The sequence below is a fragment of the Carcharodon carcharias genome, chromosome 1 (genome assembly GCF_017639515.1).
Source record: "Carcharodon carcharias isolate sCarCar2 chromosome 1, sCarCar2.pri, whole genome shotgun sequence".
In the NCBI taxonomy this organism is placed as follows: domain Eukaryota; kingdom Metazoa; phylum Chordata; class Chondrichthyes; order Lamniformes; family Lamnidae; genus Carcharodon; species Carcharodon carcharias.
The window spans coordinates 71,776,282-71,848,370 of NC_054467.1; the positions used below are offsets into that span (position 1 = coordinate 71,776,282).

The window sequence follows — 72,089 nt, forward strand, 5'->3', positions numbered from 1 at the left end:
TGACAGGAAGGAAAGGGTGGTGGGGTAGCTCTGTTAGTATGAGGTGGAATAAGTCCCATAGCAAGAAATGATTTTGGGTCGGAATCCATATAAGAAAAAACAAGGGGAAGAAGACACTGGTGGGAGTAGTCTAACAGTAGCTAAAATGTAGAACAAAGAATAAATCAGGAGATAATGAGGGCATGTAAAAAAGGCAGTACACTAATCATGGGTGACTTTAATCTTCATATAGATTGGGAAAGTCAAATTGGCAGAGATAACCATGAGCAAGAATTCATAGTGTATTCAGGACAGTTTCCTGGAACAATATGTTGTGGATCCAACCAGGGATCAGGCTATTTTGGATCTGGTAATGTGTAATGAGGCAGGTTTATTAAATGATCTCAGAGTAAAAGATCCCCTAGGAAACAGTGACCATAACATGGCAGAATTTAGCATTCAGCTCAAGTGAGAGAAACATGGGTTGCAAACAACTGTGCTAAACTTAAATAAGGGTAATTACGAAGGAATGAGGGCAGAGTTGACTGGAGTCGACTGGGAAAGGAATTTAGCAGAAAAGACGGTTGATGAACATTGGCAGACGTTTAAGAAAATAGTTCATGACTCACAACAAAGGTGTATCACAGTGAGGAAGAAGGATTCTAGGAAGGGGATGAACCAGCCATGATTAACAGAGGAAGTTAAGGATAGTATCAAATTGAAAGAAAAAACATACAATGTGGTAAAGATTAGTGGTAAACCAGAGGATTAGGAAAGTTTAAAAAAACAATAAAAAATGACTAAAAATAAGAGGGAGAAAATAAACTTTGAGGGTAAACCAGCAAGTAATATAAAAACAGACAGTAAGAGCTTCTTTAAATATATAAAAAGGAAGAGAGAGGCTAAAATGAACAAAGGTCCTCCAGAAAATGAGGCTGGGGAAATAATAATGGAGAACAAAGAAATGGCAGGAGTTGAATTAATACTTTGCATCAGTCTTCGTAGTAGAAGGCACTAAAATCATTCCAAAAATACTAAATAATCAAGGGTCACAAAACAGGTGGGGGGTGGGGGGGAAATAAAACTATCACTAGAGAAAAAGTACTAGGGAAACTAATAGGGCTAAAGACCGATAAGTCCCCTGGACCTGATGGGTTGCATCCTGGGATATCAAAGGGAGTAGCTACACAAATAGTGGGTGCATTGGTAGTAATATTCCAAGAATCCTTAGATTTTGGAAAAGTCCCAGAAGATTGGAAAACTGCTAAAGTAACATCCTTATTCAGAAAGGGAGGGAGACAAAAAAAAACCCCACGTAACTATAGGCCAGTTAGCTTAACATCTGTCAGTGGGAAAATGTTAGTTAGAGTCTATTATAAAGGGACTTAATAGCAGAGCATTTAGAAATACATAATATAATCATGCAGAGTCAGCAAGGCTTCATGAAGGGGAAATCATGCCCTTGGAATTTATTAGAATTCTTTGAGGTGGTAACAAGCAGGATAGAGAAAGGGGAACCAATAGATGTAATATATTTGGATTTCCAAAAGGCATTCAATATGGTACCGCACATAAGGCTACTTAATAAGAGCCCATGGTGTTGGGGGCAGTACATTAGTATGGATAGAGGATTGACTCACTAATAGAAGACAGATTTGGGATAAGGGGGGCATTTTCAGAAGGACTACCTTTAATTAGTGGACTGCCACAGGGATCAGTGCCAGGGCCACAATTATTTACAATATATATCAATGACTTAGATGAGAGAAGTGAATGTACTATTGCCAAGTTTGTGGATGACACAAAAATAGGTGTGAAAGCAAGTGGTGAGGATGACACAAAGAGTCTACAGAGGGGTATAGACAGGTTAAGTGAGTGGACAAAACCTTGGCAGATGGAACATAATGTGGGAAAATGTGAGGTTATGCATTTTGGCAGGAAGAATAGAGGAGCTGAATATTATTTAAATGGAGAAAGACTGCAGAAAGCTACAGTACAGATGGATTTGAAAGTCCTCATGCATGAATCCCAAAAAACTAACATACAAGTAGACAGGTAGTAGGGAAGGCAAATTGAATGTTGGCCTTTATTTCAAAGGGAATGGAGTATAAAAATAGGGAAGTCTTCCTAAAACTATACAAGGCACTAGTTAGACCAGACCTAGAATACTGTGAACAGTTTTGATCCCCTTATCTAAGGGAAGATATACTGGCATTGGATGCAGTCCAGAGAAGGTTCACTAGGTTGATCCCAGGGATGGAGAGATTTTATGGGGAGAGGTTGAGTAGGTTGAGCCTGTACTCATTGGAGTTTAGAAGAATGAGAGACGACCTTATTGAAACATATAAAATTCTTAGGCGGCTTGGCAGGGTAGATGCTGAGAGGTTGTGTCCCCTTGTGGGAGAGTCTAGGACCAGAGGGCATAATCTCAGAGTAAGGGGTCGCCCACTTAAGACAGGGACAAGGAGGAATTTCTTCTCTGAGGGTAGTCGATCTTTACCACAGAGGGCTGTAGAGGCTGGGTCGTTAAGTATATTCAAGGCTGAAATAGACAGATTTTTAATCAGTAAGGGAATCAAGGGTTAAGGGGAAAAAAGGTAGGAAAGTGGAGCTGAGGATTATCAGATAAACCATGATCTCATTTAACGGCAGAGCAGACCAGATTGGGCTGAATGGCCCAATTCTGCAGCTACATTTTATTAAATCTGGAATTGAAAGCTAGTCTTAGTAATGGTGACTGTGAAACTATCGTTGTTGTAAAAACCCATTCGCTAATGCCCTTTGGGGAAGGAAATCTGCCATCCTCACCTGGTCTGGCCTTTCTGCGATTTCAGACCCACAGCAATGTGGTTGACTCTTAACTGCTCTCTGAAATGGCTTAGCAAGCCAATCAGTTGAAGGCAATTAGGGATGGGCAACAAATGCTGGCCTTGCCAGCAATCCCCACATCCCATGAAAGAATAAAAAACTCTAAGGCTGTACAAATCCAAGATAATCTTCTGGGGTAAATTTTGGCCATTTTGGAAACAGAGTTTAGAATTCAAGCTTGCCCTGAAGCCTAGCCTCTCACATGGTACCTTAAATTATACAATTCACAACAATTGCAATTTCTTAAATCTTGGGAATTAAAAATGAGTATTTAACTCACTTAGAGGCATCAATCTGTGGCAGACTCAAAAGCTCTTGGCTGAATATAAACAAAAGTTAGCTGTTCTGAACTTTGAAGAAAGAAATGAAAAATGAAACAAGCATGATATAGAAACTATATATGCTTTTATGATATACAAACAGTTTGTCTCACCAGCTACCTACAGTGATTTGCATTAACGTTTTAAAACCATGATAGCCACCATCGTTATTCTCATCCTGCACAGTGATGCACACTAGTGAGATGTAATGTCTGGATTTTATTTTGCAATTAGTTGTCAGGTTTCCCAAAAGCATTTTTTAAGGAACTTCATTTGGATTTCAATGCATTGATGCCTTACTTTTAGGCAAACTGCAGCATAACATTAGCAATTGTTAGGTCTTAAAATGTTAAGAATGTCTTCTAAGCCCCTACAGCAGAAACCAAGTTGACCACGGGAAACAGGGTCTATTTTAGGAATACCTTTCAACACTGAATCATCATTTTGTAATGAGCTAAGGTGTACAAGATCAGCCCACTACAAACGCCAAATAACTTTTTAACCACCAAGGGAAACACTAAAATCAGGAGCTTTAGACCTGTATCTAACCTTGAGATTGGTTTGCTCCACTGACTTCAATCGGGCAACATATAAAACGGATGCTTACCTGCTTTTTGCCTGGCGATAAAAGTTAAAATTGCCGCCAAGTCTCCCATAAGCTAAAACCTACATGTTTATCCACGTCATTGAAGGAACCGCAAATCACAAGGCTAGCGATCGCCTTTTTAATATGGTACGATATAATACCGAATACCCACGATGTTCTCCTTCATTCTCTGAACGGTGGCAAATACCGCACTGTCAGATGCTACATTCAGAATAAATATAAGATTTATTTAGAAGATAATTACACAGAAGTACGATACTGATGGTACAAATACTTACAAACCAATGATAAAATCAATCAGAAAGTTTAAGTGTCTTGACTGGAACATTTCTTGTACAGTTCAATAATCTGCAAAGCTTTTAGGAAATATGAAGTCTGTATGTGTAAGAGATGGTACTCTGCTCCCTGCACAGAGTCCTAAGTATCAATTCCGGAGCAAAAAGATCGAAGAGAACTGAAGATATTGAACACTGAACTGAACGATGAGTAGCTGTGACAATATTTTGATATCAAGATAAGTCTTCCAAGATGTTAGTCTTGAGATAATTATCTTGCTCCCCAGATATCTTGTTGCCTCATTCATTAGTGACAATAAATTTATCTACTTCCTTCATTATCCAAGCTTGCATATGTTTACATTTCAAAGAAATAATGGCCCAGGTAAACAAATTTGATCTAACTCTTTTGTAAATTAAGTCAGAGTCACTAAAGGAAATCAACCGACTCTATCAAATTGTGGATAAATCAGGCAAGTTTTGAGTACTGACTACACGCGGCAACAGAAACAAAGGAAGTTTTCTTTCCATGTATGTGCAAAACCAAGCTTCAATTCATATCTTGCCCATCAAAAGACATTAAAAACAGAAATTCTTTAAGTTTACTGCATGATGTATCCTTTAGTCACAACTCAAACTTATTGGGGAGAATTTTCCCCCCATTGGGGGGGGTTGTGCAGGCGTGGACATGATCGGTGCCCCCAATTGGGTCCATGCTACCATTTTACGTTGGTGGGCCAGTTAAGGTCCGTCCAACGTGATGTGCGCCTGGAAGTGCTGAACGCTCCCTTTGTGCGGGGAGGCGGGGGGGGTGAATTCCCTGAGTCAGGGCCTGCGCTCTTTCATGCATGTGCAAGAAAGAGCGCAGAAATCTCCCTGAGGTACAGAGCTGCCTCAAGGAGATTAGTTTAAGTTCTCAAAATTTTAATAAAGAAAAGGAAAAATTTTAAGACATGTCCCCTCATGTGGAGCTGGGACATGTTAATGAATTTTGATAAAATTTTTTATTCAATTTATCAACCCTTCATGAAACCTCATCCCGCCCGTGGATGAGGTTCCATGATAAATGCGAAGGTCGCCTGGGCTCTTCGCCTGCCCACCAACCTTAAGGAACTGAAAATCTAAATGATGCGTAGTGACATCAGGACACCCGCCCAACGTCACTGCGTGTCATTTTATGCCTCGGTGAGCGGGCTCCGCCCCAGTTCACCTAGCCGAAAGTTCAGGCCATTGATTCACTTATTGTGTCTCAACTCAACTGCAATAATTATTTTGGCCAGTATCCTGTGATATCGTCATTCATGGTTTGGACAAAACTTTTAAATTAACAAAAAAGATGCAAATATTGTAAAAAATGTTTTTAGAAGGGTTCTATAACATATCAGAAACAGAGATGGTAATGTTTAGGCTCCAAGCCAAATTAGCCAAAGTTATTATTTACATACTGCATTAAGATGGGGAAAAAATTTGTTTCAGGTGAATAAAATTCACAAGTCTAAATACCAAAATTACAAGCTTAATATCTTCAAAATTAAACAAAAAGGAATATCTGCACTGTAACAGAACAAATTATATGGCATTTATTACCAGTTCAAAAACGAAATGAACCATTTAGAGAATAAATATAGATTAAGAAAAAATACAACCCACTGTAAGTAAATGCACCATTGGTGCTCAACATTAAGTGGTAGAAAGAAAAATCAGTATAGGGGCATGAATTAGAATTGTGTAGATTTATAAACAACTGATTACACCAGAATAATTTTTCACAACATATCTCTAAATTAGTGTGGATATTACCAGAATGACGAACTTAATATCTTGTTTAAAAAAGAATGATGTTTCTACATCTCATCATCAAATTTTCTTTGAAGTGATATTCACAATTTCCAAATCAACACTATGAGCTACAATCAACAATGAATCATAAGAATATAGCATGGTAAACACTTTGTTTAATTTGTTTCAACGTTGTTGTTGTTGTTGGGGACTTCATTCTTCTTTTGTGAAGCAGCCTGGGGCTCCTTTTATAAAATCTAGCTTTGTTTCATTTTTAAAAATATTGCACATTAGTTAAGTGACAGTATAATCACCATAATAAGTAATTAATGTACCAACGAAACATATTGCAGCTATGTAAGGCTAGCTAACAAATTCAGAGTAAACTTTTGTACAATAAAGTACAGAATATACAGAATTTAAACAGGTTCTTTTCATTTATATTTTGCATCTCCAAAAAAGTACTAGGGTCTTATTCTAGACCCAATATGTAGTTAATACCCTGTACAAGACCGATAATTACAGGCTGCCATGCAACTAAGTAGCGCAACCAATCTAATAGTTGGCCATATAAAACATGTGTGCGTTCCCATCTGTGAAGAAGTTAAAGAAAGTATTCTGTGCACTTAACAAGAAAATAACATTTATTCATTGTTTACTGTTTAGAAACTTCTGCACCTTTTTAAATGCACATCTTTTGGAATTGCTAATACATACCATAATTCAATGGGAAATTGTCAATCACCTCTATTACACCAACCAGTCTTGCTTTTATTGCTATAATTAATATAACGCCTGATATTCAAGTTTTAAATACATGAAATGTTGACAAATCAAAAATATTATCTGCACTAGACCAATGAACTCTTGGATGGTTACCCAGTCTTGTACTTAAGATATTTATAAGGGTATAATGTTTAAATGGGTATAGGCGTTCTTGTGAGTACAATATCAAAACAATCAGCATTCTACTGCACTGCACTTCTAATTAAAATTCGTACAGCTTGAGTTAATGCTAACACTTAAATGTTTATGGATCATCCTGCAAAAATGCATAATAAGAATGCACTTTCAGGGATAGTGTGTATGCCTTAAAAAGGATACATGGGAGGTTTATCAGAGTGTTACCTGGGATGAGAGATTTCAGTAATGAAGAGAGATTGGAAAAGTTAGAACTGTCCTCCTTGGAACAGAGAAGGTGAAAAGTTAACCTCCTGGAAGTTTTCAAACCAAGAGGGGCTGAATTTTTGGGGGGGGGGGGGGGCGAAGTTGATGGGCAGGCGTGTACAGGCGCGCTTCCAATTGGCACCCCCGAACGGAGGTACAGCACCATTTTACGTGGGCTGGCCAATTAAGGCCCGCCCAGCATGACGTCTGCACGGAAGTGCTATGCTCTCCCTGTGCGGGTGGGGGGAATCCTAAAATCGAGAGTGCGCTCTTTCGCACATGCCTACTTCTCTTTCAAAAACTCAACACGGTTACAATGGGCCAAGTAGCCTCACCCTGTGCGGTTAGTTCATATGATTCTAGGATACTTAGGGATACTCGGGAAATTGAGCAATGTGCATACATGTTTGTCAGCTGCTAAAAATATCCACTATGATAATAATTTAGAGCTGGCAGGGACTTAAGGAAAACACTATTTTACAACAGTATAGAAATTAGTGGGAAACATCACTTTAAAAAAATTGCTAGGAGCTGTGGGGAAGATTACATACATATTTAAATCAATAACCATAAACTGGCCAACATTGGAAAGAAATACAAAACATCTTCTGAACGCACCAGGAACATTCACACATCCAATGGTTAGCAAAAATACAACTTTAAGGAGAAGCAGCTAACATCAAGTATATAAGAGAAAAGCAGAACATTAAATTTGCAGCTGGAAAAAGGAAGACAAACATATGGGGTTCCAATTTCTGACTATTCAAACTCAATAATTGCAAAATATTGCTTTGACAGTACAGAAAAGCACAGCGGTTAGTCAATAAAGAGGAAGTGAATTAAGGGTTAAAAAACCAAGCAATTAATTTTAAATTTTGTACCTTAATGAACTTGCTAGGAATATCACCATGGCAATACTTGCAATATATTTTTTCTCTTACATATAGGAAGGAACAGAACCAAATAGACATGCATACAAACATGCTGGAGAGACTAATGGAAGCTAATGCAAAGAACAAAAGATCTGTTCAATAAAAAGAAGCTTGAAGGAATCATTAAGGTTGCAATATGTGATTATGTGGAGAGGGAGGGACACCCAAATGACTTCAATAAAAGGAGGTCGAGTTTTAGAAATTTGATCCTTTTTTGAATTTGCGGTAGTCACCAAAATGGTGGATGAGGGAAGCTCAGTTGACATTGTCTACTGGGTAGCGAATAGACACAGGAATGCTGGGTGCTTTCTTTTATGCCCCTACATCTAGAGACAGAGGACTAACTAGCCATATATTAAGAATCATATCTAGGATCTTCCTGCTGAGTATTTTAAGTTTAATCTCATTTGGACATGTTGAATTGATATGTAAATATACTGCAGCTCCAAAAATTTAAACTGGCTGTTTTTAACCTTTAAATTAAAAATATTTTTTGACTCAAATACAATTCTAATACAAACAAAATATAGCTTAGCAAACTAGTACTGTTATCAGGATTTAACTGCACACGTGCTTTACAGGGACTGAATTTTTTTTTAAAAAGTACTAACTGTGGAAATTTACATATCCATCAGCATCTGAAAGAGAAAACACAGATTAATCTTTCACATGCTATTAAGATTTTGTAACTAATATATTGGCCCAGAATTCACTGCAGATTAGACCGTTGTGCTCCAATATGAAGCCTGTTATAAAACTACAGGTTTGTGTGTGTAAAATATCACCTGTAATTATACAATTGTCATGACAAGTAATTAGGAAGTTGAAAAGTGGCTTGCTTAATAATTAACTTGCCTCTGAGATATTGAAGTCTGATGTGCATGCTGTGAGGAGATTACAGATCTAAAATCAGTTAGTATAGCAAAGCATCTCATCAGAGAACAGAGACAGATCCACATAGTATTCCTGCCTATCGCAGCTGATATGATGGTTTATCGAGTGGACAAAATTGTTCCTAAATAATAGTATATGAGTTGGCTGGGGGGAGAGGAGGGGGCAGGAAGAGGAGACAGCAAACATACTTACTTAAGCCACCTTCCATACTCACTTTTAAAACAGAATATGTCTAAAATTTTTAGGTGTGCTGTAAGTGGAAGCTAATACCAATCAGAAGTTTCAATATCGCTGTGATGTTTTATAGCACATTGGTACAATTTTGTGGCAGACACATGCGCATGCACAACTGGATCTGGAAACTTCTTTTGAGCAGGCTCACTAAAATCAATTTGTATTACTTATAATACAAATAAATAAATTGTGCAAGTTGAAAGTTAAGTGCTTCCAAGTAACTTTTAGTCAACTTGTTTCATCTGAAGCTTTTTAAACTAAATTTTAAAGGATACGGATTACTTAGCATTCTTTTAAGGTCCACCTTCTCATTACAGTATGGGCATGTCTGCTTTTTACCTACAATGCACCAACCACGAATGCAGAATTCATGAAATCTGAATGTAAGTTAAGGACATTCTGTTATATGGAAATAAAGTAAATGTCAGCTAGCCATTCCAGTTTGTGCTGATTCACTGTTTAATTACCAACATAGATGAGCACAGCAAACCACATTTCTAATGTGTAAATACAAGATGCTAATGATGTGAACGGTTCATATACACATATAATATGGCATTACAAAACTCTGTTATCAAAGGTAACTAAATGGTAAAGTTTTGGGTGCGTAACTGGTGACCAAACAGTTAACTGATAACATATCACACTGTTCTACACACACACAGCATAGCAAGCTCTAAGTGAAAGCATTTTCTGAAATTTTGACAGTGGAAGGTAATTTGTGGATAAGATTTAAAAAACACAATAATGAGTGAAAAGGAAATGTACAATACTTTACCCTCCAAAAGTGCTATAAATTACCTAATCAATCATTGCAAAACAAGAAATATTTCAACGGATTATCATTGGATACCAAAACATAGTTAAATGACACAATAGCAGTTAGCCAAGAACTTGATTGCTGATCTCGCAAGTTTGAAGCCCAAGATTTACTGTCACTCACTGTCAGATTTGGTGAATTTTTCAGGTTCTCAGCTACCTTCCAGAAGATGACTTTTCTTCTTTGGGACAATAACTTAACATGGTTTTGGTTGAATTTGCTCATAATTCTCCTATGATCAGCTATATCAGAGGGAAGGGTAAAACTCCAAGAAAGCGTGTTTGTGGAGGGGGGGGAGGGGTGGATTCAACTTCATGGAAAATTATGAAAAAACTCAAAAGAAAGGAAAGTCCAGGAGAGGCTATATAGGACAGAGTGTTTGGAAAGGGCTAGGAATCTAACTTCAAGCACATGAGATAAAGGGATGACAATGAGAAAGGGGACGGGAAATACAGGACTGAAGGTGTTGTATCTGAATGCACGCAGTATACGAAATAAGGTAAATGAGCTTGTGGCGCAGATTGAAATTGGCAGGTATGATGTGGTGGGCATTACGGAGACATGGCTTCAAGGGGATCAGGACTGGGAGCTAAATATCCAAGGATATACATCCTATTGAAAAGATAGGCAGGTTGGCAGAGGGGGTGGGGTTGTTTTGTTAGTAAGAAATGAAATTAAATCGATAGCAAGAAATGATGTAGGGTTAGATGATGTAGAATCTGTGTGGGTAGAGTTGAGGAACCGCAAAGGTAAAATAACCATAATGGGAGTTATGTACAGGCCTCTGAATAGTAGTCAGGATGTGGGGCACAAGATACACCAGGAGATAGAAAAGGTGTGTAAGAAAGGCAAGGTTACAGTGATCATGGGGATTTCAGTATGCAGATAGACTGAGAAAAATCAGGTTGGTAGTGGATCCCAAGAAAAGGAATTTGTGGAATGTCTACGAGATGGCTTTTTGGAGCAGCTTATGGTGGAGCTCACTAGGGAACAGGCAATTCTAGATTTAGTGATGTATAATGAGGCAGATTTGATAAGAGAGCTTAAGGTGAAGGAACCCTTAGGAGGAAGTGACCATAATATGATAGAATTTACCCTGCAATATGAGAGGAAAAAGCTGGAATCAGATGTAACGGTATTACAGTTGAATAATGGCAACTACAGAGGCATAAGGGAGTAGCTGGCCAGAATTGACTGGGAGATGAGCCTAGCAGGAAAGACAGTGGAACAGCAATGGCAGGAGTTTCTGGGAGTAATTTGAGAGACACAGCAAAAATTCATCCCTAGGAAGAAGAAGCATACTAAAGGGAGGACGAGGCAACCATGGCTGACAAGGGAAGTCAGGGACAGCATAAAAGCTAAAGAGAAAGCATACAATGTGGCGAAGAGCAGTGGGAAACCGGGGATTGGGAAGCCTACAAAGACCAAGAGAGGACAACTAAAAAAGAAATGAGAAGAGAAGATTAAATATGAGGGTAAACTAGCCAGTAATATAAAAGAAGATTGCAAGAGTTTTTTTAGATATATAAAGGGTAAGAGAGAGGCAAAAGTGGACATTGGGCCGCTGGAAAACGACGCTGGAGAAGTAGTAGTGGGGAACAAAGAAATGGCGGAGGAACTGAACAGGTACTTTGCGTCAGTCTTCACAGTGGAAGACACGAGTGACATCCCCAAAGTTCAAGAGAGTCGGGGGGCAGAGGTGAGTATGGTGGCCATTACCAAGGACAAGGTGCTAGGAAAACTGAAAGGTCTGAAGATGGATAAATCACCTGGACCAGATGGATTACACCCCAGAGTTCTGAAGGAGATAGCTGAAGAGATAGTGGAGGCGTTAGTGGTGATCTTTCAGAAATCACTGGTGTCAGGGAGGGTCCCAGAGGACTAGAAAATCACAAATGTAACCCCCCCGTTTAAGAAGGGAGTGAGGCAAAAGACAGGAAATTACAGGCCGATTAACCTGACTTTGGTTGTTGGTAAGATTTTAGAGTCCATTATTAAGGATGAGATTTCAGAATACTTGGAAGTGCAATCTAAAATCATGCAAAGTCAGCATGGTTTCATCAAGGGGAGGTCATGCCTGACAAATCTGTTAGAATTCTTTGAGGAGGTAATGAGTAGGTTAGACAAAGGAGAGCCAATGGATGTAATCTACTTGGACTTCCAAAAGGCCTTTGACAAGGTGCCGCACAGGAGGCTGCTCAGTAAGATAAGAGCCCATGGTGTTAGAGACAAGGTACTAGCATGGATAGAAGATTGGCTGTCTGGCAGGAGGCAGAGAGTGGGGATAAGGGGGTCCTTCTCAGGATGGTGGTCGGTGACTAGTGGAGTTCCACAGGGGTCAGTGTTAGGACCACAACTTTTCACTTTATACATTAATGATCTAGATGAAGGAACTGAGGGCATCCTGGCTAAATTTGCAGGTGATACAAAGTTAAGTGGAGGGACAGGTGGTACTGAGGAGGTGGGGAGGCTGCAGCAGGATTTGGACAGGTTAGGAGAATGGGCAAAGAAGTGGCAGATGGAATACAACGTGGGGAAGTGTGAGGTCATGCACTTTAGTAGGAAGAATAGAGGCATAGACTATTTTCTAAATGGGGAGAGAATTCAGAATTCTGGAGTGCAAAGGGACTTGGGAGTCCTAGTCCAGGATTCTCTTAAGGTTAACTTACAGGTTGAGTCGGTTGTTAGGAAGGCAAATGCATTGTTGGCATTTATTTCGAGAAGACTAGAATATAAAAGCAGGAATGTGCTGCTAAGGCTTTATAAGGTTCTGGTCAGACCACATTCAGAATATTGTGAGCAATTTTGGGCCCTGTATCTCAGGAAGGATGTGCTGGTGCTGGAGAGGGTCCAGAGGAGGTTTACAAGAATGATCCCAGGAATGAAAGGCTTAACATATGAGGAACGTTTGAGGACTCTGGATCTATACTTGACTGAGTTTGGAAGGATGAGGGGAGATCTGATTGAAACTTCTTAAACAGGGGGGTTACATTTGTGATTTTCTAGTCCTCTGGGACCCTCCCTGACTCCAGTGATTCCTGAAAGATCACCACTAATGCCTCCACTATCTCTTCAGCTATCTCTTTCAGAACTCTGGGGTGAAACTTAGAATAGAGTGGACGTGGGGAAGATGTTTCCATTAGTAGGAGAGACTAGGACCCGAGGGCACAGCCTCAGAGTAAAGGAAAAACCTTTTAGAACAGAATGAGGAGAAACTTCTTTAGCCAGAGAGTGGTGAATCTATGGAATTCATTGCCACAGAAGGCTGTGGAGGCCAGGTCATTGAGTGTATTTAAGACCGAGATAGATAGGTTCTTGATTGGTAAGCGGATCAAAGGCTATGGGGAAAAGGCAGGAAATTGGGGTTGAGAAACTTATCAGCCATGATTGAATGGCAGAGCAGACTTAATGGGCCGATTGGCCTAATTTCTCCTCCTATGTCTTATGGTCTTATAAATAAGAAATTTCAATCGAAATAGTTATGAGCAAAACTCTACAATTTCTCTATGTAGCATGCTGCCTGGTGGCAAAAAAATAAAGGGTAACATGGATACAGCAAAGATGGTGAACTGATAATGGTAACTGCAAAACTGAAAATGGTGTTCGTTAAGAACTATGTTATCTATTCTGATTCTTGCAAAAAAAAAAAGCACCTTTTAAATTGACCTGCATGACTTACATCACTTTTTAATCCAGACACATGCATTGCAACCTAACACACATCTTATGGCTTCTCTGCTCAAAAGTGAATGAATAGATTTAGTCTGCACAGCTAACTTTCAAGTTTTCTACAAATTAATTCATTAACAGGCATAGTTACCTCAATAGATTCATTTGTTCATCAAGAACTAAAGACAGACACCAGTTACTCTTATTCAGACATCAAAATTGTTTGTAATTAATTTGGAGGAGGAAGAAGAGACTCGATTTTCAAGTGTGTCTTCATAAGAAACATACATAAATCTATGTAGATATGAATGTGACTGTGGTATTATATTGCTACTTTTGCATCAATGCAAATAGTTTCTGATGTGTATTCATGTAAAAAGAGCATTACTGGCATCAATTTTTAAACGGTTCAGTTCTGGAGGTACAACATAGAAGAAAGTCTATGTTAAGGTACTTAGTGAATGCTGGCCTTGCCAGTGACACCAATGCCACGAAAGAATTTTTAAAAATGCCAGAAACACTTAATTCAAATTGGAGACTGTTGCATCGACAAGAAACCTGAATGCAAACAAAGGCTTGATTCACAAAATTGAAATGAATTAAGCCCATTCAGAAAGTAAATTGTTCAAAAAGGAATGGTGTTGCTCTAAATGTCAGGTACTTTACAGGTAAAGGAAGCTAACTTTCTTGGACTCATTGAATGCACATCCTGTTCCATGTGAAAACTCTAGAACCTTCTCATGTCCTGGATAACCACGCGTGGAAGCATTATCAACTCCAGCAGCTTGAGCTCTGGGTTTTGGAGCGTGAGTAGCAGCTGGCGGCAGTGCAGTATGTGTGAGATTGACAGTTTTGTGGAAAGCATGTTTATAAATGTGGTCACTGCACAGGCTTAAGGGCATTCAGATAAAGAGCGAATGGGTGATTACCAGGCAGTCAAGAAGGATCAAGCAGGTAGTGCTGGAGTCCCCTCAGTACATCTCATTCTCCAGTTCTGAATACTGGTGAGAGTGATGGGGAGTGCAGCCAGAGCCAAGGCCACAGCAATACAGCTAGCTGAGCTGCATGGGGAGGCATGAAGAAGATTGGAAAAGCAATAGTCATGGCTTTTGATAATTAGTGGAATAGACAGGTATTTTTGCAGTCCCAGATATGAATCCAGGATAGTATGTTGCCTCCCTGGTGCCAGGGTCAAGAATGTCACTGAGCAGCTGCACAGCACGGAGGGAGGAGGGCAAATAGCCATTTGTCATGATCCATAATAGTACCAACGATATAGGCAGAAAGAGGGATTTCACTTGCAGGTAGAGTTTAGGGAGCTAAGAAGGAAACCAGCAAGCAGGACCTCACAGGTAGTAATCACTGGTTTACTCCCAGTGTCACATGCTGGTAAGTATAGAAATCTCTGAGGATACAATAGGCAGGGTGGGTAAAGGAGAACAGTAGATGTAGTGTATTTAGATTTTCAAAAGGCATTCGATGAGGTGCCACATAAAAGGTTGCAACACAAGAGCATATGATGTTGGGGGTAATATATTAGTGGATCGAGGACTGGCTAACTAACAGGAAACAAGAGTAAGCACAAATGGGTCATCTTTACGTTGGAAATTGTAACTAATGGAGTGTTGCAGGGATCAGTGCTGGGGCCTCAATTGTTTACAATCTATATGAATAGCTTGGATGAAGAGGTCAACTGTACTGGAACCAAATTTGCTGATGATACAAAGAAAGATAGAGGAAAGCAAGTTGTGAGGAGGATTTAAAGAGTCTGCAAGGGGATATAGATAGATTAAGTGAGTGGACAAAATTTTTGTAGCTGGAGTATAATGTAGGAAATTGTGAGGTTGTCAACTTTGGTAGGAAGAATAGAAAAGCAGAATATTATTTAGAATAGAAAGACTGCAGAATGCTGCCGTACAGAGGGATCTGGGTGTCCTCATACATGAATCACAAAGAGTTAGCATGCAGCTGCAGCAAGTAATTAAGAAGGCAAATTAATGTTGGCCTTTATTGCAATGATGGAGGAGTATAAAAGTAAGGAAGCATAGCTACAATTATATAGGGCGTTGGTGAGACTGCATCTGGAGTACTGTGTACAGTTTTGGTCGCCTTACTTAAGAAGGGATATACTTGCATTGGAAGCAATTCAGAGAAGGTTTATCAGACTGATTTCTGGGATGAAGAGGTTGCCTTATGAGGAAGGGTTGAGCAGGCACGGCCAAAGTCATTGGAGTTTAGAACAATGAGAAGTGATCTTATAGAAACATGCAAAATTCTGAGGGGGCTGACAGGGTAGGGAGGGATTCTAGAACTAGGGGGCAGAGTTTAAAAATAAAGGGTGTCCCATTTAAGATGGAGATGAGGAGGAATTTCTTCTCTGAGGATTGTTCGTCTTTGGAATTCTCTTCCACAGAGAACAGTGGAGAATGGATCATTGAATATATTCAAGGCTGAGTTGAAAAGGTGTTTGATCTACAGGGGAGTTGAGGGTTATGGGGGACAGACAGGAAAGTGGAGTTAAGGTCATAATCTGAGCATGATCTTATTGAATGGCAGAGCAGACTAAATGAGCCAAATGGTGGAAATATCATACGACCTTATGATAAATCAGAGAATAGCACAGATGAATGCATGGCTGAACTGATGATGCAGAAAGAAGGACTTTAGATCCCTGGGACATGGGACCTGTTCAGGATGGATGGGCTCCAACCGAACAGAGCTGGGAATAATTTCCTTGTTGGCTGATTTACTCGTGTTTTGGGGGAGGGTTTAAACTAACTTAGCAGAGGTGTGGAAACCAGGAAGTAATATTAGAGGAAAACCATGGTGCACAAAGAATTAGGAGAGACAGATAGAACTGGAGGAGGTAAGGTATTAGGTCTGGTCAGAGCAAGAAGCTGTGTAATAAGGTCTAAGTTAGGGTTACAGTGCATGTATGTGAATATGCGGAGTGTGGAAAATAAGGTTGGTGAGTTGCAGGCACAGATAGCCACGTGAAAATATGTTGTGGCAATAACAGAGATGTGGTTGTAAGAAGGGCAAGACTGTGTAATAAATATCCCATGCTAAGGAAAGATACGAAGAGAAAGTAACCAGCAGCGGTAGCAGTAACGATGAAGGAATACGTTACAAAACTAGAGGAAGAGAATGTCACAGAAGGATCAAAGGCATAATAGATCTGGTTATAGCTATGAAACAGTAGAGGTACCATTGCATTGCTGGGCTGCTAATTAGTGCAAGAGATATAGGGGTACAAATTTACAAGGAAATAATTGAGAAGTACAAGAACAATAGAGCAGTTTTAAAGGGAGACTTTATTCGAACATAGACTGGGACAGGAATATTGTGAAATGTTGAGAGGAGCATAAGCTTCTGTAGCATGTTCAGGAGAATTTTCTACATTAGTTTGTTTCTAGTCCAAAGATAAAGGAGGCATTGCCACAGCTGTTTCTTGGGAATGAGGTGGGTCAAGTGGACCAAGTGTCACTAGATGAAGGTTTAGGCGACAGTATTCATTGTATCATGAGGTTTAGTTGACTATGGAAAAACGACAAGGAGCAATCCAATATAGGAATACTTAATTAGGGGAGGGCCAATTTTAATGGGGTGAGAATGGGTCTGGCCCAGATAAATTGGAATCAAAGGCTGGCAGACAAAATTGTAACAGACAATGGGATACCTTAGGAGATGGTTTGGGTGCAATCAAGGTACATTCCCATGGGGAGAAAAAGTCGGGCAAATGAATCAGGAGCTCCGTGGATGTGATAGGGAGTAAGTGATAGAGAGTAAGATGGAAGCAGAAAAAATGTGCAATTGACAGGTGTCAGGTGGATAATACAATGGAGAATCAGGTTCAATTTAGAAAGTTCAGAGGGGAAGTGAAAAACAAATAAGAGAAACAAAGAGAGTATAAGAGACTAGCAATTAATGTAAAAATGAATAGAAAAGTCTTCCACAAGCATATAAATAGTAAAAGCTGAGGTATGAGACCAATTAGGGACCAAAAGAGGATTTATGCATGGAGGCAGGGGGCATGGCTGAGGTCTAAATGAGTACTTTGCAGCCATCTTTACCAGGTAAAATGATGCTGCCCAAGCTATAGTGAAAGGGGAAATAGTTGAAACAGTTGGACGAAAAATTGATAAAGCTGATAAGTCACGAGGACCAGATGCATGCATCTAAGGATACTGAGGGAAGTAAAGGTGGAAATTGCAGAGGCACTGGCCATAACTTTCCAATCTTGGTTCCAAGTGAAATAGACATGCCCAAATCACAGAATTGTTACAGCGCAGGAGGCCATTCGGCCCATTGTGCCTGCACTGGCTCTATGAATGAACTTTTCATAGTGCCATCCTCCTTCCTTCTCCCCATAATGCTGCACATTGTTTGAAAAGAAACAATCATCTAATTCCCCTTTGAATGCCTTGAGTTAACCTGCCAACACCACACTCTGAGGCAGTGCATTTCAGACTCTATTTGCTGTGTGTAAACGTTTTTACTCGCATCGCTTTTGCTTCTTTTATCAATTGTTTTGATCCTTCCACCAATGGGAACAGTCTCTACCTATCTACCCTATACAGGCTCCTCATGATTTTGAATACTTCTATCAAATCTCCTCTCTGCCTTCTTTTCTTCCCCTATTAATAAAGTGTAGGATACTGTATGATTTATTAACTGCTCACTTAACCTGTCCTGCCACTTTAATGACTTATGCACATACACATCCAGGCCCTTCTGCTCCTACATTCTCTTTAGAGTTGAAACCTTTATTTTATACTGTCTCTCCACGATCTTCCTACCAAAATGTATTACCTTACATTTCTCCTCATTGAACTTCATCCGCCAGCTATCTGCTCGCTCCACCAACTTGTTTATGCCCTTTTTGAAGTTCTACACTGTCCTCCTCACAGTTCACAATGCTTCCAAGTTTTGTATCGTCCTCAAATTTTGAAATTGTTCCAAGAACAATATCATTAATATACATCAGGAAAAGCAAGGGTCCCAAGGTCCCAATACTGACCTCTTGGGGAACTCCACCATCAACCTTCTTCCAGCTCAAAAAACATCCATTAGCCATTACTCGGTTTTCTGTCACTCAGCCAATTTTATGTCCATACTGCTACTTTCCTTTCATTCCACGAGCTGTAACTTTTCTCACAAGTCTGTTGTGTGACACTGTATCACGTGCCTTTGGAAGTCCATGTGCAGTACATCAACAGCATTGCCCTCATCAGCCCTCTCTTCGAAAAATTCCAGCAAGTTAGTTAAACATGATGCATGCTGGCTCTCCTTAATTAGCCTGCATTTGTCCATGTGACTATTAATTCTATTCTGAATTATAGTTTCTAAGTTTCCCCACCATTGAAGTTAAGCTGACTGGCCTGCAGTTGCTGAGCTTATCCTTACCACCAACCCCCCCCCCAACCTTTTTGAACAAGGGTGTAATATTTGCAATTCTCTAGTCCTCTGGCCCCACCCGAGTTTAAGGAAGAGTGAAAAATTACGGACAGCGCTTCTGCAATTTCTAATCTTGCTTCCCTCAGTATCCTTGGATGCAGCTTATCTGGTCCAGCTGCCTTATCAACTTTAAGTTCAGACAGCCTATTCAATAACACCTCATCATCAATTTTAAGCCCTTCTGGTGACTGAACTTCCTCCTCTTCCACCATGACCTAGGTAGTATCTTCTTCCTTGATAAAAACAGTTTCAAGTATACATTTAATATCTCAGCCATGCCCCCTGAACCCCATGTGTAAATCCCCTTTTTGGTCCCTAGTCAGCTCTATTCCTCTTTTTACCACCCCTTTACTATTTAAATGCCTATAGGAGACTTTGGTATTTCCTTTTATGTTAGCTGGCAGCCTCTTTTCACACTCCCTCTTTGCTTCTCTCACATGCTTTTTCACCTCCCCTCTGAACCTTCTGTATTTGGCCTGGTTCTCAATTGTATTTTCTACCCGACATATGTCGTGAGCACAATTTTTCTTCTTTATCTTAATTTCTACCTGTCATCCAGGGAGCTCTGGGTTTGTTTGCCCTACCTTTCCCTTTTGAGGGAAAATACCTTGAAATATTCAAGTACCTAGATTGTGGGAGAAAGTTGACCCAGGGTATAAGACAACTATTTTTCGGTCCCAGAAATCAAGATTTTGCATATACTTGGTGTACAAGTCAACTTGCCTTTTCATTCACGACATGCTATTAGTTGGACTCAATATTTCACCACACAAATGGATGTTTTACTTACTGGTACCTTATAACTGGATGAAATGGATTAAGCAGACAATACAGGCTGTGCTGCGAACATGTGTGGGAGTTTAAGACATGCCCACACAGAATAGGCTTCGTGTGATGAACGTCAAAGATGGTGACCACTCATGCCCATGGTTCACTTTTATACCCAGCATACAAGTTGACCCTGTTTTTGGAGGGATTTTTCAAGGCTTCAAAGGTCAATTTATCTGCCAACACCTATGGTACTTTATGTATGAATGGATCAAAGGGTAGAAAATTCCAGTGAAGTTCATACATGAACCTTAACCTGTTTGTTCTGATTGTGGAGAATTGCAAATGTTGCACCCTTGTTCAAAGTAGGGTGTAAGGATAAGCCCAACAACTATAAGCCAGTCAGTATGGCCTCAGTGGTAGAGACGCTTTTAGAATTCGGGACAAAATTAATAGTCACTGTGCAAATGTGTTTTAATTAAGGAAAGCCATCATGGATTTGCTAAAGGCAATTTGTGTTTAACTAGCTCATTTGAATTTTTTGATGAGATAATAGAGAAGGTTGATCAGGATAATGTGGCTGATATGGTGTACATGAACTTCCAAAAGGCATTTGATAAAGCATCACATAACAGGCTTGTCAGCAAGGTTAGAGCTCATGGAATAAAAGGAACAGTAGCAACACAGATTCAAAATTTGCTGAGCAACAGCAAACAAAGATTAGTGATGAACAATTGTTTTTTGGACTGGAGGAAGGTTTATAGTAGGGATCTCCAGGTGTTGGGTTTAGCAACACTGCTTTGCTTGATATATATTAATGACCTAAACTTGGATGTACAGGACACAATTTCAAAATTTGCGAATGACACAAAACTCAAATATTGCAAACACTGAGGAGGGCAGTGTTAACTTTCAAGAAGATATAGACTGGTGGAATGGGCAGGCAAGTGGCAAATGAAATTTAATGCAGAGAAATGTGAAGTATGCACAACTCTAAAGAGGGTGCAGGAGCAGAGGAACCTGAGGCTATATGAGCATAAACCACTGAAGGTGGCTGGGCAGGTAAAAGCATAGTTAATAAAGCTTGCAGGATCCTGGGCTTTATAAATACGAACATACAAGCAAGGAACAGAAATAGGCCATGCAGCCTCTCTAGCCTGCTCCACCATTTAATAAAATCATGGCTGATCTGATAGTAACCTCAAATCGCATCCTGCCCACCCCCAATAACCCATCACCCCCTTGCTTACCAAGAATCTATCCAACTCTGCCTTAAAAACATTCAAAGACTCTACTTCCACTGCCTTTTCAAGAGAAGAGCTCCGAACACTCACGATCCTCAGAAAAAATTTCGCCTCATCTCAGTTTTAAATGGGCGACCCCTTATTTTTAAACAATGACCCCTAGTTCTAGATTCTCCCACAAGAGGAAACATCCTTTCCACAACCCCCCCTGTCAAGTCCCCTCAGGACCTTATATGTTTCAATCAAGTCTCCTTTTACTTTTTTAAATTCCAGTGGATACAAGCCTAGCATATCCAACCTTTCCTCATAAGACCATTCCGGGAATTAGTCTGGTAAACCTTCTCTGAATTGCTTCCAATGCATTTACATCCTTCCTTAAATAAGGTTAGCAATAATGTACACAGTCTCCAGATGTGGTCTCACTAGTGCTCTGTATAACTGAAGTATAACCTCCCTACTTTTGTATTCAATTCCTCTTGCAATAAATGATAACATTCTATTAGCTTTACTAATTACTTGCTGTACCTGCATGCTAGCCTTTTGCGTTTCATGAGGCTAAGACACCCAGATCCTTCTGCATCTCAGAGCTCTACAATCTCTCACCATTTAAATAATATACCTCTCTTTTATTCTTCCTGCCAAATTAGACAATTTCACATTTTCCCACATTATACTCCATTTGCCAGATTTTTGCCCTCACTTAACCTATCTATATCTTTTTGTAGCCTCCTTATGTCCTCTTCACAAATTACTTTCCTACCTAACTTTGCATCATCAGCAAATTTAGCAACCATCCGATCCATCATCCAAGTCATTTATATAAATTGTAAACAGTTGAGGTCCCAGCACTAATCCCTGTGGCACGCCACTTGTTACATCTTGCCAACCTGAAAAAGACCCATTTATGCCTACTCTCTACTTCCTGTTAGCCAGCCAATCTTCTTTTCATGTCAATATGTTATCTCCTACACCATGAGCTTTTATTTTCCGCAATAACCTTTGATGTGCCTTCTGGAAATCTGAGTACAGTACATCCCCTTTAGTCACAGCATGTTACTTTCTCAAAGAACACCAATAAGTTGGCTAAACATGATTTCCCTTTCACAATACCATGTTGACTCTGCCTGATTACCTTGAACTTACCCAAGTTCCCTGCTATAGCTTCTTTAATAATAGTTTCTAACATTTTCCCTAATAGATATTAAGCTAATTGGCCTGTAGTTTCCTACTTTCTGTCTCCGTCTCTTTATGAATAATGGAGTTATATTTGCTATCTTCCAATCTAATCTAATAGGGGCATAGATTCCAAAAGTAAGAAAGTTACTGCACATCCAGTTTAAATTTGATGAACAATTAAACTAACGGCAGGAGGAGAAAGAGGTTCCACAGATATCCCCGTTCTCACCGGTGGCAGAACCCATCACGTAAGTGCAAAAGTCAATGTTGAAGCATTTGCAACCACCTTCACACCCAGGAATGCATTTCAGCCTCTCCTCAAAGTCCCCACCGTCAGAATTCAGGTAACTGAATTCACTTCCACATGATGGAAACATGTCTGTGCTCACTGGACACAGGGAAGGCTATGAATCCATATAACATCCCGACTGTGGTGCTGAAGACTTGTGCTCCAGAACTAGTTGTGTTCCAACCAAGCTGTTTCAGTTAAGCTACAACATTGGCATCTACCTGGAAATGTGGAAAATTGTCCAACTATGTCCTGTCCACAAAAAGCAGGACAATTCCAATCTGGTCAAGCACCATCCCATCTGTCTACTCTCAATCATTGAGATGATGGAAGGTCTAATTGACAGTGCTATCAAATTGCACTTACTCAATAATAACCTGCTCACTGATGTTCAACTTGGGTTCTGCCAGGCTCACTCGGCTCCAGATCTCATAACAGCTTCAGCCCAAACATAGATAAGAGAGCTGAATTTCAGGGGTGAAGTGAGGGTGACTGCCCTTGACATCAAGGTAGCATTTGTTTGAGTGTGACACTGAGGAGCTTTATAAAATTAAGTAAATGGGAACGCTGGCAGGAGTCATAAATAGAAAAAAAAGGAAGATGCTCGTGGTTGTTGAAGGCCATTCATCTGCAGTGATATTATGGGCTGAGGAGTTCCTCAGGGTTAAGCCCAACCATCTTCAACTTCGTCACCAATGACCTTCTTTCCACCCTAAGTTCAGAAGTGGAGATATTCACAACTGAGCGCCCAGTTTTTTGTTCCATTGGCAGCTCCTCAGATAATGAAGCAGGGAAAGGGACAAAGGCAGGCAGGGGCGAAAGAGAGTTAGAGAGGTGGGGGAGGCTTAAGTAAAGGAATTCTAGAGTTTCGGGCCTGGCAGCTGAAGGCACAACTACCAATGGTGCAACAATTAAATCAGGGATGCCCAACCCAGAGGTGTGTAGATAACCCAGAAGGCTGTGGGTCTGTAGGCAATTACAAAGATATAGAGGGACAAGGCAATACAGGGAACTGAATATATGTATTAAAATTTTAAAATCAAGGCACTGCTTAACCAGGAGCTAACATAGGACAGTGAGCAGTGATAGGGCTTGGTGAAAATAAGGACATGGGCAGCAGTTTTGGATGACCTCAAGTTTACACAGGGTAAAATGTACGGTGGCAGGGGGGGAGGGGGGGGGAAACACCAGGAGTGGATTGGAATTGTCAAACCTAGAAGTCACAAAGGCATGGGTAAGGGTTTCAGCAGATGAGCTAAGGTAGGAGTGCAGTTAGATGATATAATGGAAGTGGGGATAGGCAGTCTTAGCTCATCTTGGGACTAAATACAACAAGGTTGTGAATAGTCTGATTCAGCCTCAGAAAGTTGCCAGAGGGGTGGTCGGCGACTGGAGAATTGAGTTTGTAGAAAGGGCTAAAGACAACATTTAATTGGAGGAAATTTTTGGTCATCCAGTCCTAGATGTCATTCAAGTGGTCTGCTAACTTAGGGACAGCAGAGGAGCCATGAGAAGTGGTGGAGAGATAGAACTAGTGTCGTCAGCATATATGTGAAAACTGACGCTTTTTTCAGATTCTGTCGCTGAAGGCAGCATGTAAATGAGAAACAGGAGGGGGCCAAGGATAGAACCTTGGGAAACACTAGACTAGCAGTGCAGAAGCATGGCCTTTGCAGCTGATTTGCTGGCTATGATTAGATAGATAACAATGGAACCAGGAAAATGCAGTCTCAACCAACTGGACAATGGTGGAGGGGTGCTGGTGGACGATGGTGTGGTCAACCACGTCAAAGGCTGCAGACAGGCTAAGAGGGGGTAACTCATTTTTGTCACATTAGCATGTGATGCAATGTAACATTGATAAGCACTGTTTTGCTCCTGCGGCACGTCTGGAAGCCTAATTGGAGGGATTTAAACATGGACATGGATTTGGAAAATGACAATACATTCAAGAACTTTGGAATAGAAAGGCAGGTTGACAGGACAACAGTTTGCAAGGTCAGTGGAGTCATGGATTGGTTTGTTGAGAAGACTGATGATGACAATAGTTTTGAAGAGGTATTATGATAACAGATTTCAAGGAGAGAGGTCCTTAAATAATATGGTTACAAGAGCAGGCCAAAGGCTGGGTATTCTGCAGGGAGTGAGTCACTTTCTGATCCATGTCCCTTCTAGTTTTTTTCTTGGAGTGCACAGCAATTTGTTTAAGTGCATGGCCCCTTTAAATTTTTTTGGGTAGTCACACATGCACAATAATTTGAAGGGGAACTTTCAGGTTCCTGCAAAACTACACAGCTTAGAGAGACCATTGCTTCCAACTCCCCAAAGCTTTTAAATGGTAGCATTTACAAAGCACAAGTCAGGAGTGTGATGGAATACTCTGTTTGCCTAGACGAGTGCAGCTCCAACAACAATCAAAAAGTTCAATGCTATCCAGGACAAAGTGGCCCTCTTGATTGGCACCCCATCGAGCATCTTTAACATTCACTCTCTTCATCTATGGTGTACAATATCTGTAATGTGTATCATATACAAGATGCACTGCAACAACTTGCCAAGACTCCTTCAACGGCACCTCCCAAACACACAACCCCTATCACCTAGAAAGACAAGGGCAGCAGGGACATGGAACATCACCACCTTCATGTTCCCCCCTCACTTGGACATGTTGTCATTCCTTAACTGCTCTTGAGAAGGCGGTCATGAGTTGCTGTTGGGTAGGGAATTCCAGAATTTCACTGTCAAAATTCTGGAACTCCTGACCCAATAGCGACTCAGCACCACTTTCTGAAGAGCAATTAACAATGGGTAGTAAATACTGACCTTGCCAGCGATGCCCATATCCCACGAATGAACCAAAAAAGTCTTAAATCATTTGGGCTCCACACCAGATGTACTGTAATTGCAGCCTGGTTTAAAGCTACCTTTAAAAGCTTTCAGGCTGTCATGTGGATGGCCTGGTAATTTAAAACTTAATTTCCTGTTTTTATTTTTAGTTACAAAAATACCCAAGCTGCTACTGACTCTAATATAAAACATTAACAATGCTTGTGCAGAGCTCTCCACACATTCTACAAGCAGCACACTACAATCTACAGGCTCATCATACTTGGAGACTAGTAACTGTGGTATAATGGTGCCTTTAGGTCGCTTAGTAACTAAAAGTTGGCCTTGGATCAATGTGTTCGATTTATGAATATAGTTAAACTACAGAGTGTGCTAAATCAATGCAAATTTCACAACGCTAACCTCAAAATACAGGAATCAAGAAAATAAATTATAATAATTGAAAGCATTTGAGTTCTGATAGTTTGGCAGCACCACCATCAGAAACAAGTCAGAACTGCAGGCATTTGTATCATGGATATTTTAATGTAGCGACAACAAAGACTTTTTTATCCCCCAAGTGTTAAACTGAATTTTTTTTTAAATTCTTTCACAGGGTGTGGATGTTGCTGGTCAGCATTTATTGCCCAGCCCTAATTGCCCTTCAGAAGGTGGTGGTGAGCTGCCTTCTTGAACCAAGACAGGCCATGTGGTGGAGGTACACCCACAGTGTAGGGAGAGAGTTCCAGGATTTTGACCAAGCAGCAGTGAAGAAACGGTGATATCGTTCCAAATCAGGATGGTGGGGAACTTGCAGAGGTGGTGTTCCCATACATCTGCTGCCCATGTCCTTCTAGATGGCAGAGGTCGCAGGTTTGGAAGGTGCTGTCGAAGGTGGAAGGTGCTGAGGTGAGGTGCTGCAGCAAATCTTGTAGATGGCACACACTGCTGCCACTGTGCATCAGTGGTGGAGGGAATGAATGTTTAAGGCGGTGGAAGGGGTGCCAAACAAGCAGGTTACTTTGTACTGGATGGTGTCAAGCTTCTTGCGTGTTGGAGTTGCACTCATGCAGGCAAGTGGAGAGTATTCCTGATTTGAGCTTTGTAGATGGTGGACAGGCTTTGAGGAATCAGGTGATGAGCTACGTGCCACAGAATTCCAAGCCTCTGTTCTGTAACAGTTTTTATATGGCTAATCCAGTTCAGTTTCTGACCAGTGGTAACCCTCAGGATTTTGATAAGTGAGGGACTCAGCAATGGTAATGCCAGTGAAAGTCATGGAGAGATGGCTAGATTGTTTCTTGTTGGAGAAGGGTCATTGTCTGGCACTTGAGAGACGTGAATGTTTCTTGCCACTTATTAGCCCAAGCCTGAATATTGTCCAGGTCTTCCTGCATATGGACACAAATTGCTTCAGTATCTGAGGAATTGCGCACGGTACTGAACATTGTGCAATCATCAGAAAACATTTCCACTTCTGACCTTATGATGGAAGGAAAGTCATTGATGAAGCAGCTGAAAATGGCTGGGCCTAGGACACTACCCTGAGGAACTCCTATAGTGATGTCCTGGGACTGAGATGATTAATCTCCAACAACCACAACCACCTTTCTTTGTGCTAGGTATGACTCTAACCAGCACAGTTTTCCCCGATTCCCATTGGCTCCAGTTTTTCTAGGGCTCCTTGATGACACACTCAGTCAAATGCTGCCTTGATATCAAGGGCAGTCACTCTCACTTCACCTCTGGAGTTGAGCTTTTTTGTCCATGTTTGGACTAAGGCTGTAATGAGGTCAGGAGCGGAGTGATCCTGGCGGAACCCAAACTGAGCGTCTGTGAGCAGCTTATTGCTGAGTTAAGTGCCGCTTGATAGCACTGTCGATGACCTCTTCTGTTGATGAACGATGATAAAATTAAATCTTGCAATAGTGACTGAAAGGATACACATTCCAAAAAAAGGATACACATGATTACAGGAGAGCTGGTACGTGTCTTCTATAATTCCTTCTTCACTGATATCCACAAATATTTTCTGACCACACACAGCACAAATGTCATCAGAGAGATTCCTGGACGGCATACTACCACAATTATAGAACTGTAAATAGAAGTCACAAAACAATAGCATTTAGCATATGAAGCAAAATACAAAAATTGTTCTTTTTTAAAAAGAGATAGCTTTCTTGCTGTGCAAATATTACTTACTCCAATAGTGGAGGCCATATAATCGGAGCAAATCTCAGCAAAATCTCTTCCCATAACCCCATAGTACAAGCCATAGAACAGCAAAATTACGCCAAAATCCATCGAGTCTTCTGTCTTTATTCTATGTTCAACGAAAAAGAAAACTGAGGCATCAACTTTTCAGCTCCAATAGTTAACGAAATAGATAAGATTGTAACCTGCTGCTGACTTGACAATGCTGTTCTTTAGATGGATGCATCAGAAGCAACGTACCCAAAGCTGAAATTTTATCCCTGACTAACAGACAAAAAAAATCAATTTCTCAATCCTGGCTCTGTCCTACAATTTTCACAAACTGTCCTTGACTGATATTAGTGTAAAGTCAATAGATGCTAAACCTGTGTAGACATGAGTTTGCTTAATGCTCCATACAGATTTATAGCTCGTGTAATAATTCCAAAACCTTAGCTACAGAAACCATGTGTTTGGTGGCATATAACTAGTTGGCTTCCATTAAGAATTTATAAGTTCTGCACCCAAAACCAGACAATGAATGAGAAACGACATCAAAGAGCATCTGCTGCAAGTATATAGCGCTGCAATTTGATCTGAAAGAAAAACTGAAGCAAGTTGATTCACTGAAAAGAAACCTCATGAAACAATCAATGCTTTACTACATTCTGTGGCTGAAATACGTGTAAATGCTAGCCACTATATTTTGTATTCACTAACAAAGAGTAATTTTAAATTGTGTTAATAAAACATCCAAAAAGTTCCATACCTGAAGAACAAATTGAAGCCAAACATTGTAAACATTACTGCCAAATATCCCACAATGCCCACTGCATAGCTTAGTTTGTAGATGAGAAGGAACCATTTGTAGACCATCCTGTTGATTTAAAAAAAAGGCAAGGTTCATGAATAAGACATTTCTATTTGATTTTTCACTAACAAAAAGCAAACTCTACAATGGTTTGAATGTGTGGAAAACCTTAAAGCATTTAGAGTGAGGTGATAGCATAGTGGTTTTGTCACTGGATTAGTAATTTGGAGAACCAGGTTCGAATCCTACCAAAAACCTGGAATTAAAAGTCTAATCATGACCACGAAACCATTGTCGATTGTTGTAATGTCCTTTAGAGAAGGAAAACCACTGTTGTTATCTGGTCCGACCTACATGTAACTCCAAACCTAGGCAATGTGGTTGACTCTTAAATGTCCTCTGAAATGGTTTAGCCACTCAGTTGTATCCAACCACTATGAAGGAATGGAACCGGACAGACCACACAGCATCGACTTTGTCACTGGAAATGACAAAACCAGCCCTGTCAATCCTACCTTCCTTCCGTCATCAGATCAGAAGTGGGAACGTTCGCTGATGATTGCACAAGGTTCAGCACCATTCACAACTCCTCGGATACAGAATCAGTCCACATCCAAATGCAGCAAGACATGGGCAATATCCAGGCTTGGGCTGACAAGTGGCAAGTAACATTCATGCTGCACAAGTGCCAGGCAATGACCATCTCCAAAGTCCTCCTTGCTACAGACACCACCATCATCATCATCCCTGGCAGGGTAAACCCAGCAGAGCAACAGTGATATATAGTCTGGAGTTGCCCTGGGTCAATATCGACTCCAGGCCCCATTAAGTCTTACAGCATGAGGTCAATTCAAACATGTGCAAGGAAACCTCCTGCTGATTACCACATACTGCATCCCCTCAGTACTCCTCCATGTTGAACACCACTTGGAGGAAGCACTGAGGATAGCAAGGGTGCAGAATGGGTGAGGGATTTCAATGTCCATCACCAAGGCTCGGTAGCACTACTACACGCTGAGCTGGCCGAGTCCTAAAGGACATAGCTGCTAGACTGGGTCTGCGACAGGTGATGAGGGAACCAACAAGAGGGAAAACACACTTGGCCTGATCCTCACCAATCTACCTGTCACAGGTGCAAGTGTCCATGAAAGTATCAGTATGAGTGAACACTGCACAGTCCTTGTGGAGACAAAGACCTGTCTCCACATTGAGGATACCCTCCATTGTGCTAAATGGGATAGACTCGAACAGATCCAGCAACTCAAGACTGGGCATCAGCAGCACAATTTGTAACCTCATGTCCTGGCATATCCCCCACTCTACCATTACCACCAAGTCAGGGGACCAACCCTGGTTCAATGAAGAGTGCAGGAGGGCATGCCAGGAGCAGCACCAGGCATACCTAAAAATGAGGTATCAACTTGGTGAAGCTACTTGCGTGCCAAACAGCATAAGCAGCAAGTGATAGAGGTAAGCGATCCCAATAGATCAAGCAATAGATCAGATCTAAGCTCTGCAGTCCTGCCACATTGGGTCGTGAATGGTGGTGGACAATTAAACAACTCACTGAAGGAGGTGGCTCCATAAATAACCCCATCCTCAATGATGGAGGAGCTCAGCACATCAGTGCAAATGATAAGCAAAAAGATTTGCAACAATCTTCAGCCAAAAGTGTTGAGTAGATGATCCATCTCAGTGTCCTCCAGAGGTCCCAGCATCACAGATGCAAGTCTTCAGCCAATTCGATTCACTCCACGTGATATCAAGAAAAGGCTGAAGGCACTGAATACGGCAAAGGCTATGGACCCTGAAAGTATTCCAGCAATAGTACTGAAGATTTGTGCTACAAAACTTGTCACGCACTTGCCAAGCTGTTCCAGTGCAGCTACAACACTGGCATCTACCCAGCAATGTGGAAAATTGCCCAGGTATGTCCTGTACACAAAAAGCAGGACAAATCCAACCCAGCCAATTACCACCCGATTAATGTACTCTCAATCAAGTGATGAAAAGGGTCATCAACAGGGCTAACAAGCGGCACTTGCTTGGCAATAACCTGATCACTGATGCTCAGTTTGGATTCTGCCAGGATCACTCAGCTCCTGACCTCATGTCAGCCTTGGTTAAAATATGAACAAAAGAGCTGATCTCCAGAGATGCAATGAAAGTGAGCTTGGCATCAAGGCAGCATTTGACCGAGTATGGCATCAAGGAGCCCTAGCAACACTGGAGTTAATGAGAATCAGGGGGAAAACTCTCTATTGGTTGAGTCATACCTATCACAAAGGAAGATGATTGTTGAAAGTCAATCATCTCAGCCCCAGGACATCATTGCAGGAGTTCCTCCGGGTAGTGCCCTCAGCCCAACCATCTTCAGCTGCTTCATCAATGACCTTCCTTCCATCATAAGGTCAGAAGTGGGGACGTTTGCTGATGATTGCACAATGTTCAGCACCATTCACAACTCCTCGGATACAGAATCAGTCCATATCCAAATGCAGTAAGACATGGGCAATATCCAGGCTTGGACTGACAAATGGCAAGTAACATTCACGCCACACAAGTGCCAGGCAATGACCATCTCCAAGAAGAGAGAGTCTAACCATCACCCTATGACATTCAATGGCATTACAACCGCTGAATCACCCACTGTCAACACCCTGGAGGTTACAAATGACTGGAAACTGGACTAGCCATATACAGACTGTGGCTACAAGAGTAGGTCAGTGGCTAGGAATCCTGTGGCAAGTAACTCACCTCCTGGTTCCCCAAATCCTGTCCACCATTTACAGGGAACAAGTTATGTGATAAATACCCTCCACTTGCTTGGATTAGCACAGCTCCAACAACATTAAAGGTGCTTAACACTTTGGAGGACAAAGCAGTCCATTTGATTGGCACCCCATCCGCAAACATCCACTCCCCCATCAAGGCTCCTTGAACAGCACCTTCCAAGCCCACGACTGTTATCATTCAGAAGTACTAGTGCAGCAAACACATGGGAAGACCACCATCTGGAAGTTCCCCAACAAGCCATACACCATCATGACATGAAATATATTGCCGTTCCTTCATCATCACTGGGTCAAAATCCTGGAACTCCCTCCCTAACAGCACTGTGGGTGTACCTACATGACGGACTGTAGTGGTTTAAGAAGGCAGCTCACCACCACCTTCTCAAGGGTAATTAGGGATGAGCAATAAATGTGACCTAACCAGCGATGCTCACATCTCATGAATGAATAAGAAATTAGAATTTTCACAATATGACCACAACAATGAAGCAATTACAAAGTTTGGTCACAGAACTGGAGCGAATGTACATTTTATCCAGTGCATGAGTTAAAAACAACAGTATGCAACAAGTGATGATTAAATGCACATTGAGGTCGTCAAACTTTCAGCCAATTACTATGAACCTTTGTAATCTAAAGCAAAGTTGATGGATGTATAATAGCTATTTGCTGCCAATGGAACAGACATCATGACTTGATACAAGAGTAACACAACCCATGTAAACAGAGGTGTGTTCAACAGGTGATGAACCATTAACCAAGTTAGACTGCAGAAGGCATTCTGAGACCCACAACCGTTTTTATTGTCTGACCATGGTCCAATACAAATCCAGTTTCCACTCATTGCTTCTGGATGCTCTGCCTGTCCAGAAGTCAAACCACTACTGTGGAGAAACCCAGCTCCTAAATACAGGGTTCAATAAGCATCATCTGCTCTCAATTTTCTCTGAAGACAGTTCTATATTATTCTTAAAGGAAACTATATTACTAACATTGTCACTCTGTTAAAGAAAGAATGAAGAAACTTGCATTTATATAGCACCCTTCACAAATTCAAGACATGCCAGAGTGTTTCAAGAATTACTTCGACATGATTGTTCAATCCAACAAGAAAAGATACGCAGTTGGACCTGGTTCTTGGAAATGAGGTGGGCCAAGTAGATCAAGTGTCAGTGAGGGAACATTTAGGAGACGGTGATCGTTGTACTGTATGTTTTAGGATGATGATAAAAGTAAAACAATCAAGTCAGAGGGAGTACAGCTGCATTAAGTTTCAACGGAGTAAGGCAAGGCTGGATGGCCTCTACTTTAATGCCAGGAGTATTACAGGTAAAAGGGATGAGTTAAGGGTGAGGATTGACAGTGGAATTGTGATATAGTAGCCATCACTGAGATTTGGTTGAGGGAGGGGCAGGATTGGCAGCTCAACATTCCGGGATATAGAATCTTCAGGCAAGACAGGGGAGGGGGTAAAATAGGAGGAGGCACTGCATTATTAAGGAGTCAGTTACTGCAGTAAGGAGAGATATCTTGGAGGGGACATCGAATGAAGCTTTGTGGGTAGAGCTTAGGAATAAAAAAGCGGCAGCCACATTGTTAGGTGTTTATTATAGACCCCCAGATAGTCAGCAGGAAATTGAGGAGCAAATATGTGCATAATTTGCGAAGGTGTGTAAAAGCAATAACACTAGGGTAATTATATTAGGTGATTTCAACTTTCCCAACATTAATTGGGATAGACATAGTGTTAAGGGCTTGAATGGAGTGGATTTCTTGAAATGTGTACAGGAGAACTTTTTAGGTCAATATGTAGAGGGTCCAACAAGGGACGGTGCAGTGCTGGACCTAATTTTGGGGAATGAAGCCGGACAGATGGCTGAGGTGGTAGTGGGGGAACATTTTAGTGATAGCGACCACAACATGGTACAGTTTAAGTTTGTTATGGACAAAGAAATAGACAAGTTGCGAAAAAATGTTTTGGATTGGGGAAGAGTGGATTTTAGTAAAATAAGGCAGAATCTGGCCAAGGTAGACTGGGTACAGTTACTTGTGGGGAAACCTACAGAGGAGCAGTGGGGGGTGGTGGGGGGGGGGGGGGGGGGGGGGGGGGGGGGGGGGGGGGGGGGGGCATTCAAAAAGGAAATGGGGAGGGTACAGGCTCAATGCGTTCCCTCTAGGGTGATAGGAAGGAGTAACAAGCCCAGAGAACGATGGATGACCAGAGATATTCAGGTTACGATGAGAAGGGAAAAAGAGGCTTTTTACAGGAAGAGGTAGATGGGATGGTCAAATGGGCAGATAAGTGGCAGGTGGAATTTAACCCTGAAAAGTGTGAGGTGATACACCTTGGAAGGAGTAATTTGACAAGGAAGTATTCAATGAACGGCATGACACCAGGAAATTCTGAGGAACAAAGGGACCTTGGCGTGTGTGTCCATAGATCTCTGAAGGTGAAGGGGCATGTTAGTGGGGTGGTGAAAAAGGCAAATGGGACACTTGCCTTTATCAGTCGAGGCACAGATTACGAAAGTAGGGAGGTCATGTTGGAGTTGTATAGAACCTTGGTGAGGCCACAGCTAGAGTACTGTGTGCAGTTCTGAATGCCACATTATAGGAAGGATGTGATTGCATTGGAGGGAGTGCAGAGGAGATTCACCAGGATGTTGCCTGCGATGAAACATTTAAGTTATGAAGAGAGGTTGGATAGACTTGGGTTGTTTTCGTTGAAGCAGAGAAGACTGAGGGGTGACCTGATTGCAGTGTACAAGATTATGAAGGGCATGGACAGGGTGGATAGGGAGCAGCTGTTCCCCTTAGTTGAAGGGTCAGTCACAAGGGGACATAAGTTCAAGGTGAAGGGCACGAGGTTTAGGGGGGGGATGTGAGGAAAAACTATTTTACCCAGTGGGTGGCGACGGTCTGGAATGCACTGCCTGGCAGGGTGGTGGAGGCGGGTTGCCTCACATCCTTTAAAAAGTACCTGGATGAGCACTTGGCACAGCATAACATTCAAAGCTATGGGCCAAGTGTTGGTAAATGGGTTTAGGTAGGTAGGTCAGGTGTTTCTCACATGTTAGTGCAGACTTGATGGGCCGAAGAGCCTCTTCTGCACTGTGTGATTCTGTGATAGAAAGATGATAGGCAATCCAGAGTAAGAATAATTAATCAGACAAGAGCCGACTTCGATGGGGCAAGAACAGAGCTGGGCATGATTGGCTGGAACAAAGGATTGGCAGGAAAAACTGTAGCTGAACAATGGGCTACCTTCAAAAATGAATTGGTTCAGGCACAATCAAGGTACATTTCATCGAAAGGGGAAGGTAGGGCAAACAAATCCAGAGCTCCCTGGATGGAAAAGGAGATGGAAATTAAGAAGAAAAAAAAGTGTGCCTATGACAGGTGTCAGGTAGAAAATACAAATGAGAACCAAGAGGAATATAAAAGGTTCAGAGGGAAGGTGAAAAAGCATATTAGAGAAGCGAAGGGGGATTATGAGAAAAGACTGGCAGCCAACATAAAGTGGAATTCTAAAGTCTTCTATAGGCATGGTAAAATGGGGGTAGGAGGAGGAGTAGGGCCGATTAGGGACCTAAAAGGGAATTTACACATGGGCAAGGGGCCATGGCTGAAGGTTTAAATGAATACTTTTCATCCAGTTTTACCAAGGAGGTAGGTGCTACCCAGGCTATGGTGACAGGCGAGGTAACACTGTCACTAGAAGGGTTCAAAATTGATAAGGAAGAAGTGTTGAATAGACTGTTGGTACTTAAATATGACAAGGCACCAGGACCGGACAAGATGCATCCAAGGATATTGAAGGGAGTGAGTGTAGAAATTGCAGGGGCACTGGCCATAATTTTTCAGTCTTCCCTAGACTCAGGGGAGGTGGCAGAGGACTGGAGAATTGCAAACATTAGACCCTTGTCAAAAAAGGTTGTAAGGATAAACCCAGTAATTACAGACCAGTCAGTTTAACTTCAGTGGTGGACAAGATTCTAGAAACAACTATTTGGGTTAGAACTAATAGTCATATGGAAAAATGTGGGTTGGTAAGGAAGAGCAAGCATGGATTTCTAAAGTGAGAATAACTTGGAGTTTTTTGAGGAGGTAACAGAAAAGGTCAATGAGGGTGATGCTGTTGTTATGGTGCACATGGATTTTCAAAAGGCATTTGATATGGTACCAAACAGATTTGTGAGAAAAGTTATTGATCATGGAATACAAGGGACAGTAGCAACGTGGATACAAAATTGGCTGAAAAACAGGAAGCAGTGAGTAATGGTTAATGCATATTTTTCGGGCTGGAAGAAGGTAGCGGAGTTCCCCAGGGGTCAGTATTGGGGTCCTTACTTTTCCTGATACATATTAATAATCGAGATCTTGGTGTGCAGGGGACAATTTCAAAGTTTGAGGATGATACGAAACTTGGGAATGTTGTAAACTGCGAGGAGGACAGTATAGAACTTCAAAATGACAGACAATTTGGTGGAGTGGGCAGATAGGTGGCAGATGAAGTTCAATGCAAAGAAGTGCGAAGTGATGCATTTTGGTAGGAAGAACATGGACAGACAATATAAAATAAGGGGCAAAATTTTGAACAGGATGCAGAAGCAGAAAGACCCAGGTGTATATGTGCATAGATCATTGAAGGTGGCAAGACAGGTGGAGAGAACAGTTAATAAAGCATAAAGTATCCTGGGTTTTATTAATAGGGTTATAGAGTACAAAAGCAAGCAGGTTATGCTGAATTTATAAAGAGACACTCATTAGACCTCAGCTGGAGTATTGTGTACAGTTCTGGGTGCCACATTATAGGAAGGATCTGAACACATTAGAGAGAGTGCAGAAGAGATTTATAAGAATGGTTCAGGGATGAGAAACTTCAGTTATGAAAATAGATTAGAGAGGTTGGGACTGTTCTCCTTAGAAAGGAGAAGGCTAAGAGGAGATTTGATAGAGATGCTCAAGATCATAAGGGGGCTGGACAAAGTAGATAGGGAGAAGCTATTCCTGCTCGTAAAAGGAACAAGAACAAGAGGGCACAGATTTGAAGTGATACGCAAAAGAAGCAAATGTGATGTGAGAAAAAACCTTTACACAAAATGAGTGATTCGGGTCTGGAGTGCACACGCCTGAAAGTGTGGTGGAGACAGGTTCAATCGAGGCATTCAAGAGGGCATTAGATTATTTGAACAGAAACAACATGCAGGGGTACAGGGAAAAGGTGGGGCAATGACATGAGGTCATAATGCTCATTTGGAGTTCTGGTGCACATGCGAAGGGTCGCATGGCCTCTTTCTGTGCTGTGAAAATTCTTTGATTCTGTAATATGAAAAATGTGAACAATTTAAGCACAGTAAGATCCCACAAACAGCAATGAGATAATTATTAGACACTCTAGTGATACTTGTTGAGGGATAAATATTAGCCTGGACCTTTAGAGAACTTATCTGCTCTTGTGCAAATAGTACCATGAAATCTATTAGGTTTACATGAAAGCCCAGACAGTGCCTTGGCTGAACATGAAAGATGGTACCTGCCGACAGTGTAGCACTCCATCGGTAATGCATTAAAAGTGTCAGCTTTGATTACATGCTCAAAGTGGGGCTTGAGCACCTGACTTAGAGGCAAGAGTATTGCAACTGAACTATGATTGAAGTAGTAGATGCTCAAATTTTAAAATTTGGAATCTATTCCCAGACACGGAACCAAAATAAAATACTGATAGGGATTACAAGTCAAATATTTTACACCTTGCAGTTATCTAACACTTTTAAATTAAATAATAACATATTATGGCAGTTCACTGGAGCATTATACATGCCTCTTTGGCCCAGTTTCAATTTTTTTATTTTATTACACAAGTGAAATTCCCTACAGCACTTTTATATGTTAAAGGTTCTATATTAATGCTTGCTGTGCAGTGAATCTAGAGTCAGGTTTCCAAGCAGAAAATTAAGCTACACACTAATCAGAAGTATAAAAGATATATGAAAATGTATTTATTTGTTTAGAGTGGAGTATAATTGGGGGGGGGGGGAGAGAGAGAGGAGAACTGGGGTGGGAGTCTTCTTAGTGTGCTCTTTTCTCTTGAAGGGCAAGGGCCCATTCTTCTGCTACATTTTGCAGCCATGGAACCATTCACTTTGCTAGACTTTCCATGCTTTTTAGCTCCTCTGTTTTCTTGCTGTAAGCATTTATATCTTTGGACACATCTTTTGTTTCTACACTTATGTCATTATCACCTCAATTTGCCCTGTACCATAATCACTTTCATTTAATCACCTCTGCCCTCATTCTATGATAAATTTCTCCCCTCTGCTCTCTCTTGCTCCCCCCCAACACCCTCTCTGGTTTTTCATTTCCTCAAAAGTTGTTGATCTCCAACATCCTCCAATTCTGATGAATGATCATTTGCCCGAAATATTGGACCAAATCTTCTGTGGAGCAGCAACCATCATTGGATTATCACTCTGCTCTTACTTTTGCCCTTCCTGTTGCTCTACATTTCTGGCTGGGTCTTCCAAGCCTGGCCTCTTTAGAAATGCAGAGCATAGCTTCCAGCCAAGAACTGTCGAAGCACTGTAGCCTCAGGGGCAGGGGGAGGGAAGAGAGATAGAATGTGCCCACCTTTTCCTGCATTAGCTGCTTTATGGTAATGTTTAAATGTCCAGTGTGAATATTCACGAATGGGTGGTAGACGGTAGGGTGAGGGGGTAGGGCGGTTGGGTGAGCTAAGTGGGTAGGGTAGGCAGGGTGGTGGGGCAGGAAGGGTGGTCGGGGGGTATGGTGGTTAGGTAGGCCGGGGGTAATCTGGTCAAGGGGTAGTCGGGCCGTGGGGGCTAGTCAGGTCTTGGCAGCGGGGGTGGCAGTCGGGTGATCAGGGTTTAGTATGGTCGGGAGGTCAGGTTGGTAGTCCTGAGTCGAGAGGGGAGTTGGGGGTCAATGTGGTTGTTTAGGGGTTAGTTGTGTAGTTACCCAGGAGTTAGATTAGGATTTTTCTGTTTAGCATTTCGTGAGTAATTATCCAGTTAAGTATGTCAAACTGTCTGAAGTCACCAACTCTAAATAAGTCAGAGACTTTTTTGGAGGGTCCCAAGGAGCAAGGGAATTGCCCATTAGAAGTTCAAACTTCCCAGGCATTTCCCATTGAGGTCAGCCCTTCAGGGGGTCCTGATGCACATCTTGGGTCGTACGTCCTGGCTCCAACAATCCGGAGGCCGAAAGATCTAGGCCATTAACTCTCCTGTGATGCTACCATACCCACCAAGTGGTTCCAGCATACTCTGTTTTATTCCAGCTTTCCAGCATCCACAGTATTTTGCTTTTGTTTAGTGTTTAATTCATGGTCACTTCTCTTTCAGGAAGGCCACCTTGAAGAGGTACTGCTCTTCCCTGCAACTAAATTTTTCTTCTCCTCTTTTGCCCTGTTCACCTTCAGTACTACCTACTTCCCTTTTTGGATTAATGTGTCTGCTAAAGCTTGTTTTCACACATTTCTTTCCTCATTTACCTATTTAAAATCAAAGATGGTCTAAGAGGTTAGACAGTGCTATACAAGATAGTTAACAGAAAATAGCGAGAAAACAGAACAATATTTTCTGATACACCAAAGGATAGCAAAATGGCTTATATTTGAATAGGTTGCCTGAAGGGTATTTGAAAACAGGTCACTGGCCTCATCTGAGAAACAATTAGATGCTCAAATGGGAGGACAGTAGGGTTAATGTTCTGGAAGGACAAAGACAAACAAGTTTAAAAGGTTAGTTCAACTGAAACAAAAACAGAAAATGCTGAAAAAACTCAGCAGGTCTGACAGCATCTGTGGAGAGAAAAACAGAGTTAACGTTTCGCGTCCGTCTGACTCTTCTTCAGAGACTTTTCTACTGTGGCTTTCTCGTGAGGGTGCTGGGGGGGCTGTGGAGTCAGAGACCCTTGGATGTTATGTGGGGAAGGTGTGGGGTCAGAGGCTCCTGGAAGGGTCAAAGGCTTATGGATGCTGGGGGAAGGGGTTGAAGGCTCCTGGATACTAGGGTGGGTTGAAGGGTCCTGTACGCTGGGGTGGAAGGTGGTGGTCGAAGTCTTTTGGATGCTTTGATGGAAGGTGGCGTGGGGTTAATGATTCCTGGATCCTGGAGGGGTCAATAGCTCCTGGATTCTGGCAGGCTTCGGCCTTTGCAACATGGCTGCAGGGAGAATAGCTAAGGCAAAGATTGTTTGCATCAAGGCTTGTGGCTGCCATCTCGAAGCACCACCCCACCCCCCCCAACCGGCCAGAGTAGTTGGCCACCACACCTGGTGGCTGTTGACTAACTGGCCGGTGCAAGGTCACTCTGGAACCACTGGGTCCCGTGAAGTTCTAGCCACGGTCACATTGGTTTTCATAAAGATATTGGTGTCTTAGGGAGCTCTTGTGGTGCAGTGGGTAGCATCCCTGCCTCTGCACCGGAAAGTCCTACTTCAGGATTTGATGGCCCTGGAAAGCGCGTGCATAATGTGCATAAAAATTTCATTATCAGCCTGTAAATCCTTCCAGTACACCTGATGGCAGGTGGTAAAGAGCGTGATAGTGTCTGTCCTTGGCCTGCTGCAATGTTCCAGGGAAGCCCAACGCAAACTGGAGGAACAGCACCTCATCTTCCGATTAGGCACCTTACAGCCTTCCGGACTTAACATTGAGTTCAACAACTTCAGACCATGAACTCTCTCTCCCCCAATCTCACCCCTTTTTACAATATTCATTTTTATTTATTTATTTTAATTTTTTATCCACTTATTTTTATTTACTTTCATTTTTCTTCATTGTTTTATCCCCATCTTTTATCATATTTTCAATCCTTTTTCCTCACCAGCTGTCTCCTGCCCCCACCCCACCCCCACCAGGGCCATACGTCACTTGTTCATGTTGTTCTTTCCAGAGTGCTTACCCTTGTCCTGCTATCATCATATTCTGCTTTCTTATCTTAATGTCACTATCAGCACCTCCTTTAGCCCTTACCACTACCATTAACACCCACTTTCTCCTTTTGTTCATGACATCTTTGCCAATCTCCCTTTTGTTCCCACCCATCGCTGGCCTTCTATGCAGCTTCACCTGTTCCACCCCTGTTAAACAGTATAAATTTCATCACATTTTTACTTCTCTTTAGCTCTGATGAAGAGTCACAAGGACTTGAAACGTTAACTCTGTTTTTCTCTCCACAGATGCTGTTAAACCTGTTGAGTTTTTCCAGCATTTTCGGTTTATGTTTCAGAGTTCCAGCATCCGCAGTATTTTGCTTTTATCCTAGTTCAAATGAACCCCTGTTGTGAAATACCGGGAGGTAGTGATCTTAATTCAGCAACATAAGCCATAATTACAGTTGAGAAAAAGAATTATGTAGCACTGGAGAAGCAGTGAAACGTATTCCTATCAACTGTTGCTCTACTCGTCCGCAGATGTGATATTAAATGGCAACTCTCCACATTCTAGTGTTGATTTAATACTGGAGGAATTTGGGCATAATGAAGAAAGTTTTAAGAGCTTTAACATGAGTAACAATGAGAGTTGAAGCAGAAAAACAGATAGCACAAAGTGCTGCTTGAAATAATGCATTGAGAAAAAAAATGTACTGTGCATACTAGCCAGCATGAAAGTAATAATGTTGGTGAAAAGAAAAAGTTGTACGCCAATTTTTTTCTTGCGTGTGCTGCATTTTATTTTCGCAGCAGAGGGCATAATCTCCTGTGGATCAGCTTCTATATGAGTGTATATAAATGAGATGACTAATGAAGATCTGATGGCAAGTCAACCTTCGTAAGATACATATAGAATGGTTACGCCATGTGGTGCAAATGTCTGATGAACCAATTCCAAAGATGATCTTTTATGCTGCATTGACTAATGGAAAGTGACTTCTTTGTTAATATTGAAAGTAAATACCAGTTCAGGAAGTTGCTTGAAAAAAAAAATCAAGACTCTCAACCTGGTGTATCTTCTCATCAGTCATTGAGAAACTAATTCCAAAAAAAATTATATTCTGGCTGTCTTCTTCAATATCTTCCGCACCTGGCATTTACTTCCAGTAACAGTACAGCAGGCCTCATAGTAGGACAAAAAAATTGGTCCTTACTTCATAAATGAGTTACTGCCTAAATTAAGCAAACTTTGTTATTCAGACTCTCAATGTCAGAATTGTTACGGTACAGGTAGTGGCCATTTGGCCCATCGTGTCTGCACCGGCTCTCTGAATGAGCAACTCACCTAGCATTTCAATACTATAGCAATAGATATTATTTTGACGTAGGTTATACTTTTACTTCTGAACTTCAGTCTGTATAAAAAAGTGATTTTATGAGCATCAGGAAAGCTGGAACATTTTGGGGCAATGAATTTCCTCTGAATCAATAAAAGCATTTAATAGATTTGTAGCACATTCTACACCCAGATCAGAACTATATGTGGATCAAATGTTGTTGATGCTGTTTATGGAGCTAATTCTAGCATAACAACGCCATCTGTAGGAGCTAATCTATTTAAAAACTGGAAGAAAAAGTAAGCAACTTCTGAAATTAAAATTACTTATATCGACTTTTTTTTTGATCAAGACCTTGACGGATGGTTATTCTCTATACTTTAACTTGAGCAACTTGTTCCCACTTATGGCCAGCTATTTGGCATTGTTTCAGGATAGCTTTTAATGAGTTTAAGATCAGCCATAATGTTAGCGAATAGCTGAGAAGAAGCTGTAGAGTCTACTCTTGTTCCTATTTCTTTTGTTCCTTTTTCTAGAAGGCTGTCAGGTCAAATGAAGTGGGGGTGCACAAGAAGCTAAGGTTGAAGGAACACAAAGTTCTTGGAGGGTTGTAGGGCTGGAGGAAAAAATAGAATGATTTATTTAGTCACTGTGAATCAGTGACCTAGATGTTCATGCCTACACAACATAAAAATCCCTATTGCTAACAAACTACACAACCTCTAACTCAGTGAACAGTATCTCAGAATATATACAAACACAGCTGATTTTTTTTGTGCTGTAAATCAAATGTTAGTGGCAGGCTTTCAGTGAATGCATGTTAGAAGATCTTGTGATGCACACATACATTAACCAAGTGACTGAAGGAATGAACCACCAGGTTCTCATTTACAGAAATTAGCCACAACAAAATGATGCAACTTTGTTCAAACTGTCAATGGTTAGAGATTGGGACTGTTCCTTATATGTTTTAAGTATAAATTGTGAATACTCTCATGAAGTTATAAAAATAAGGTAGAGAATACAACTCTGAAAATGTGGGTGCATATGTTTACATTAAAAAATAGATTAACCAGGAGTTGCACATTAGATTCTAACATACTTAAATGTTCATTTGATGCATGGTACCTTGCAAACACTAGAGATTGTATTTATTGTATTACTTTTTAAGCTGTTGTAAAGAAGGATTTTAAAAATATATATATATATATATATATACATGAAATTAAAGATTCTTCATGGAAGCTATGTGTGTTAATAAACAACTTATGAATACTCAGTACAGATGTCAGATTATTTCATGGGGAATTGAGAAATGCTCTATATGCGCAATAAAACTGTATCTGCCTATCACTCAAAACCACTCATCAGCGTTAAATATAATTGCTAACTATTTTAGTCACACAACCTATAATTAGTAAGGCAGAACAAATGAACAGTGACAAAAGAGGCCCAATTTTCACTTTTTGATTACATACCGTGGTGTTCTTCCAGAAAGGGGTTTACGGGTAGCTCTGAAGATGACATAGCTGGTAATAACAGAGAACATCCCCCATGTGGAGAGAAAGCGCCACCAATAAAGTTTTACGGTGAAATATAAAGGAACAATCCACATCTGAAGCAAGGTGACCAGCTGTCAAAGAAAATGCACAAGTTCATTATGAACATTTATCAGCCGACAGTGCAATTTCTACATATCATCATTAAATAAAACAAAGTTAGTAAATGCAGTTTATTTTCATAGCATGACAAATTACATAAATTTTTAATGATCCAGTTTTACCCTGCTATCATACTTATAGTAAGATATCATGATCAGAATTTGCACCTTATGGTGAAGTTAGTCAGGAATTTGTAAGAATCATAAAAATAAAATTAAAGAAGATCTACTAACTGAATCCTAATAAACATACTGCTAGCCAGGTGTAATGTAATTATTAATCACAATTCAATGAACTTTTTAAAAATTGGTCCTCTGCTCACAATAAATTACTGCCTAAATGAATTAAACTTTGTTGTTGAAAAAAAAATCACAAAACATTTCAAATACTACAGCAATACAGATATTATCTTAACACAGGGTTACACTTGTACTTCTGAACTTCAGTCTGTCTAAAAAAGTGATTTAACGAACACCAGAAAAACTGGAACTTTTTGGAGCAAGGGAGTTCACATTTCCTCTGAATCAATAAAAGTATTTAATAGATTTTAGCACATTCTATGCCCAGATCAGAACTTTTTGTGGTCAAATGCTGTTAATGTCATTTATGGAGTTACTTGTAGCATAAACTACATCTGTAAGTACTGATCTATTTAAAAACTGACTAAATTAATTGGAAGAAAAAGTAAATAACTTCTGAAATTAAAATCACTTAAATGTAGACTTTCCTTTTTTTGATCAAGATCGAGATTCTGATTCAAGAAGTTGATTGATAGTTAAAGTCCCTTACGAAGAGATTTCCAAATTTATTTTGTTCCATAATCTTTGGAAGTGAATTAGGTTATCACAAATTTATTTCAACTATTTGATGGAATTCAGCAACTTTTACAAAAGAATCTGGAAAAAACTGGCAATAAGCATTTCTAGAACAATTAATATATTGTAGACATGCTATCCTGCTGGATTGTGCAAAATTCAGTAGTCATTTGATAAAACAAGACACAGTTGTGCATATGCACTCTTAATAGTACTGGTGCTGGTACAGTCAACATCTGGATATAGAAAAACACATCATCTACTTTATTGTTTAATGGCACCATTACCATCTGGATTATATTAGCACAAATTTTACTTATCCATACATCATATCCCATGGAATTTCCTGACAAATCAGACTGTTGCCCAAAGGCTAAATGTTTTTCTCATTAAAATGCTTAAATGAGCTAAACAGGACCTGGACCTCAAGCAAATCCTAAAGTGGGGGTCTAAATAATTAGAAGGCAGCAGGACATTTAATTTATCACTACCGATTTTTGGTCTGACTTGTCTTGCAAATGGAGTTCATAAAGTTGACTGAATTTACAGTACAGCTAGTACATAGACAACTAACAGCCGTGATTCACATTTTTAATTGCTTTATGTCAACCTTTACTTATACATATTTAATGTGCTAAATGATCAGTAAGCCATGGGTTAATCAGAGGAAAATGGGATTTCTCTTCTCCCATCCCTAGCTCATTTTGCATCAACATAATACAAATTTAGGTAGCAGGGTTTATGAAACACCGCATGTATTTAAAATTAATGTTTTCTGATGTTTTTCTGGCCCCTTTAATTTTTTTTATATAAAGAGTTTACAATTTAAAAAAACCAAGGAATACTCAAAAGTTTGTTCTACAATTTACAGTGCCTGAGAGCGAAGTCTGCAATCTGCTAGGTCACAGTTTGCCACGGGCCACTCAATTTTACTACCATACAGCTTTGCAATAATTCTTATGTTAAATGGCAGCAATTATTACTATCCAGAAAGGTCTGAAAATAGATGGCATTCTGTCCCAATTTCCTCTCCATTAAGCAAGCCTGTTCCTTTTATTACTATATTTCAAAACAAGAATTAAAGCACCATTTTTTTAGAAAAACTAATTGAAATTACTTGTTAAAACAAGGGGAGTATTAAAAATGGGACAATGCATGTGATTGTGAAAAGCCATGCTGTAACAGCAGATATTGCATCACAACAACTAAAATAAATTATCCATTATAGCAGCAGCCAACTTAGATCCATTACACTGCAACTGAAATCTGAGTACCAAACTGCATATAAATTAAGATCTATGCTTCACACCATTATGATAACAGGTTTGTCTGCATGGCAGCTGCATAAAACCTAATGAAAATTCCCAAAATATGAACAGGCTGTTCCTATTAAAATCATTACTAACAACAAAACATAGCAGATGACTTGATCTGAACTGGGTCTTTATATTCAAATTCAGCTTGGGAGCAGGTACATTTTAGTAACTTGTCTACAGCCACCTGCTATCTCTAGGGAGACTTGAACAGGATCAGTATTAAAATTCCTTGTTACCCCAAATCATAGTTTTGTTAGATACTTGCAAATTATAAAGCAGGCAAAAGGGAAAAAGATAAAACAAACATCTTTTTAGTGAATATTTCATTTGCACAGAAATTATACGACTATAAAGAAATGACAAATCAAAAATCAGTGCATACATTGATTGCATATGTTTATTTTCAAATCTTCACACAACCTCTGGTATGTGTATAGTTAACAGATTGCATTACCATAGCTCATTTGAAAATCCATTAATAATCCAGGAAGAATAATCAAACAAAGCTAATAATTTTGGTCATAAATCAAAGCCTAGTTTGTGACCCCTTGTGACTGTTTTCTTCTCGTTATGGTCATGAATTGATCATGAATGTAAAAAATGTGCTTAAAATACCCAATGATCTTATAATTATGATTTAAACTGAGTTGTTAGAACCTTTACTAAACAAATAGGAAAAAAATTGCTCAAGTATACAGACTTTAGATATTTGGGTATATTTTGGGGTAGATGAGTGAACTGACCATGGCACAGGAAGCCATTAAAGTAGGGGGAAGTAGGAATGTGGTGGCAGTAGGGGACAATATGGTCAAGGGGTTCAATGCAATCCTCTGTAGCCAAGAGCTTGAGGCTAGAAAGCTGCACTGCCTCCCCAGTGCCAGGGTTCCAGATATCTGCTCAAAACTGGAAAGGAATTTGCAGTGGGAGGGGGGAGGATCCGGTTGTTGTGGTCCATGTGGGTACCAATGAGATAGACAGAACTAGGAGAGAGGTTCTGCTTAGGGATTATGAGCAGCTAGGGGCTAAATTAAACAGCAAAATCACAAAGGTAATAATCTCTGGATTATTGAGCCACACTTCACCAGAGCCATAAGTGAATTCAAGTAGGGTAAATAAGATTAGACATTTAAATGTATTGCTCAAAAAACTGGTGTGGGAGAAATGGCTTTTGACTTGAGGTACTGGCAGTACTGTGGAAAGGGGAAGCTGTACCTTTGGGACGGTCTTCACCTCAACTGTGCTAGGGCCAATGTTCTGGCGAATCATACAACTAGGGCGGTAGAGAGGGATTTAAACTAAATAGTGGGAGAAAGGGATTATGTGAGGGGAGATATGGTAAATTAAAGGGAAACAACAAGGTAATAGAGCAGGGTAGCAATTTGATTAATGATAACCAGAGTGGGGCAGAAAAGCAAAGAGCATACAAACTTAAGGATACACGAGCAGATGAGGCCAAAGATTGCAAAAATAGTAAAACAACAGAGTAAAGGCTCTGTATCTCACTGTGTGCAGTATTCGTAACAAGATGAATGAACAGTTAGCACAGAAGGAAATAAATATGTATGATCTGATGGCCATTAGAGATATGGTTGAAAGGTGACCAAGGCTGGGACCTGAATATTGAAAGGCATTTGACATTTCAAAATGGCAGGATCTAGGTAAAGGTGGTGGGGTAGTTCTATTAATTAAGGATGTTATCGGTACAGTAGTGAGAGATAACAGGTCGAAAGAGCAAGATGTAGAATCAGTTTGGATGGAATTAAAAACTAGGAAAGGTAAGAAGTTACTTGTGGGAGTGGTTTGTAGGGCGCCTAACAGTTGTCACACTGTAGAACAGAGTATACAGGAAGAAATAAATGGGGCATGTAAGAAAAGTACTGCAATAATCACCGGTGACTTTAATCTTGGCCAATTAAGATTGACAAATCGGATTGGCAAAGGCAGCCTGGAAAATGTATGTATTTGGGACAATTTCTTAGAGCAGTACGTTCTAGAGTCAACCAGTGAGGAGGATATTCTAGACCTGCTAATGAGCAATGAGACAGCATTAATCAATAAGCTCATAGTAAAGGAGCTTTTAGGTGACAGCAATCATAAAATGATAGAATTTCACAATAGTTTGAAGGTGTGACATGTAGGTCAGTGTGGGCCAAAGACCAGTGCTTTAAACATAAATAAGGGTAATTTAAAGGGTGTGAAGGCAGAGTTGGCTAAAGTGAACTGGGAAACTAAATTGGTAGGACAGTATAGATGCAGTGGAAGACTCTTAAGGAGACATTTAACAACTCTCAGCAAAGATTTATCCTGGTGAGAAAGAAAAGCTCTTTGAGAAGGATGCATCATCCATGGCTAAATAAGGAAGTTAGGCAGAGTATCAAAATGAAAGAAACACTAAATTCTGCAAAGATTAGTGGTAGGCCAGGAGATTGGACAGCTTTTAAGGACTAGCAAAGAAAGACTCAAAAAGAGGAAGAAAGCAGAGTATGAGGGAAAGCTGGCTAAAAATATAAAACAGACTGCAAAAGTTTCTACAAGAATTTAAAAAAGATGAGTGACTAAAGTGAGTGCTGGTCCTCTAGAGAGTGTGCCTTGGAATTAATATTGGAATCAAGGAAATGGTGGAAGCTTTGAGCAGATATTTTGTCTATCTTCACCGTATAGAAAACTTCTCAAAGATACTTGAAAATCAAGAGATGAAAAGGGGGAGGGGCTTAAAACTATCACCATCACCAGGGCAAAAGTTCTCGGAAAACTATTAGATCTAAAGGCTAACAAGTCCCCAGGACTGGATAGCCTGGATCCTAGGGTCTTAAAAGAAGCTTCAGAGATAGTAGAGATATTGGTTATAGCTTCCAAAATTCCTTAGATTCTGAAAGGGTCCCAGTGGATTGAAAAATAGCAAATGTAACACCTTTATTCAAGAAAGGAGGCAGAAATTAGGTAACTACAAGCCAATTAGGCTAGCATCTGTCATTGGGAAATTGCTAGAATCCATTACTAAAGAGGTTATGGCAGGACATTTAGAAAATCATAATGGGATCAAGCAGAGTCAACATGGTTTTGTGAAAGGGAAATTGTGTTTAACTAATTTATTAGAGATCTTTGAGGAAGTAACAAACAACATGGATAAAGGGGAGCCTGTAGATGTGGTCTACTTGGATTTCTAGAATGTATCTGATAAGGTGCCACATCAAAGCTTGCTACTCAAAATAAGAGCACATGGTATAGGGGATAACATATTAGCATGGATATGGGATTGATTGGCTAACAGGAAGCAGCAAGGGATAAATGGGTCATTGACTAACTATATCTAGTCAAACACCACTGGGATCAGTGTAGGGGCCGCAACTATTTACAATCTATATTAATGACTTGGAGGAGGGGGCCAAATGAATGGTAGCTAAATTCGCCAATGATATCAAGATAGGTAGGAAAGCAAGCAGCCAATAGGAGGTAAATAGTCTACAAGGGGATTAAGATAGGTTAGGCAAGTGGGCAAACATTTGGCAGGTGGTGTTTAATGTGGAAAATGTGAACTTGTCCATTCTGGCAGGAAGAATTGAAAAATTGTGTACTATTTAAATGGAGAGAGATTGAAGAACTCGGTGGTACAGAGGAATCTAGATGTCCTGGCACGTGAATCACAAAACTTCAGCAAGTATTCAGGTACAGCAAGTGGTTAGGAAGGCAGATGGAACATTGACATTTAGTGCAAGGGGAATGGAATATAAAAGTAGGGAGGTTATATTGCAGCTGTACAGAGACTTGGTTAGACTACATCTGGAGCACTGGTACAGTTTTGGTCTCCTTATTTGAAAAATAATATAATTGCATTAGCAGTTCAGAGAAGGCTCACTCAACTCATCTCTGGGATAAAAGGCTTATCTTTATGAACAAAGGTTGAAAAGGTTGGGCCTATCCCCATTGGAGTTTAAAGAATGAGAGGTGATCTTACTGAAACATATCAGATCCTTAGGGTGGATACCAGGAGGATGGTTCCTCTTGTGTGGGAGACTAGGATTAGGGGATGCAGTTTAAAAAGAGGTGTCTCCCTTTTAACATAGATATAAGGAGAATTTTTTTTCTCTGAGTTAGTCTCTGGAATTCTCTTCCCCAGAAAGCAGTGGAGGCTGAGTCATTGAATATATTCAAGGCTGAGTTGGATAAATTTTTGATAGACAAGAGTGTCAGGGGTTATGAAGGGGCAGACAGGAAAGTGAAGCTGAGAACACAATCTTATTGAATGGTGGAGCATTGAAGGGCCAAATGGCCTACTCCTGCTCCTAAGTCCTACGATTTTATGTTAACTTCTTGTGACCACGGTGAAGGATGTCAAAGCTGGGTACCACATGACAACAGTAATCAATTCTAGATGAGGTACAGCACAGAACAATGCAGAGCAAACGATCTGCCTTATTCCTAAATTTAATATAGTCGTCTCTGCTGGTCTGGGCAGCAAAACTGCTGGTTTGAGAGAAAGATTGTTTAAGCTTGTGTAACAACAATTCATAGATTTGAAGTTGTAATGTCAACAACAGAACTCACATTATATGATCTACAATGACGTTGTTTCCACTGGACTAGCACAACCTGAGCTATTACGAGGGTGGCAATAAGAATAAGCACCATTTCTGCATGCATAGCCTCATGTCCACGGTGTTTTGCATGTATCTTGGCATGTTGTAGTCTACAAAAATGAAGGTTGTAAAACAAAATTTTAATATGGAAATGTGTATATTGTTTAAGGAAAAAAAGCTGTTAATTACAATGTTTTAAGCATACTAATCTGAAGACTTGAAAATGAATTAGATAGTACAATATTTCTGTGAAGGCCTCAGTTTCCAAAAAAATGATTTAACTTCCTACTGTATCTGGAAAATGTTCACATTTATCTCAAAATGGTTGTTGTGCAATGATTCATGTTTATTTGCAATGCTCCTTCTCTTACCCATTCTTCTTGAAGATATCTTTCCACTGGTCACAAAAACATTCTATCAACATTACTGTAATGCTTTCCATAGCAAAAATTATTTCAGGAGGGAAAATGAAACTTGAGGTCTGGCACTATATGAAGCAAAGAGTATACAACTAGAGACCTGACACCAAAAGAAACAGAAATAATTCCTACAGGTTATTTACAATACCTGGGTTAATGCCAACATTGTCCTCAAGTTTCACCTGGATATAATATTTCTCAAATGAAACTTAAAACTCCCAAGAATTTAAAAATGGATACAAAGGAATTTGTCATGTACTGTTATTATTTGACAGCAATTAAATTTCAGTAACTTCTTACTCAGTGCTCAAGGGATTTTTTACTGGGAATTATAACTTTTTTGTTTTTGCGGCACCAAGAGTGAGCTTCCGAGCTCTCTCTCATTAATTACAGAATGGGCTAGATGCAGATGAAAGTTTCCTCTATTCTAGTTCAATAATGTCCACTGTTGGCCTCACAAGAACAATTTCTATTTCCCATTTCTAGCTTCATCTAACTTACTGCCCTACCTTGGGCCCCATAGTTCACAAGCTTTTATGAAGTTTGTTCAGTGTGGCCCAAATAGTAACTTATTTTATCTTTGGCAACATTTTCTGACAGCAAGATACGACAACTTGCATTTATATGACAACTTTAAAAGACTAAAACATCCCAAGGCGTTTCACAGGAATGTTATCAAACAAAATATGGCACCAAGCCACAGAGAGATATTAGGGCAGGTGACCAAAACCTTGGTCAAAAAGGTAAGTTTTAAGGAACATGTTGAAAAGAGAGAGAGAAAGGGGTAGATAGGCAATAGAGGATTAGGAAAGGAATCTCAGAGCCTCAGCAGTTGAAGACATGGTCTCCAATGGTGGAGCGATTAAAACCAGGATGTAGAAGAAGCCAGAATTGGAGCAGCACAGATATTGTGGAGGATTGTGGGGCTAGAGAAAATTTCAGAAATAGGAAATAGCGAGGCTATTGAGGGATTTGAAAATAAAAATGAGAACTTTACAAGTTATTTTTGGACTGGAAGCCAAAGTGGATTAGTGAACACAGAGCACTGGGTGAAGGGGACTTGGTGCGTTAGGACTAAGGGCAACAGCATTTTAGGCGGTGGAAGATGGCACGCATGTGTTAGGATAGTCAAGTCTAGAGATAATGAGATATAAATGTGCAATTATAGCACTCAAATTGATAACCTCCTGATGTCCCTATTGCGCACAATGAAGAGTGAATTATTCTGGAACTAAGTTTTTATTTTCCATACTATACAGCTAGCAAATTCAAACTGAATGCAATCATATCTTGTAATAATTTCATGATTATGTTGATGTTCATGCAAAGTTTCCCATGAGGGAGGTGATGGGTGAGCAAGAAAAGGTAAAGTCGGAAAATGGGCATAGCAAGGAAGGCAAATACGAGGAGAGTGAGAAAGCAGGCAAGAGAGGACAACAGAAATAGCTATGCAAGGAGAATTGTTTCTGCCACGCCACACCAAACCACCTCCCTCCCCCCCACCCCCACCTCCGAGCTGCCTAACAAACCATTAAAGCACCAATGAATATTCTTGGCAAGAGGGTCATGCTCTGAAACAAAAAGAAACGCTAATCTACTATTATCATCTTTGACCATCTTCATAAGCACTGAAAATCAGATAGCACATTTTGTAAAATTATTTTCAAATCAATGAGTATCACAATATTTTGAATAGAAATACAGGGTTGGGGAAGGAACACGCTAAATGTTTGAATTACTCACACAACTGTTGAACAACTTTTAAAAAAAATTCTTACAATTAGAAATTTTCACTGAAGTTTTACAGCAGAAGTCGCACTAGGCAATGAAATGCCTAGGTTTAGCCTAATATTGCACTGCTGTGCATTACACTAAATGAACTCCGATACAATAAAAAGGACCTTTACAACATCATAAAAATGAATGGAAATTATGTACTAATCAGGGCACTGCTTACCTCCATTGGTCTTCATCTGAAGGAAATTTTAAAAGGTCCATCTGTGGGCAAAAACAATCAATTAGGTTGGTGCAATATTCAGTGAAGTCACTAAGGAAAAAGGTTCAGGTTCACAAGATGTTGATTGTCTGTCACTGTGGTTGAGGGTGTACTTTGGTTATATATCATTTTAAAGTTTTTAACTAAAAATGTGATATTTTATATTTTGGCTTTGAATACCAGGAGACAAAAAAAAACCAAACTGGTGATGCATACCCATAGAAATAGAATTTATACTTCCATTGGCACTGTGTGCAGAGCCAACATCCTGAATGTCAAATGTTATCATAGTAATAAGACAGAAAATTAGATTAAACACCTAAAAGAGGAAATTATTAATCAGGTTCTGATTCCATGGCATACAAGTTCTTAAACAACATAATGTGACATTATATAAATACGGACTACAATTTTCAGGTTCCAACTGTTACACGAGGGTTCCCAATAGGGTTACAGAGGTCACATTTGCGGTCATGAGCTGTCCCTCTTTCGAGGCAGCAACTGCAACTGTAGAGAGGTGACTGTCCACTTCAGAGGCTTTGGTGGGACATCCCTGGACCCATTGGATCAAAGTTGCTAAAACCAATGGGTGGATGAGGACCCCAAAGCACCCTTTAACATCAGAGACCGTGGCAAGTTCAAGAGGGTCCATGATGCTTTTGTGCCAACATAGTGCAGGCAGAGGCCAGCAAGTGTAACTCAGCCACCCCACTCAGTCAGTTTATTATTGAGCAACATTTCTGTTATCTAGCACTCTACCAACCATGTTGCTTTAGTAACCGGAATTCTGGGGTCCGGTCTGTTTTTTGACTGGAGATGTCTCTCATCTCTCAGAAATCGGTGCTAACACTCGTGCCCTGTCAGACCCACTTTTACACAACTGTTAATAATTGTCAAACTCATGGGTAGTTGTTATCGGCAGCCAGCCCTCACTCTGGGTCTCAGTCTCCCACTGTTCTTCACCAACATGTTCCTTCGGCACTGCTCACTAGATTCATGAGCTCATGTTCCTCTTGCAAGATCTCAATAACTGCATCACCATGAGACCACCCAAGAGCTTTCTGACTGGATGAAAAAGCAGAACTCGCCCTATATCTCAGTTAACTGGCATATTTGATTAACTAGCACCTCCCATTCCTGGAGCATGCTAGATGACAGAAATTTTGCTGTATGTTGGTCAAAATCCACAAACTTGAATAATTATATACTGAATTTTATTACAGTTGCAGTTTTGTTTTTGTTAGCATTTGGGGGCTCATGACAATCTTCAAATGTTAAAATGACATTGGAAAATAGTTTGGGAAGCTTTGTGCTACATTGTCACACCTTTGACAGCAGAAGTGTCCTTGAATGTCACAACACTCAACATTAAGTACTCAAGTCATTTAAGACCTACTTTTAGGTCTAAGGTTTGCCTACATGTTTAAAAGCAGCACCAGATTCCCTCACCCACCCTGCTAATTAATTTTGCTGTTATTGATTTCCTGCCCGTTATACAGCATGTATCAAGATCATCATAGATATGCCCAAGATGAAGTTTAATATTCCTGTTGGCTTTATGAAATCTCACCAGTGGTTGGACTCTAATGATGTATAGATAAACAGATCGTCGTGTTTAAATATACGCATGGAAAGACTACCAGGAATCTTTCCTTATTCGGACTATAGACACACTCTCATCAAGCAGACAGCTTAACTAACCAGTACTTTATCCCTGAAGTTACTATTCTACAATGTACGAGCAAGTTAATCCCATTTCTACAGCTTCACAGGACAGCAAATCTTATCTTGGAGCACATCGTCTTTTATAATGATCAGTACATAGAAACATAGAAAATAGGAGCAGGAGTAGGCCAATCGACTTTGAGCCTGCTCCACCGTTCATCATGATTATGGCTGATCATCCAACTCAATAGCCTGCTCCTGCTTTCTCCCCATATTTTTTGATCCCTTTTGCCCCAAGAGCTATATCTAACTCCTTCCAGAAAACATACAACGATTTGGCTTCAACTATTTTCTGTGGCAGCAAATTCCACTGGCTCATCAATCTTGGGGTGAAGAAATTTCTCCTCATCTCAATCCTAAATGGTCTGCTCTGTATCCTCAGACCGTGACCCCTGGTTCTGGACTCCCCGACTATCAGGAACATCCTTCCTGCATCTACCCTGTCTAGTACCCAAAGAATAAAACTGCTACTTTGTCAGCCTCTTAAATACATTAAATAAACTTACAAGATCAGCCAATATATGGTGTAAATAAGAAGCTAAAGCAAAAAAAACTGTATAACGCACATTTGTTTGGCTGTTTATGAGAACAAGACAAAATGTGCATTCTCTCTAAATAAATATGAAAACACTACAAAATATAATTGCAATTTCTTTCTCTTTTACACCACAGTAAATCGAATAAATCTGAAACAGAGTAACTGTTACAAGCATGCTGGCAACAAGCTCTGAAGCAGGTAAAGATGTGAACTTATATATGAAAATACGAATGGGAAAGGTGTTTATAGATGTACCATCTAAGAATGTGGAACCACTAACAAGCACTACTTCCCCCCCACCCCTTCTCATAACTTTAACATGAATTTTACTTTTGCTGTTCCTGAAGACATTGGCTTCTTGTTCCACACCTGTGTAAGAGATCCAGCCCGGCATCTTTTCAACACAGAGCTTCCCAGTTTTAACTTGCTTACTTAGTATTTGAACTCCTTACCATGACAGTTGGTCTGGACTTGCCTGTTTCTTACATTTCAACAATGACTAGACGTCAGAAGTACTTTATTGGCTGTTAAAATACTTGAAAACACCCTGTGGTCATGAAAAGTGCAATATGATTTCAAACATTTCTATTTGAACTTCATTAATCATTTTTCTATAATCCTGAAAATGCAACAAATTCATCTCAAACCTTTTTTTAACCAGTTTTACCATTTTCTTAACTTAAAATTCTTGGTAACTTGAATCATCTCCATTGCTTTACCTCTGTATCCCCCATATATAATATATATAAAAATATATGCACATATGCATAAATTGAGAGTGTTCTACACAAAGAAGGATGTCAAAAATACACCTTTCACAACATATATGAAAGCACGTTAACATTTTGAAGCTGTCAGTGGGAATGGGACTAACTTGCTCAGACATTGTGAAATAGTAACCACGTGGGGGGGAGTACTGGTTAGATAAGCTGTATACTTGAATGGGATTGAGAGTATACTCGATAAGGAAAAAATACTGCCAGGTTTTTCTTGTTTAAAATATTGAAAAATCATGGTGCTACTGCCATTGGAACACAAGCCCTAATAATTGGAATTAACACAAAAGTCAATTAAGTGTAATGGAAGCATCACAGAATGTAACATAAATGCCACATTCAAGACTGAATAAACCCAAACCCCAATTTTCACTTTTATAGCTTAGGACATTATAAGAATCAAAAATCTGCTAAATTTCCACAATATTTTGGGATATCTGAGAGGCATGTCAAAAACCAATGCAGTGAAATATTTGTATTTGTTCACTGACAATGTTGATTTAAACCTCTTACCTATCCGTAGTGCAAATTTAAAAAATGCAAAGAATACTTTTAAAGTATGCAGTGGGTCAAATATAGTTTTTAAATTCATTTTCTAACTTATAAATCCACATCAAATATTAAAAGATAAAATGGAGAAAAATAATCTAGCAACTTGTATCTCAAATACTTCAAAGTGCATCAGCTGGGGAAAAAAATAATGCTTAGCATGCATGTGAAGGCGGTAAGATGTACCAAAGGTGAATGTTTTGTTTTTACAGCGTAGTGACAATTTTTCCAAAAGTACAGCATTCCCTCTGTAATGCACTGAAATGTCAGCCGACAGTGCTTGGTCAAGTCCTGGAGTGGGTTGAGAGGCTACAGTGCTTCCAATTGAGTCAAACGGACATACAAAAAATAGCCCTCCGGAAGGAACAAAAAAAGACTATTCATATGAAAGAGTACTGTCACTGTTTCCATTGTTAACAATTTTCAAATAAACCTTAAAACTTTTCACCTAAACTTAACTAATGGACAAAAATCTAATAAAAAGGACCCAATCTCTGCTGATTGAACATGGCTCAACTTTGTGATACGAAACTGAAGTTATTTTTTGCCTGCTTATTAAAATTGAAAATAACCAGTTGCTTACACGGTCTATAAATCGGATAACATCGGCAGCTTTTAAAATAACAAAACAGATTTCGAAAGTTAAAAGCAAAATACTGCGGGTGCTGGAAATCTGAAACAAAAGCAGAAAATGCTGGAAAAACTCAGCAGGTCTGACAGCGTCTGCGGAGAGAAAACTAGTGAACGTCTCGAGTCGGTATGACCCTTCTTGTGAAAGTTACTGTTCGTGAAGGTGACCATCTTGAGGAGCTGAGAGATGTCCGGCAGTCTGACAATGACACTTCAGAGCAAAGACGTTAAGCAGCCAGCCCCACTCCTCTCCTCTTCCCAGCGCAAACTCCAGGCTTGGGGACTGATACCATTTTAATGTTAAAATGACAAGCCGCAGGGGCAAGGAGCCTTCCCGGGGAGCCCAGGCACCTCAGCGGGAGCCTCGTCTCGCAAGCTCGGGACACTGACACTAACGGGCCGGTACTGAAGGAGGTAGGAGTGTCTCGGTGCTTGGACCATACTGCCGGGGCCAGGCCCACATTTACCTGCTGCTCTTCAATGTCCAGTTCCACCACTTGCGCTGCCACGGCCGCCATCTCCAGGCGGGCTGGGAGTTGGGGATGGGGATGGGGGGGCGGTGGTGGAAAGGGGTCCGTGCGTCACCACGGTGCATACACGTCTCTCAGACCCACGGCGCGTGCGCGTCTCCCGATGGCCACGTCGCCTGCGCTGTTCCTGGATGCCACGGCGCGTGCGCGTCTCCCGGTGGCCACGGGGCGTGCGCGCGCACCAACGCGCGCTGCCTCCACCCAGCTTTTGGACGTCCAGGCGCGTATGCGCCTTAAGGATGCTGGCAATAGATGGCAGGGCAGATTGGGAGAAAAGTAGTTCAGGTGCATTCGCGGTCGAGTGTATGGGACGCTGCAGATGGGGAAACAAGCAAACGTAAGCAAAAGAAAATGGTGAACCTAACAAGAGAAAGCTGTTTATAATTAAAGGCATTGAGTACAAAAGCTGGGAAGTTTTGCTGAACTTTTCTGAAGCTCTGGTTATGTATTTTGTCCAGTTGTGGGCATCACTCATTAGGATGAATGTGAAGGTCTTCGTGAGGGTGAAGGGGGGATTTACCAAAATGATTACAGGGATGAGGGAATTTAACTACAAGCCTAGGTTGGAAAGGCTAGGGTTGTTCTTGGAACAAAGAAGATTGAGGGGAGATTTGATAGACATGTACTCACAACAGGTACACAAGGCAAAGCTATTTCCATTATCTGATGGTACAAGGATTAGGGGACATGGATTTAAGGTATTGGGCAAAAGATACAGGTGGAATATGAAGAAGAACTTTTTTACACAGTGAGTGGTAATGACCTGGAACTCATTGCCCATGAGGGTGGTGGAAGCAGAAACAAACAATGATTTCAAAGGGAAATTGGATGGGCACTTGAAGAAAGTAAACTTGGCAGGGCTATGGGGATAGAGCAGAGGAATGGGATTGATTAGTTTGCTCCACAGAGAGGCAGCATTGACACGTTGGGCTGAATGGTCTCCTTCCATGTTGTAAATGACTTATGAATCTATGAATTATGCAATGTTGGTTATTGTCACCAGGTTTCAGGACTTGTCCTTTAAAATATATAGTTATATAGAATCTCATTTTTAAATCACAGTACTATGTACTATTGAAATAATAGACATGAAAAACAACGATTTCATTCCATCAGTGACTCAAGAACCTGACCATGTTGGATTTCAGAAGGTCAGGTAATTTGCATAACCTTGACTTCTGCACGTGCCAGTATTGGCACATTGTGGGCACCTACTAATTGGTGGGTGGGCAGAATTGGGGGGTGGTTGTCAAAAGTAGATAGATGAATAGTATTTGGGCAGATCCATAAGTTACGAATCCTCCTCCTTCAGGTACCATGTCGTGGGAGGGCATTGTTGACCATGGATCTCCATTGGTTGTTCCATGATTATTCTTGGCACAGTACCGCAGTATGGTTGACCAAGAAACTATCCCGATCTTTACCACTTGCCATCAGGAGTATTTGAAGGAATTACAGGCTGATAATGAACTTTTTATGCACGTTATGCACACACCTTCCACAGCCATCAGGTCCTGAAATGGGAGCTTCTGGTGCAGAAGTAGGGATGCTACCAACTGCACCACAAGAGCTCCCTTTCTGAAAACCAATGTGACCATGGTTAGAACTTTACAGGACTCAGCCGGAACAATAGAAAGGAAGCAGGAGGCTTCGACTTTCGTTTCCATAGCGATGTTGTACCGGCCAGTTAGTCAATGGCCACTAGGTGTGGTGGGCAACTACTGGGGCCGGTTTGGGGCGGTGGGGGAGGGGGGGGGGTGGGATGGGGCCTTGAGGTGGCAGCCACAAGCCTTGATGCAAACAATCTTTGCCTTAGCTATCCTCCCTGCAGCCGTGTTGAAAAGGCCAAGGCCTGCCAAAATCCAGGAGCCATTGACCCATCCAGCATCCAGGAATTATTAACACCACCCCACCTTCCACCAAAACATCTGAAAGACTTTGACCACCACCCCCCACCCCAGCATCCAAGAGTATTCAACATCTCCACTCCTCAGCATCCAGGACCCTTCGACCCACCCTAGTACCCAGGAGCCTTCAACCCCTTCCCCCAGCATTTATAAGCCTTTGACCCTTCCAGGAGCCTCAAACCCCGCCTCTTCCCCCTCCAAAATCCAAGGGTCTCTGACTCCACAGCACCCCCAGCATCCTTGCAAGAATGCCACAGTAGAAAACATCTTGTGGGCGTACAGAAGCAAGGTCCCAGTTGTGCCCATGGTTCAGTGACGATGCCAGAGAACTGTAGAGCCATAGAAAAGTTACAGCACAGATGGAGGCCATTTGGCCCATCTTGTCCATGCCAGCCCAAGGACACCCAGTTGCCCTTTCTAATCCCACCTTCCTGCACCCAGCCCATAGCCCAGCAGCTTACAGCACTTAAGGTGCAGATCCAGGTACTTTTTAAAAGAGTTTAGAATTTCTGCCTCTACCACCAACCTGGGCAGCGAATTTCAGACACCCACTACCCTCTGCGTAAAAAAATTCTTCCTCATGTCCCCGCTACACCATCTGCCACTTATCTTGAATCTATTTCCCCTGGTTCTAGCATTCTCCACCAAGGGAAACAATTTTATCCTATCCACTCTATCTATGCCCCTCATAATTTTGTACACCTCAGTCAAGTCACCTCTCAGCCTTCTTTGTTCTAAGGAAAATAACTCTAACCTATCCAATCCCTCCTCATAGCTACACTTTTCTAACCCTGGCAACATTCTTGTAAACCTCCTCTGCACTCTCTCCAGAGCTTTTACATCCTTCCTGTAATGTGGTGACCAGAACTGCACACAATACTCCAGTTGTGGCCTCACCAGTGTTTTATACAATTCCAACATTATATCCTTATTTTATATTCTATATCTCTGCCAATGAAGGAGAGCATTCCATATGCCTTCTTTACATCCTTGTTTACTTGAACTGTTGCCTTCAGGGACCTGTGTACTTGTATGCCAAGATCTCTCACTTCATCTACCCCTCTTAGTATATTCATATTTATTGTGTAATCTCTGTAACTGTTTGACCTCCCTAAATGAATGACCTCACACTTCTCTATGTTAAAATCCATCTGCCACTTTAGCGCCCACTCCACGAACCCACCTATATCGTTTTGGAGAGTATGTCTATCCTCTACACTATCCACTACTCGGCCAATCTTTTTGTCATCTGCAAATTTCCCAATCGTGCCCCCCACGTTCACGTCCAAATCGTTAATATATAACACAAACAGGAAGGGTCCCAACACCAAGCCTTGTGGAACACCACTTGAGACAACTTTCCATTCGCATGCCCTGCGTATTTTAAAAAATTCATTCATGGGGTGTGAGCTTCGTTGGCTGGGCCAGCATTTATTGCCCATCCCTAATTGCCCTTGAGAAGGGATGATGATCTGCCTTCTAGAACCGCTGCAGTCCATGTGGTGTAGGTACACCCACAGTGCTGTTAGGAAGAGAATTCCAGTGTTTTGACCCAGCGACAGTGAAGGAACGGTGATATATTTCCAAGTCAGGGTGGCGAGTGACTTGGAAGGAAATTTCCAGGTGGTAGCGTTCCCATCTATCTGCTGCCCTGGTAATGGTCATGGGTTTGGAAGGTGCTGTCGAGGGACCCTTGGTGAATTCCTGCAGTGCATCTTGTACATTGCTGCTATTGTGTGCCAGTGGTGGGGGGAGTGATTATTTGTGGATGTGGTGCCAATCAAGCAGGCTGCTTTGTTCTGGACAGTGTCAAGCTTCTTGAGTGTTATTGGAGCTGCACTCATCCAGGCAAGTAGGGAGTATTCCATTACACTCCTGACTTGTGCCTTGTAGATGGTAGACATGCTTTGGGGAGTCAGGAGGTGAGTTACTCGTTGCATGATTCCTAGCCTCTGACCTGCTCTTGTAAACACAGTATTTATATGGCTAGTCCAGTTCAGTTTCTGGTCAATGGTAACCCCTAGGATTTTGATGGTGGGGGATTCAGTGATGGTAATGCCATTGAATGTCAAGGGTGATGGTTGGATTCTCTCTTGATGGGGATGGTCATTGTCTGACACTTGTGTAGTATGAATGTTACTTTCCACTTGTCACCCCAAACCTGGATATTGTCCACGTCTTGCTGCAATTGGACATGGACAGCTTCAGTATCTGAGGAGTCATGAATGGTGCTGAACATCATGCAACCATCAGCGAACATCCCATCTTCTGACCTTATGATGGAAGGAAGGTCATTGATGAAGCAGGTGAAGATGATTGAGCTGAGGACACTACCCTGAGGAACTCCTGCAGTGATGTCCTGGAACTGAGACAATTGACCTCCAACAACCACAACCATCTTCCTTTGTGCTAGGTATGACTCCAACCAGCGGAGAGTTTTCCCCCAATTCCCGTGGACTCCAGTTTCGCTAGGGCTCCTTGATTCCACACTTGGTCAAATGTGGCCTTGATGTCAAGGGCAGTCACTCTCACTTCACTTCAGGAATTCAGCTCTTTTGTCCATGTTTGAACCAAGGCTGTAATCAGGTCAGGAGCTGAGTGGGCCTAGGGAACTCAAACTAGGCATCAATGAGCTGGTTATTGCTAAGCAAGTGCCACTTGATAGCACTGTTGATGACCCCTTCCATTACTTTGCTGAATATTGAGAGTAGACTGATGCCGCAGCAATTGGCCTGGTTGGATTTGTCCTGCTTTTTGTGTACAGGGCATACCTGCGTAATTTTCCACATAGCTGGGTAGATGCCATTGTTGTAGCTGTACTGGAACAGCTTGGCTAGGGGCGCAGCAAGTTTTGGAGCACAATATTGTCAGGGCCTATAGCCTTTGCAACTTCCAATGCCTTCAGCCGTTTCTTGATATCAAATGGAGTGAATTGAATTGGCTGAAGACTGGCATTTGTGATGCTGGAGACTTCCAGAGGAGGCCAAGATGGATCATCCACTCGGCACTTCTGGCTGAAGATTGTTGCAAATGCTTCAGCCTTATCTTTTGCGCTGATGTGCTGGGGTCCCCACCATTGAGGATGGAGATATTTGTGGAGCCTCCTCCTCCAGTGAGTTGTTTAATTGTCCACCACCATTCATGACTGGATGTGGCAGGACTGCAGAGCTTAGATCTGATCTGTTGGTTGTGGGATCATTTAGCCCTGTCTATCACTTGCTGCTTATGCTGTTTGGCATGCAAGTAGTCCTGTGTTATAGCTTCACCAGGTTGACATCTCATTTTTAGGTATGCCTGGTGCTGCTCCTGGCATGCCCTCCTGCACTCTTCGTTGAACCAAGGTCGATGCCGTGGCTTGATGGTAATGGTACAGTGTGAGATATGCCTGGCCGTGAGGTTACAGATTGTGTTCGAGTACAATTCTGTTGCTGCTGTTGGCCCACAGTGCCTCATGGATGCCCAGCATTGATTTGCTGGATCTATTTGAAATCTATCCCGTTTAGCATGGTGGTAGGTATCCTCAATGTGAAGACGGGATTTCATCTCCACAATGACTGTATGGTGGTCACTCCTACCTGAAGTGTCATGGACAGATGCATCTGCAGCAGGCAGGTTGGTGAGGATGAGGTCAAGTATGTTTTTACCTCTCATTGGTTCCCTTACCACCTGCGACAGACTCAGTCTAGCAGCTATGTCATTTAGGGCTCGGTTGGTAGTGGTGCTACCAAGCCACTCTTGCTGATGGACACTGAAGTCCCCCACCCAGAGTACATTCTGCACCATTGCCACCCTCAGTGCCTTCTCCAAGTGGTGTTCAACATTGAGGAGCACTGATTCATTAGCTGAGGGAGGGCGGTACGTGGTAATCAGCAGAAGGTTTCCTTCCCCATGTTTGACCATCAGGCTACTAGAGAACGATGAGAAGCCCTCTTCCCCAGGGACAAAAGGGAAACACCTCCCTGCCTATCCAAGGAAATCTGGACAGAGGTCCCAGAGGAGACCAGCAGGCATGGAGCTGGCTGGAGAACCTCGCTACAGTGCTACAAGTGCTTCAATGAACTTCTCCGGTCCGCAAGGGTGAGTGGCAAATCTCAGTTCCCTTTAGTGAGCAGCAATTGGTAAGTGTGAGGGAGGCGATGCTGGGGAGGGAGAGCCCACCATGTCAGTGATAATGGGTGGAGGTTGCACCATCTCCTTGGGAAGGAATGGCTGCAGCTCTGTCAGGGGAGGCAAGCCTAACACTGTTGACCCTCACAAGGTGACTTCAGAATGGCCCAGTGCCACGTGGATGCTATTGGCGCAGACACAGCAGCAAGGGCACAAGGTGATTAAGAGTTGTGTTTGTTCTAGTGTGGCCATTAACATTACTGTTCTGTGTTCCCGCTGGAGAACAGGGTGTCAGAGTCCCAATCATCACCATCCCGACTCCCATGGAGGAGCAAGCTCTAGAGCTGGCAGGGTATCATGGCAGGAGCTCCATTCTAGATGGTGAGGCCAGAGCAAGGTCATAGGAAGGTGAGTAGCCTCATCACTGAGCACGAAGGAAGCCACACAAACACAGTGTATTCGACCAAAGGACAAATGTAGCCAGTGTAGATCAACAACACATCATGAAGAGGGTGTGTGAAAAGGAAGAATCTGAAAATTAACATCTGTTTACTTGTTTCTTTTTTAGCATACTGCCCACTTGGCTATTCCTCTTCAAGTTGATTTGAATGAATATATCCAGGATCTCTGAGGTTTTGACCTCATCAGTGTGTAATTGTCTAATTTTGTGTCAAGGTGCATGTGCTCATATCTACTGAAGTCTACCCACATGACCTTAAATTTAGCAGCATTTAACTCCTTCATACTGTTTTGTCACATCATTCATTGAGAGTGTCAAGAGTTTCCTGATCCTCACTGACTGCACCCTGTGGCCTAGACACTGCCTTCGTCATATCATGCACTTACTGGGCAAAAATCATAGACAAATGTGGAGTTGTGAAATTTGACAATTCAGCAATATAAACTGGATCTGGCCTATTGCTGAAAATTTCTGATGAAGGACTACATTTGAAACATTAACCTGTCTTTCTCTTTCAGATGCTAACAGGCCTGAGCTTTACATCCACGCCCAATGGACTGGGAGAGATACAAAGAAAAGTAAAGAAATATAAAGTTTGTACTAAGAGCTTCAAAAGAAATACAAGAAAAATCTTGAGGGTAATTTTTTTTTACAAAATAATAAAAATTAATAATAGGCTGTGTTTATTTCCCACTGGTGTGTTGGATTATATTTCAGATTTGTCCCCTTGAAGCCACACCCAACAGTTCTTCTGCAGTGTATAATTTGATCCTGCTTAGTATAAAGTCATTCAGGATCTCTGTTTTGTGTAATTTGATGCAAACATTTCCAGACAGGCTTCAAAGCTCATTGCTAACACTATTGCTTTCTGCATACAGATAAGGCTCACACTCCCAGATTAGAGTGTGCTACTCACAGTACGTTACTGAGTCCAGAGAAAGCATAGATCTCAAATTATTGATTTTGGAAACCACAAGCTGCTAACAGTATGAATTCAGAGAATGCAGCAGTGTTTATATTGCCATGTTCACAAAGGAAGGGTGAGAGATGGAAGGATGAAGAGGAGAGCTTTAAAATTGAGGCATCACTGGACCAGGAGGCAATGTAGGTCAACAAGCGTGGATGATGAATGAGAGAATTAATGGCCTGGATTTTCAATGAGTTGGGTTGATGTGGGGGCCCTTTAAAAATGGGGGGTGGGTCCTGATTCCAGGATTTCTGACCCCATTCCCGGGCTGTGCGATTTTTGGGAGTGCCTTGAAAGGTTGTGGGTTGGTTCCTGTCAAAAGCCCGCGTTCGGCATTCCTGACCTGGCCAGCTCCGTTGCAGAGATAGGCTTCTCCTACTCTTCTGCAATTTTCATGGAGTCAAGCCAGATTTTTAAAGAGTCGTGATTCATGGCCCCTTAAGAGGATTTGTGAATCCTAGTCTGCATGAGGGGACTTTTTAAAAGGTAAGTTCAAAAGGTTTCCCTTATGCCAGGTTATACCCCCCCACTCCCCACCCAACCCTTCAGGCCCCTCAAGCCCCCATGCCAAACTCTGCCCTTCCACCCACTCTCTATGTACCTTCATTCCCCATGCCAGGCTCTGGCACTTCCATGACCATTGACCCACTGTACACTTGCTACAACAATTGACACCATAATGTAAGATGGAATGTCCAAAAAAAGTTCTGAAAAAATGTAAGCACTTTCTCCTATGAGAAAAAGGTTTTATCAGCAAGCTAATAAAAGTGTCAATCATCCAGGCCTTTGGAAGTTTCAAAAACCACAAACACTTGAAACTACTTACTTACATCAATAAACATTGCTAAATTGACAACAGAGATCAAAGAGTCAGCTGTAAAACCATGTTTCCTCCGGGGCTTAGGTGTTCAGTTATTCTAATAATGAAGGGACATGGAGTAGGTGGAAGGACAGAGTTTGGTGCGGGGGCATGGCAGGATATAGAGGTTAAATGGGGGGCATGATGTGGCATGAATGGGATATTGGGAATGTTTTAAGGATGAAGGGGGTGTAAGGGGTGAGAGATGGAGGGCCTTTGTGTATTTTTTTCACTGGAACAAAGTCCCATGGCAGCAAGGTGGGCCTTTTAAACAGCCCGCCTTGGCACCTGGCAGCCCCTGTGGCTGCCTTCTTCCTGGGTCAGTTAGCCCAAATCCAGCTCGCATCCGGCCGCCAAAAATGAAGATCCTGCCTTGGCAGGCACTTTCTCCTTAGGTGGGTGGGCTAATCTGGGAATGTCCCAACTCCCCTTACCCGTCTTGCGGATGAAAATCCAGGCCACTGTGAGTTAGGAATGTGGAGCAGAGTTCTAAATAAGCTCAAGTTCAATGAAAGAAAGACAATTTTCCCAATGTTCTTGCATTGATTTAGTGTTTTCCATGACCACCAAACGTCCCAGAGCACTTTACAGACAATGAAGTACCTTTGAACTGTAGTCACTGTTGTAATTTAGGAAATGCAGCAGCCAATTTTGCCCACGGCAAGCTCCCACAAACAACGTGATAATGACCAGATAATTCGTTTGTTTTTCGATTGAGGGATAAATATTGGCCAGGACACTGGGAATAACCTCTCTGATCTTCTTTGTAATATGCAGGATCTTGTACATCCACCAGAGAGGACAGATGAGGCCTCAGTTTAAGTCTCATTTGATAGCTGGCACCACCAACAGTGCAATGCTCCCTCAGTACTGCGCTGGAGTGTCAGCCTTGATTTTTGTGCTCATGTCCTAGAGTGGGACTTGCACCCACAACCTTTTGACTCAAGGGCAAGAGTGCTACCAACTGAGCCATGACTGAAACTGGGCAGGAGATGGGAGGCTGACAAGGAGAACATTGGAAAATATTGAGTCTGGCAAATAGCATGTAAATGCTTTGTAATGTATGTTGGTAGACATGCAGAATAGACTGTCACTTTTTTTTTAAAGGAAAACAATCCTAGTAGTATCTTTACTTGTTCCATGTAACTGAAGTCTGTCCTCCCTGGCACCATTCTTGTAAACATCCTCCACACCCTCGCTAAGGCCTTGACATCCTTCTAAAAGTGTGGTGCCCAGAATTGGCCACAGTACCTTAGCTGAAGCCTAAGCAGTGCTTATAAAAGTTTAGCGTAACTTACTGTGCTTCTATTAGGAAAGCCGAGGATCCAGTCTTCGCACTTAGCAGCCTCCTCAAAGCCACCTTCAAAAACTGGATTAGTACACCCAGAGGCCTCTCTGTTCTTGCATTTCTTTTGAAATTGTACCATTTAATTTATATCACCTGTCCTCATCCTTCTTACCTCTCCTTCCATCTGCCCTGGAGTTTTTAACCTTCTCTCCCAAAGCTCATCCCACTCTCAGGTTCCAGACCTCCTTACCCCGAGCAAAAATGTAGGAAATGTATTTCAGGCCCCAAGCTCCAATGATGCCGATGCACTGTCATGAATCAGGTGTGTGGACGTGGTTGAGGGATGGGATAGTCTTTGTGATCGGTCCCCACGAGTCAATATGCACAGAGGGACAACTGATGCACTTAGCAAGTAATTGCCCTGCTAAAATGTAATGTTGGCCCTCTAAAAGTAGACACAGATGATACTACTGTAATTGAAAATTAGGAAATGGCAGAGGTGCTAAATACTTAGGTTGCTTTGGTCTTCACAGTAAAAGTTGAGAATACAATACCACAAGTACAAAGAAAACTAAAAACATAAATAAATTTATTAGGATATAAGTTAAAAATGGTAATAGAAAAAAATAATTAGACTAAAGATAAACAAATTTCCAGGAACTTATGGTTTCCACTCCAGAATATTAAAAGAAGTAGGCTAGAAAATGGTACATGTTTTAGCCCAGATCTTCATAAAAAGATTCAGGAATTGTACCTTTGGGAAATTGCCAATGTCCTCCATTAGTGAAGAAGGACAGGAGAGATAAGCTAAGAAATTATAGGTCTATTTGTTGTTAGATGTTGGGAAATCACACTTCTCAGCTTCTTGTGTTGGATTGTATATGTTCAGGCAATCTTATCCTTCTATCAGGAAAAAGAAATTAGATGTTAACAAGGTTGTTGACATTTTTGGCGTGAACAGGCATACAAGTTCTGTGCACTGTGTGCTTTTAGGCACATCATTGTTCATGCAGCTCCGTGAGAATACAAAATTAGCAAAGACAATGATAAACAATGAGAGCTGCACATGTACCTTGGTCACAGTAGCATCTTCCAATGCCCTCTTCGCTTGAACGGCTGCGAGGGGTACATCGTCGGCACTGGTGTCACTCTCTACAGTAGTGTCCTAAACCTTTGGGATTTGCATGCATGTTGATTCCTTCTGCTCCTTGAAGCCTTCACAGGACTCTGCAGACGAAGAAAGAAAACCTCAACATGTCTCAAAGACACACTTAATTTGCAACAGCATGAGCACAATGTTTCAGCTTTTTCACTGAGATTTACTTCTAAGCAAAAGGATCTGTGCCTTATAAAAGACATCATCCTGCAACCGGTTCTCCTCCCCCAAATCATGGTCAATCGAGCTGCCAATGCTCGCCTGGACTCACCTCAGCTTGTATACCTCTGCGTCATGGTGGGTCTTGGGGTTAAACTTTTTGATGTCCTTTTTAATTGACACAATCCTGCAGACTTGCTTATTGCCCAGGAATCAGATGCAAGCGAACTTTGCTGCATCAGCTACTCTTGGTTCCTAGAGATTTGGGGCAGAATTTTTCGCTCAGCATGCGGCCGCATGCCTGACATGCTCGAGTGTAAAATATTGCACTATGACCTTGGGTGTGTCCCCTGACATCATCGCGCACTCACGCGATATTTCGCTCGGTGAGCACAGTGGGTGCCGGAGCCACACCCATCATTAAGAGGCTAGTTAGCTCCATTAAAAAGTCATTTGACACCGATTTTTCATTGCCCGTGCGATTTCGCACTCATCGCATGAACAAAATGGACAGGCGGCCAGTCGACAATTTCAACAACCTCTTCCATGGTCGGGATAAAAAGGGTCAGCAGCATTGCCAGTGTGATTAGTGAGGAGTTTGGTAGATAGTTTGCTGCTGGTGACTTATTGGTACTTGGCAGCTTCATCTCTGTTTGGGGCTTAATTGTTAGCATTTCCAGGCTTCATTTCAGGGCTCCTTGTTATCTCCAAGGACCCCAGAGGATTCAGACTGTGTGGACCCTTCCAGGCATCAAACAGCCTCCCCTTACCCAGGTAATGGGAATTGTGGTCTCTGCTAGAGGCACCTCCTCCTCTGAGGAAGAGATGGGCAGAAGGGCGAGGAGGCCAGGTATCCCAATGCAGCTTCCAGAGGAGGGGCCTGTGGGAGGACAGGTGGAGGCACAAGGGGCACAGGGCCAGCAGGTAGTCCAAGGCAGGAGGGGGTGTAGAAGACGTCACTATCCTGCTGCCAGGGTTTACAGGCGACGATGCAACTACTTCAATATGTCGGCGGAGCAATGCTGAAGGAGGCTCCGCCTCTCAACAGAGACAGTGACTTTCCTCTGTCAGGTGCTTGGGCCTGAGATCAGCTCCGACTATGTGGGATGTGCATCCTATACTCTGTTATTCACCCTTCCTTCAAACACCTAGTGAATCTATTCCTAAATGCTGTCATGGTTTCTGTTCCAATCACTCACAACTCCCAGTGTAAAAATTTATCCTGCTCTCTTTCCTAAATCTCTTATATTTAATGTTATAAGTATGCCCCCTCATTCAGGATCTACAATCACTAGAAACAGTGGGGAGAATTTTCTCCCCATCGGGCAGGCCGGTCGGAAGTGGGTGCGGACGGCCATGGAGCCGACCGCTGCTGTGATCAGCTGCGCGCTGCCATTTTACATGGGCGAGCCAATTAAGGCCCACCCAGCGTGATACGCACCCAGCTCAACGCTACCTGTGCGGAGGGAGAGCATGAGCGCGAAAAAGCACAGAAATCTCCCTGAGACAAGGAGCTGTCTCAGGGAGATTAAATTCGGAATGAAAGCTTTTATTAAAGACAGAAAAAAAAATTTAGATATGTCCAGTCACATGAGCTGGAATATGTTTATCAAATGTTTGAAAAATTTTCATTTAATTAATAAACCCTTCATGAAACCTCATCCCCGCCCGTGTTAGAGGTTTCATGAAAAATGTGAAGGCCGCCTGCGCTCTTCACCTGCCCGCCAACCTTAAGGTTGAACAGACAGCCCTGACAATTCATTTAATTAATGATTAGTGGCCTTAACAGGCCTTTGACAGTTCGGTGGGCACACAGCCAGCTCTGGTGCACGCCCATCAAATGGTAGATTGGAATGATGCGTGGTGATGTCGGGACGCACACCTGATGTTGCCATGCGTCATTTTATGTGTCAGCCTGAGGGACGGAAGAGAAAATCCTGGTCAGTACGTTTCTATCTGCTCTGTTCCATCATCTAATTTCATCTGACGATTCTTTGTCACTTGACAAATGATGCAAGGGTGAGTGACCTTTTAGCAGTAAACAATTATTATTTGAAATCTGTAGTTGTTTAACTGTGTTGGGGGGAAATAAGTTCAATTACAGCATGAACAAACTGAATGCTTATGATGGAAAACCTTTTTTTGACTAGCACCAGTGCAGTGTCATTGTAATTTTGAGTACTGCTCTGGTGAAACCTAATGTGGACCCAGTCACCTGCTCAGGCATGACATCAGAATCCTGTGTGGATTTTGTTGCTTATAAATGCTGAAATGGTATGAAAGAATGCATACACTTAGCATCTCCTTAAAGTAATACCATATGTCAATATCTTAGTGTGGAGTACTTCACATGTATAGTTGGCTACTGGGTGAGTGAACAATGAAAAGGTATATAGAAACATAAAAATATAGAAAATAGGAGCAGGAGTAGGCTATTTGGCCCTTTGAGCCTGCTCTGCCATTCATTAAGATCATAGCTGATCATCCAACTCAATAGCCTACTCCCGCTTTCTCCCCATATCCTATTTAAGTTCCTTCATTAACAAGACAGTATACAGTTTCTTCATCCAATTATGACATTTTCTTCATCCAAATCAAATATAACATTTCATCTATTAAGCTACAGTGGTGTTGTATTGGAGAGTCAAGGTAAAGTATAATCTTTAGGTGAAATAGTCTTATTGAGTGGGGAATAATTGAACCAGGATTTACATACATAATTTAGTCTCAACTTTAAGGCCATACATTGCTTCTATGTTCATAACATTATTACAAATTTGCACATGTACTGCTGAATCCCTCTTAGGGTGGATGAAGCAAACCACAAGACCCTAAGATGGAGGAGCAGAAGTAGGCCATTCTGCCCATCAAGTCTGCTCCACTATTCAATGAGATCATGGCTGATCTGACAATCCTCAATTCCACTTTCCTGCCTTTTCCCCATAACCCTCGATTCCCTTACTGATTAAAAATCTGTCTATCCCAGCCTTGAATATACTGAACAACCCAGCCTCTACAGCTCTCTGCGGTAAAGAATTCCACAGATTGACTACCCTCTGAGAGAAGAAATCCCTCCTCATCTCTGTTTTAAATGGTAGACCCCTTACTCTGAGATTACGCTCTCTGGTCCTAGACTCTCCCACAAGGGGAAACAACCTCTCAGCATCTACCCTCTCAAGCCCCCTAAGAATCTTATATGTTTCAATAAGGTCGCCTCTCATTCTTCTAAACTCCAATGAGTACAGACTCAACCGACTCAACCTGTCCTCAAGAAAATGCCTCCATCCCCGGGATCAACCTAATGAACCTTCTCTGACTGCCTCCAATGCCAGCATATCTTTCCTTAGATAAGGGTATCAAAGCTGTTCACAGTATCCTAGGAGTGGTCTTGTATAGTTAGCCTTCTATAGTTTTAGCAAGACTTCCCTATTTTTATACTCCATTCCCTTTGAAATAAAGGTCAACATTCCATTTGCCTTCCCTATTCCCTATGACTTGTATGCTAGCTTTTTCAGATTCATGCACAATGATCCCCAAATTCCCTCTGCACTGTAGCTTTCTTCAGTCTTTCTCTATTTAAATAATATTCAGCTCCTCTATTCTTCCTGCCAAAGTGCATAACCTCACACTTTCCCACATTATATTCCATCTGCCACGTTTGTGCCCACTCAGTTAACCTGTCTGTATCCCTCTATTGACTCTGTGTCACTTGCCTTCCCACCTATTTTTGTGTCATCCGCAAACTTGGCGATTGTACATTCATTTCCCTCATCCAAGTCATTAATGTATATTGTAAATAATTGTGGCCCCAGCACCAATCCCTGTGGCACTCCACTAGTTACAGGTTGCCATCCTGAAAATGCCCCCCTAATCCCAACTCTCTGTCTTCTATTAGTTAGCCAGTCCTCTATTCATGCTAGTATACTACCCCCAACACCATGGGCTCTTACTAACGCCTTTTGGAAATCCAAATATATTACATCTACTGGCTCCCCTTTATCTATCTTGCTTGTTACCTCCTTAAAGAATTCTAATAAATTTGTCAGGTATGATTTCCCCTTCATGAAGCCATGCTGACTCTGCTTGATTAGATGATGCATTTCTAAATGCTGTGCTATTACATCCTTTATAATAGACTCCAACATTTTGCTAAGATGAGGCCTGATATAAATCAATTTTTTTTGCATAGCAGGGTGAACATATAGAACAACATCAACTGCTTTCACTTATATGACACTCTTAAGATAGGAAAATATCCCAGGCTACATCAGAAATATAATGAGATAAAAATTGACACTGAGCCAGAGACTGAG

General features: G+C 41.4%; 1 protein-coding gene and 1 long non-coding RNA gene across 6 annotated transcripts in view; both read right to left on the minus strand.

Annotated features, from left to right (window-relative positions):
- Positions 1 to 5,614: 5,614 nt before the first annotated feature.
- Positions 5,615 to 56,979, minus strand: rnf175 (ring finger protein 175). 5 transcript variants are annotated; one of them, XM_041195086.1, is made up of 9 exons: positions 56,811 to 56,979; positions 52,087 to 52,127; positions 49,679 to 49,820; positions 42,820 to 42,974; positions 28,270 to 28,377; positions 27,510 to 27,630; positions 27,269 to 27,402; positions 9,331 to 9,432; positions 5,615 to 6,421 (listed from the first exon to the last, which is right to left on the minus strand). In XM_041195086.1, exons 1-9 carry the CDS (start codon positions 56,859 to 56,861, stop codon positions 6,301 to 6,303), a joined length of 975 nt encoding a protein of 324 aa, XP_041051020.1. In that variant the 5' UTR covers positions 56,862 to 56,979; the 3' UTR covers positions 5,615 to 6,300. The 5 variants fall into 5 exon arrangements, 4 of the variants coding, with proteins under 4 accessions (XP_041051020.1, XP_041051030.1, XP_041051055.1 ...); XR_005943975.1 differs by having other exon boundaries at positions 6,283 to 6,421; positions 27,249 to 27,402; XM_041195096.1 differs by lacking the exon at positions 9,331 to 9,432.
- Positions 56,980 to 67,170: 10,191 nt separating this feature from the next.
- The window catches only part of LOC121282276, a 6,101-nt gene continuing 1,182 nt past the window's right edge, over positions 67,171 to 72,089 (minus strand). Inside the window, exons 2-3 of the long non-coding RNA XR_005944034.1 lie at positions 67,534 to 67,688; positions 67,171 to 67,364 (exon numbers count right to left, since the gene is read on the minus strand). This is a non-coding gene — a long non-coding RNA (uncharacterized LOC121282276). The remainder of the gene's footprint in view (positions 67,365 to 67,533; positions 67,689 to 72,089) is intronic.

Bases quoted from the DNA above. Each gene is read 5' to 3' on its own strand.
- rnf175 (XM_041195086.1), bottom strand. From the start codon at position 56,861: ATGGCGGCCGTGGCAGCGCAAGTGGTGGAACTGGACATTGAAGAGCAG. The intron at 52,128-56,810 runs GTAAATGTGGGC...TTTTGCCCACAG, and splicing joins TGGACATTGAAGAGCAGCAG to ATGGACCTTTTAAAATTTCC. The intron at 9,433-27,268 runs GTATCCTTTTTT...ACTTACATTCAG, and splicing joins CAGCTCTCCTGTAATCATGT to ATTTCATGAATTCTGCATTC.